Source organism: Pelobates fuscus, chromosome 2 (assembly GCF_036172605.1).
Source record: "Pelobates fuscus isolate aPelFus1 chromosome 2, aPelFus1.pri, whole genome shotgun sequence".
Taxonomy (NCBI): Eukaryota; Metazoa; Chordata; class Amphibia; order Anura; family Pelobatidae; genus Pelobates; species Pelobates fuscus.
This window is the reverse complement of record NC_086318.1, coordinates 426,409,146-426,481,234: the sequence shown is the minus strand read 5'-3', so window position 1 is coordinate 426,481,234 and position 72,089 is coordinate 426,409,146. Positions and strand designations below refer to the sequence as shown.

At 42.5% G+C, this 72,089-nt stretch overlaps 1 protein-coding gene across 2 annotated transcripts; it reads left to right on the top strand.

Annotated features, from left to right (window-relative positions):
• Positions 1 to 20,425: 20,425 nt before the first annotated feature.
• Positions 20,426 to 63,327, top strand: LBR (lamin B receptor). Of its 2 annotated transcripts, none has more exons than XM_063441523.1 (14): positions 20,426 to 20,599; positions 36,010 to 36,193; positions 39,203 to 39,391; positions 49,040 to 49,123; positions 50,248 to 50,479; positions 51,839 to 52,026; positions 53,524 to 53,578; positions 55,520 to 55,714; positions 57,213 to 57,316; positions 57,459 to 57,584; positions 58,343 to 58,511; positions 60,690 to 60,770; positions 60,869 to 60,991; positions 62,465 to 63,327. In XM_063441523.1, exons 2-14 carry the CDS (start codon positions 36,026 to 36,028, stop codon positions 62,623 to 62,625), a joined length of 1,875 nt encoding a protein of 624 aa, XP_063297593.1. In that variant the 5' UTR covers positions 20,426 to 20,599; positions 36,010 to 36,025; the 3' UTR covers positions 62,626 to 63,327. The 2 variants fall into 2 exon arrangements, with proteins under 2 accessions (XP_063297593.1, XP_063297594.1); XM_063441524.1 differs by having other exon boundaries at positions 20,439 to 20,486.
• Positions 63,328 to 72,089: the final 8,762 nt, after the last annotated feature.

The window sequence follows — 72,089 nt, the reverse complement described above, 5'->3', positions numbered from 1 at the left end:
TGAACCATAGTATGTATTGCTGCAGATGACAGCTTAGTAGATCTTCCTGACTACAGGTGCACACTTAGGGCTTTTTATTGGCTCCAACGAACAATTAACTCTCTGAAGCAATGACCTGACTTTTCATTGGTATGCTTTACTCTGTCAATTACAAAAAAAATAATTTTCTCCGGTTGAAGAAGCCACAGTGAAGTGGTGAAACGCGTTCTGGTTTTAGAGGACATTGTTCTGTTTTTAAAAGGACACTGTTGCCTTTTTTTTTTTTTTTACACTTTATTACAATAAACTTCGCTTTTATTTTACTAATTTATCCTGGTTCCAGAATTCTTTTTAACAGATGGGAGTGCAGTCCCAAACCTGCACAACGCTGTGGGATTGAGTCATTAATACTGACTCCAGATATTGTAAGTACTCCTTTGGGAATCTGCTTTATATATTAAGAACAGTATCAGCAATATTGCGCAATCGTTTGTGCTTTCATTCCCCCCTGCAGGACAAGAAATTTCGTTCTGATAATAGGGGTGGGTCGCCTAAATGGACCCAGAAGTGATACACACCAGAGCTGGGTCTATATTTCCCAAAGGTGAATAATTATACAATCTCCATAATACATAAGCACTTCATTCTTTTTACTATACATTTTGGCTTTGTTTTAAAAGTTGTGAAAACAAGCTGTTTGTTTCATCACAACTTTAGTAATCATTTTAATTACTGTAAGATTTACCACATTGGGATACGTCTACTATGCAATATACAATATATCCTGGCCAGGTTTATATATTACATTTAGGTTTCAAACTCCGTGCACTGGAGTTGGTTAAGAAATTCCTTTAGGATTGAGTGAATTTCCTAAAGCATTATCTGTATAATTGACAGAATATGCTATTTATTATATCAGTATGGCATTTCACTTTAGATGACTCCATAGACTCCCTGGAGGTTATACTCTGTATTCTGTTATCAGATCCCTTGGGGACCTTATATTTGGCAATCCCTTTAATGTATGTCAGAGATGGCAGGCTCTTTGTTTTAAAAGCAGCACTGCTGCCCCATAATAAAATACTGAGATTGACTCACTGAAATTCCAACCCAGTCAAAAGATATACTGACACAAAGTAGGGCTTACAGTCGCAAACACTTGACACAAGGCAGAGCTACTGCCATCACGAGTGATGGCTCTTTCTATGGAGGATCCGGCGTCATCCTCCATAGACCTCAATGCTTGCACATGGGCAAGAGTACAGTGCTGAGGTTCACTCCTGGTAGCTGAAGCACCCGGAGCAGAAGAAGAGCGGCAGGAAGAGGATGGTGGTGCCAAGTTTTGCAAAGACCCCAGACGGTGACAGTCGCTTTAAGGGGTTAGGATCAGTGTTTCTCAAGGGGGAATATTATAATTTAATTATGGCAATAAAGTTTACTCTTTTAGGATCATATTCTCCATGTAATATTGGCGTTTGGTAATGCAAGTGTTTTAGTTTCCAGTGGAAGTTCTCTTCAGTCCCAAGACCCTTCTAGCAGGTTTAATTGTTCATGCAATATTTAATTTGATACCAGAACAATAGTGGCAGTATCTGAACATGGAGGCCCACTACTTGTTGTACCTAATGTTCTGATGTTCAAAGGGAACTCATTGAACGTCCTATATCTGGATATTCCATCCAATATGTGGTTTTAAGCTGTGGAGTCATCCTGTATTATATTGTATTGTAGATTGTTTGTGACAAGTATTTGTGTGACATTTTTCAAATGATCGTTGTACCTAGATCTTTAAAAGTGATGTTCATTCCTGACATTTCATTGATGTAATATCTGCGGATTATATGCTTAGACAGGTGTTAACATCTTTGCAGATAAAACAGGCTGGATAAGAATCTATAAGTCACCAAAGGCTCTGCCATAAATCCTTCAGCACTATTTGAAGATAAGGTCAGCCTAAGTATGTGGTAGTTTTGTTCTCCTAAGGACAATTTAATATCTTTAGCAATTTTGCTGATTTGGGTGTCTCTGTCCACAATTGACCCTGTGCCAATGGTTACCATATTATCAATGGTGCCCTGACTATTACATATTACCTACTTATATTGTTCAACAGTATCTAAACATTTTTATTCTAAGATTTGACATGATTTGTACTACAGTCATTTTTATCTTTGATTATATGTCCTATGTTGTTGGCCTAGATTTCCAATTTATAATTAGAAGTTGCACAAGTTCTATGGTTCATCCTGATATTTTCCAATAGTATCTGAATGGTCTGCTCCTACTTGCCTTTGCCATCATTAATATACAATTGTGCTCAAAGGTTTGCATATTTATTAGTATATGTACCATTTTTAAAGAAAATATGAGTGAGCAGGTAAAAACACATTTCTTATGGGATTCATATTCAACTGTAGGTTAAAAAAGAATGGCACAGTCATAAAACAAAACATGGCAACAAAGAAAAAAATGAAATGACCCCTGTTCAAAAGTCTGCATACCCTTAGTTCTTAATACTGTGTAGTGTCCCCTTTAGCAATTGTTGTCTATGAGGCCCCTAATTCTTGCAGGTGGTATAGCTTCCCATTCATCTTTGCAAAATGCCTCTAGGTCATACAAAGTCTTTGTGGCTCAATGATATTAAGGTCAGGAGACTGTGATGGCAACTCCAGAACCTTCACCTTTTTCTGCTGTAACCAGTGAAGGGTCAACTTGACCTTGTGCTTAGGGTCATTGTCATTCTGGAAAGGCCAAGAGCACAGCCTTTGTGCAGAAGAATGCAAATTGTTGCACCTCCCCCCCTCATCAGTGAGCAACCACCATGCTTCACATTGGGGATAGTATTCTTTTCACTATAGTCCTTGTTGACCCCTTTCCAAACATAGCGCTTCTGGTTGTGACCATAAAACTCTATTTTGGTCTTGTCAATCCAAATTACAGTGTGCCAGAAGCTGTGAGGTATATCAAGGTGTTGTCTGGCATATTAGAACCAGGCTTTGTTTGTGGCATTGGTGCAGTAAAGGCTTCTTTCTGGCAACTCAACCATGTAGCTCATTTTTGTTCAAGTAGCGTCGTATTGTGCTCCTTGAATCAACCACACCGTCTTTTAGAGCAGCCTGTATTTCTCCTGAGGTTACCTGTGGGTTTTTCTTTGAGTCCCAAACAATTCTGCTGGCAGTTGTGACTGAAATATTTCTTGGTCTACCTGGTATCAAGGGATCCCCGAATTTTCCACTTCTTAATAAGTGATCGAACAGTAGTGACTGGCATTTTCAAGGAATTGGATATCTTTTCATATCCTTTTCCATCTTTATAAAGTTTCATTACTTTGTTATGCAGGTCTTTGGACAGTTCATATCTGCTCCCCATGGCCCACTATCTAGCCTGCTCAGTGCATCCACGTGAGAGCCAACAAACTCATTGACTATTTATACACAGACACTAATTGCTATTTAAAAAAGCCACAGGTGTAGAAATTGACTTTTTTTTTTTAATTCTTTATTTTTCTTAGTGCATAGGAGTAACATTATTGCTTGTGATGCCACGACAGCATGACAAACATATGGCAAAATCACAGGTAAATACAGTGTCGTAACAAATGAAGAAACTGCACATTTTTATAGTTTAAGTATACATGCTGAAACCTAAGTTTGAGTTGAGGACCTGAGAGACTACAAGAGGAAACATAGATACCTTAACATATGATAAACAAGCTTGATAATTCTTGGAAGATGTGTTTATAGTACAGGTTAACTAAAGGTCCAAGCTTAGCTCCTGAGTTGGTGCAAAGGTAAGAAATAACGGTGTTAGCAATCAAGGGTATTAACTATATGGTAGTTGGTTTTAAGGCTAAACAAAGTGGGTGCCAATATTAGTAGTAACTATTGCTTGTGTTACGGTGCATGGAGTCAGAGTAAATTACCCAGAGGAGTATATTTGGCGGGTGCGAGTATGCAAGCTTAACAATATAAGTTTGGCTGGTCTGTGTTTGCTAGGAAATATCAACTGTGAGTTAAAACAAGCCCATCCGTCTAATGTGCCGTGTTAGTAGCGACTATAATCGGTGAATACTGTGGGTAGTCAATCTAGGCGTAACGACAGTGTGTGCAGAAGAACTGTGGGGCAACAATGTGGGGACAACAGGTTAGGAACCGTGGAAATATGCTCTATGCTCACCTTCCAGCTCATGTCTTGGGTGATGGCGTTGGTGGCCCCCTCATCGATAATCCCAGGCTGAGATGTCGCTCCAGCAGTGCTCCGCCTGGTGTACCTGTGGGCAGCATCGTGACTTGCAGCTTGAGTGGGGGTCGGTAGGGTGGTGCTTCGCTGACCGCAGGCTTTTGGGACAGGTGAGTTGCTTATTTGCAGTGCTTGCTCGAGGAACCGGCTCCTGCGCGTGTGGGAGAGAGTGAGTGCGCCCGAGTGTCTCGGCGCTGTTTCCCGCCATTTAGATTTTTGGCGTCTACCTTGCCGGATAGCTGCTCTGGAGGCTAGAGGTAAGAAGGCGTATTGGCGGCGGCGAGTTGTGGGGCGTATACATGTAGCCACCGCTTTTACCGCTAAATGGTAGGCCATTCCACGTCCGCAAAGCACTGTCCAAAAGCCCCTGCAGATCCGGTCAAAAGCCTCCAGGGGAAGCGTTGGGCTCTGCGTCTTGGGCCTTTTCCGAGGCGCCATCTTGTCCGCGCTCAGCGGTGCATTCCCCCTGCAGACAGTGTAGCCTGTTAGTTCGTCCCCAGGCCTGGTCAGTTCACCCATTTGGGACCGGGATATCCCCCACCGGTCCAAAGGGGGGGGGTCGGATGTTAGCGTATCCGTTTGGGGGCACCGGTGTCGGGGAGAGCGGCCGCCTCTCCACGGCTCCAGCCCTAGTAGGCCACACTTGGCGTTCCGCTCTTCCGACCCCGACGGGTTTCGGAGTTGTTCCATTCGATTCCGGGGTGCACCCCCGACATGGGTGGTGCACCCTGGTGGGTTCTTGGGCTTTGTAGCCATCGCTTTGACCCCGATTTTTGCCCGCCAGGCAGGAGCTCGTGGTGTCCACGTCTTTACAGCTAGGCTGTCAGGCTCCGCCCCAGAAATTGACATTTTAACCTGTGTGTGTCACCTTTGTTTCTGTAACAAGCCCATAAATATTTAAGGGTATGTAAACATTTGATCAGGGCCATTTGGGTGATATCTATCATTATGATTTTAAAAAGACCCAAAAACATCTGTGTGATAATAAATGGCTCCATATGATCACTATCCTTTAATAACAAACATTAGTATGCATGATCAGTCATATTTTCAAAATCAATGCCAACATTTTACAATTTCTGCCAGGGTATTAAAACATTTGAGCACAAATGTATACTACTTGTGATATTGGTTTCTACCTCTCCTACAATTCATCATTATTGTATCAAAAATATATTTACAGTGTAAGGTGCAGATACAATTTACTCCCAATTGTGTCTGATATTAATTTGCAATATCTAGTCATTTTTGTAGTGTTTTCATAACAAATTTTCATATTTTGCTACTAGGCTCTGCCTTTTGTTGTTTGTTTTGTGTTTCCTAACTACAAGTAAGTAGCCCACAAGGCAAGATTAAGAAGGGAGAATTCTGTCTTTAATAAATACATACTTCCAGAGAACAGTGGGATTTTCAGTTTTATTTCTCCTCCCTGTTTGATAGCAGGGTATAATGGTTCAGCAGTGTCTGGAATTCCAAGGCTTGTCTGCTTTCTAGAAGTTATGCTTTTGACAAGGTTCTGATTTGAAAGTGCTGTTCGTTGAATAAGTTTTCTATATTAGAGAAGGACATGCACTTCTGTTATTTTTTGCCTAAATATGGTATAACATTCCAGACCATGTTGTTATGATTTAAGAAGTTTCTCCTGAATATCTATCTTATTATTCACAGCAAGCCACCTCCAAGGAGGGTGTTCCATTACTTACAGGAGCTCACCTGTAATTAGCCTAAATGTGAATATTGATCATGAAGACTTGTTTCTTTACAGGTCTGGTTATCATGAACTTAATTCCTACCTGGCACTATATTTGAATACCATGGGGTTGCTGACCCTTAGCCTCTGGGGTACTATCATTTGTCTGCGCAGATATTATAGGGATGATCTATGTATAAACTTGTTTGGGTTTTTGAAAATATTTGTTAGGTTTGTGCAGCTCAAGAATTATATTTATATCGATTAGCTGTATCTGAACTCTGTCAGTGCTGCAAACATTTAAAAAAACAAACAAAAAAAACCAAACATTATTTTACACACCCGACTCCAGTGCAGAGTCTCCCTCAGAGCTACCACCCGCTCCTCATCTGTTGTCATAGAGGAGCACTACGGTTCGTACAAGCATGCGCAGCGCTTTCCAGGGTCCGCTATCGATTCTGTCAGAGAATAATTTAATGCAACGAGTAGGACAAATTGTGCCAGTACTGCGCATAAAACGCGTCACTCCACAGTATTGCTGGGTATGAAATCCAGCTAGTAACAGTGAGATATGTACTAATGTGCTCATCCAACATGGACAATGGTTTCATACTTACCAGAATTTTAATTTCCTGATTATTAAGATCAAATTTCACTTGTACATTTTAAACTCACCTCTTTTGACAGAGTTATTTTCAATAAGGATTATTTCTCCCAGCAGGGCTGAGACCAGGGCTTATTGCAGCTAAATGTTTCTCAGTGAGGAGTTAAACATGGTAAGCTTTCCCCATGTGGAATCTATAAGCAGTAATGGTAAAATTATTTATAAAAGCAGTTTAACGAGAATGGCCATAGAAATGTTTTAATAAAGTAAAGGAACAGAAGGTAGGGGGTAACCAAATATAGAAATGTATAATGTATGGGAAAAGGGGGAGGGAAAGGGGAAAAGAGGGAAAAGGTCTGTTCCCAAAATTTAAATTAACAAAAAGGTAAAAGTCCTTTATTAGTGGAATATACACAATGGGACATAAAAATAATAACACAACTATCCCAGAGATAACTTACTGACTAGAAATACGAGTCAGTTCTGGCAAACAAAAACCGAGAATCAAAATATAAAAGAAAAAAGAGAAATAATGGTCTTAATAGAAGTGATGCAGGCATGAAACATGCTAATGTTTAACCGGGTAGGTGAAGCATCACAGTGTCGGTATAAAAAGCAATCATAATCCCAAGGAGTAGAGGGGTCAACAAGTACTCCCAGGAGGTTTGTCTAAAGAGGTAAAAACTCTAAACCCCTAAACGGTAAGTATAGAGTTAATGTCAGAAATCCGTGTGAGTACACACGTAGAAAGCAAGGAATTAACCTCTAAATGAAAGGATCACCTTCTCTGTACCTTCGTATAATAACTTTGACTGGGCAAAGGACTTGAACCTGTTTGGTAGGAAATTGGCCTTGACCCTCTTGCACGCCAAAAAGGACCAAGAAATGGCCAACGAACTAGGTTTATCTAGACAGGACTATGAACTTACCAAGACCCTGGAAAGCCTTCTAGACGAAAATAACCCCTCTAAACCTCTAACAAATTTCAAACCACAAAGTTTCTTTACCCTGAATTTTATCGATACACTGCATGTTGACCTCTTTGTTCAATTCTCATTACAAGAGTTTGAGAAAATGGACAAACGTGGCTCAGAAATCAGTAATTTGTCCGTCCATGAACGGAAGGCCCTTAAAGAACTCAAGCAAGCAAAGAACACTATAATCAAACCAGCTGACAAAGGGGGGAACATTGTTCTTATGAATCGCACTGATTATGTAGACATGTGCTTGTCACACTTGAATGACAAGACCTACTACAGGACCCTCCCCTCTGATCCCACTTCGATATTTGTAGCAGAGCCAACTACTTTACTTAATGACGCCTTAGATCAAAGACTAATCTGTAAGGACGAATTTAAGTTCTTACTACCACACAAGAACCCCACGGTGGCAAACTTTTATTGTCTGCCCAAGATACACAAGGACATTAGACCTCCTCCAGGCAGACCCATTGTGTCTGGGAACAACTGTTTGACCGAATCTCTGAGTAAGTTTGTAGACAAAATTCTGCACCCTATGGTATTGGCATTGCCATCCTACCTTCAAGATACCAAGTCCACCCTCCTTACACTACAGAACCTTTCGGTTCCACCATACACACTACTAGCGAGTCTAGATGTGGTAGCTCTGTATTCAAATATCCCCCATGAAATAGGGATGAGAGCGTGTAGATCCTTCCTAAACAACACAGCTTACAGTCATCAGCAGATAGACTTCATCATGGCCAGTTATGAATTTCTTATCTCACAATTATTTTATATTTAATGGCCATTACTATCTGCAGATCTCCGGTACCGCCATGGGGACTGTCTGCGCGCCAACCTGTTTCTGGGTTGGTGGGAGCAACATGTCGTCACTCTACCAAAATTCAGCCGCTTTCATCAATACGTTCTCAGCTGGCACAGATATATTGACGAGGTGTTGCTCCTTTGGACAGGTTCCGTCCCCATTTTTGAAGATTTTGTTAGAACCCTGAATGAGAATGATATCAATCTGCAACTTACCCATGTGATTGACGAACATGAACTAGTCTTTCTTGATCTCAAAATCCTGCTGGAACAAGACGGGACAATTCAAACAAAACTTTTCAGGAAAGCAACCTCAACAAATAGTTTATTGCATTGGGATAGCCATCACCCTTTCAGATTGAAAGCCTCCATCCCCTATAGCCAGTACCTCAGAGCCAGACGCAACTGTTCAGTGGACCAGACATTCTATAATGAATGTAAAGTACTGCGATCACGGTTTAGGGAACTAGGCTATCCCAATCGGGTTCTTAAACATGCCTTCCATCGAGTAAGCTGCATTGACCGGAACACAAGTCTACACTTCACACGGCCTGTTACTGAGTCCAAATCTCCTCGGTGCATTGCAACATTTGACCAAGGCTGGGGACCTATGTCTCAGGCCCTTAAGAAAAACTGGCCTATTCTTCTATCCAATTCCGAACTCCATCAAGTGCTACCTCAATATCCACCACTAACAGCACGCAGACCGACCAACATACAAGATCAACTTGTCCATAGCCACTTAGCACCTCCACAAACTTCACCTAATTGGTTATCCGACATAAAGGGTACCTATAAGTGTGGACATTGCAAGGCTTGTCAATATATATTACCAGCAAAATTTACCACTTCTACTCAAACTCATATTAGAGTGGAAACTAATGCCTTGGTAAACTGCAGTTCCATGCGCCTGATCTACTTGATCACATGTAGCTGCGGCACACAATATATAGGTAAAACCTTCCAACAGTTTAGGCGCAGGATTCTGCAACACGTCAATTCCGTCAAAAACATCATTACACCAACCCCTGTCGCTAGACATGTTCTCAACTTTCACAATGGGAATCCTGAGAATTTAAAATTTCAGGTTATTGAAAAATTATCTCCAAACCCTAGAAAGGGAGACTTCAATAAGACATTACTCAGAAAAGAGTCCCAGTGGATCTTCTCCTTTAAGACCCTAGCTCCTTCAGGTCTTAATGAAGAATTTAATTATACACCATTTATCCACTGACAAATCGATTAATCATTCAAGGATATCAACACCCATCTGAGCATACCTATTAATCTCTGACTTGATCTTTTCATTTTGTGGCACTGCTGTCTGATACTACGATATCTATTAAGCCCATTTGCCCGTTGGCTAATTGATACAATTGTACTAGCCACCTTTGTCTATTACTATTCTCCTCTGTCTCTCAGTACTTCGCGTCCATATTACAACAGCTATCCCAATAGCACTCATGGATCAGCACTTTTTGGTCTGTGATCTTCTCTTTCTGTGACCGTTTTCAGGGCATCAGTTTCAGCCCTCACGGTGGCTACACACCATCATATACCTAATTGTGATGACTATTGACAATCTTGTATTTTATAAGGACTATACAAAGATTGCATAAATTGACTTATCCTTTTGGGATCTGGGAGAATGCACCACATCTCCCTTCCCCGTCACCCGTCTTTTGTCATTTCTTCTGACGCTAAATCACTTCTTCTTTTACCCTAGATCTATAACAATCACCTTCGCTAGGATTGTTTTTCTATCTTTGACCTCTTGGAGCCACCGTACCCGCCCTGCTGATTGGAATTTACATGCAACCAATCAGAATGAATGGCAGGGATTTCTAAACAACTGTGAACCGACGAATCAGTTCCCCCTGATGAGCCTCAATTTTAGGCGAAACGTGCGTCGGGGCGCGACATTTTTCCTCTGTGCTCCCCCACAGGATTGTCTGGCGGTTGCCTTACTTAGGTTCTTTATTTTCTACACTAGACGGCAGCTAGCCTCTCTCACCAATATTGACCTGCCTAACCGGGTAAATTAACCACCAGCAGACCTGTAATATTGGTCCCTTGATCCTCATGTTCTGTCATGATGTACAGGCTGACGATGGGAACTCAGTCAGCTCTGGGATTTTGACGGTAATTTACCGTCAAGGGCACTTATAGTTATCCTTTTACCTATCAGAGTCTTAGAAGGTTCAACTATATAATCCCGATATTTTTGGGTTGGTTCTCTAGCATATTCCCTCTATCAGGAGGACTTGTCGTGTTTATCCTCACATTCTCATTACCTTACTCTCCTCTTTCCTGTACCAGATGCCCACAAATGCATCTTTCTTAATATATATCTCTGTCTATCTGCACAGCTAACTAATCCTCTCAATAGGATCCCTGCATGTTATCAGGTTCATTGCTACTACTTGATACTTGTCTCTTTCTAACTATTTCTGGGACTTTGTTACAATCCCGGAGCAGTATTAGCCATATTGTATCATTCTTAGACATCATTCTGCTCGCCGGGTGTTTTGTTACTCTATTCATTATACCCGCATGTTAGATCGCAACATTATATCGAACTACCTTCAGTTAGTTTGCAATACCAAATCGTACTATAGTATACTTTCAGTAGCGCAGGGCATATCCGAACAGAGAAGGTGATCCTTTCATTTAGAGGTTAATTCCTTGCTTTCTACGTGTGTACTCACACGGATTTCTGACATTAACTCTATACTTACCTTTTAGGGGTTTAGAGTTTTTACCTCTTTAGACAAACCTCCTGGGAGTACTTGTTGACCCCTCTACTCCTTGGGATTATGATTGCTTTTTATACCGACACTGTGATGCTTCACCTACCCGGTTAAACATTAGCATGTTTCATGCCTGCATCACTTCTATTAAGACCATTATTTCTCTTTTTTCTTTTATATTTTGATTCTCGGTTTTTGTTTGCCAGAACTGACTCGTATTTCTAGTCAGTAAGTTATCTCTGGGATAGTTGTGTTATTATTTTTATGTCCCATTGTGTATATTCCACTAATAAAGGACTTTTACCTTTTTGTTAATTTAAATTTTGGGAACAGACCTTTTCCCTCCCCCTTTTCCCATACATTATATATTTATAAAAGCAGTTTCTCCCATGTTACATTTATGGCAGAGAATTACTTTTTATCCCTGCCCCAGAGGAATTAACCCTTTAATACTGAGTGCAGTAACACATGGTGGCTCTGGGAAGACTCAATGCAGTGTTGGCAGAGCTCCATGTAAGATTAATGGCAGATCTATAGACAGTGACAGGGAAATGGCAGCTATACAATCACTAAATGCAGTGTTAGCACAGCTCCATGTAAGATTAATGGCAGATCTATAGACAGTGAGAGGGAAATGGCAGCTATACAATCACTAAATGCAGTGTTAGCAGGGCTCCATGTAAGATTAATGGCAGATCTATAGACAGTGAGAGGGAAATGGCAGCTATACAATCACTAAATGCAGTGTTAGCAGGGCTCCATGTAAGATTAATGGCAGATCTATAAACAGTGAGAGGGAAATGGCAGCTATACAATCACTAAATGCAGTGTTAGCAGAGCTCCATGTAAGATTAATGGCAGATCTATAGACAGTGAGAGGGAAATGGCAGCTATACAATCACTAAATGCAGTGTTAGCAGAGCTCCATGTAAGATTAATGGCAGATCTATAGACAGTGACAGGGAAATGCAGTGGCGTACACACAACCCATGGGGCCCCGGTGCGAAAACTGATCCGTGCCCCCCCCCCCCCCCCCGCGCGCGCTTACTCTGCGCGGGCTGGGGCCGCAACACATGGCGGCGGGCACCTGGTCGCAGGGCTGCGACCCCTGCGACCACGTTATGTACGCCAGTGCATGCATAAACACATACACTTAAAGGACCACTACAGACACCCAGATCACATCAGCTCAATGAAGTGGTCTGGGTGCCAGGTCTCTCTAGTTTTAACCCTGCAGCTGAAAACATAGCAGTTTCAGAGAAACTGCTATGTTTCACTGAGGGTTAATCCAGCCTCTAGAGGCTGTCTCATTGACAGCCGCTAGAGGATTTTCTGCGTTTCTCACTGTGAAAATCACAGTGAGAAGACGCTGAACGTCCATAGGAAAGCATTGAGTAATGCTTTCCTATTGGCGGTTTGAATGCGCGCGTGGCTCTTGCCACGCATGCGCATTCGGAGCTGAGAGGCGGATCGGGGCGGAGAGATCCCCAGCGCCAAGGGAGTCCAGCGCTGGAGAAAGGTAAGTGCTTAAGACACACACGCACACATTAACTGACAGACACACACTCAGTGACAAACATACATACACACTCACTAACAGACGCACACAGACACACACTCTAACACTAACACGCACACTCCAACACACACACTAACACACACACACACTCTAATACTAACACACACACACACTCTAACACTAAGACAAACACTCTAACACACGCTCACACACACACACTAACACAAACACACACACACACTCACTAACATACACTCACACACACACACTCACTAACATACACTAACACACTCACTAACACACACTCACTCACACACTAACTAACATACACTAACACACTCACACACACACTAACATTAACACACACTCACACACACACACTAACGAACATACACTCACTAACATACACACACACTAACTAACATACACTAACACACTCACACACACACTAACGAACATACACTAACACACTCACTAACATACACTCACTAACATACACTCACACACACACACACACTAACATACACTAACACACTCACACAAACACACACTCACACTAACACACACTCACTAACACACACTCACTAACATACACTCTCTCACACACACACACACACACGCGTTTTTTTGGTTTTTTTTTTTTCTATTTAATCCCCCCAGCCTCCTTACCTGTGGGAGAGCTGAGGGGATTCCCTGGGGTCCAGTGGTGTCACCCGGCGGGCAGTCAGGCTGGCGGGCGCGCGAGGGAGCACTCTCCCCTGAGTGCTCCCTCTTCAGCTCCCTCGCGCGCCGCGTACTGATGCCGGAGCCGGAAGATGACGTCATCTTCCGGCTCCGGTTTCAGTGCGGTGCGCGAGGGAGCTGAAGAGGGAGCACTCACGGGAGAGTGCTCCCTCGCGCGCCCGCCAGCCTGACTGCCCGCCGGGTGTAAGCAGGGCCAGCCTCGGGGGGCCCGGAGGTGGCCGGCTCCTGGGCCCCCCAGGAGAAGAGGCTGGCCCAGTGAGTACATACCTGGGTCGCAGGGCGGCCGGGCCCCCTGGTGGGCCGGGCCCGGTCGCAGCCGCGACCCCGGTATGTACGCCACTGGGGAAATGGCAGCTATACAATCACTAAATGCAGTGTTAGCAGGGCTCCATGTAAGATTAATGGCAGATCTATAGACAGTGCGAGGGAAATGGCAGCTATACAATCACTAAATGCAGTGTTGGCAGAGCTCCATGTAAGATTAATGGCAGATCTATAGACAGTGAGAGGGAAATGGCAGCTATACAATCACTAAATGCAGTGTTAGCACAGCTCCATGTAAGATTAATGGCAGATCTATAGACAGTGCGAGGGAAATGGCAGCTATACAATCACTAAATGCAGTGTTAGCACAGCTCCATGTAAGATTAATGGCAGATCTATAGACAGTGAGAGGGAAATGGCAGCTATACAATCACTAAATGCAGTGTTAGCACAGCTCCATGTAAGATTAATGGCAGATCTATAGACAGTGCGAGGGAAATGGCAGCTATACAATCACTAAATGCAGTGTTAGCACAGCTCCATGTAAGATTAATGGCAGATCTATAGACAGTGCGAGGGAAATGGCAGCTATACAATCACTAAATGCAGTGTTAGAGCTCCATGTAAGATTAATGGCAGATCTATAGACAGTGAGAGGGAAATGGCAGCTATACAATCACTAAATGCAGTGTTAGAGCTCCATGTAAGATTAATGGCAGATCTATAGACACTGACAGAGAAATGGCAGCTATACAGTCACTAAATGCAGTGTTAGCAGAGCTCCATGTAAGATTAATGGCAGCTATACAATGAGGAGCTGTATTAAATAACTCTCTATCTGACAGACAGCGATGTAACGGTTACAGCTGATACTGGAACTTCCTGTCCGGTGTTCTATCAGATCTCTATACCTTGTCAGAATGGTATACCGGAAGTGACGCAGCCGCACCGGAAGTGACGAGGCCGCACCGGAATTGACGTTTCGGAGCTGGAGGAGGAGGAGCGCCTGCGCAGAAAAACAGGTAGGTGAAAATTTCACACAGATCGGGAGCGAAGGACACCTAATGCGCATGCGCGAAACCCACACTGCGCCTGCGCAAGTAGCTACAAGGGAGGGGGGATGGAGGGGATTTAACGTGCCAGTGCGCACGCGCGCCGAAGTACTCCCGCCGGGCACAGACAGCGGGATACAGCGCGCGTGCGCACCAGCGGGCAGGGAGATCGATTCAGCCGAACATTCATCCGATCTCCCTGCCCCACACTGCGCACGCGCCCACCAAGCCAGGACAGCCTCGGACACCGCGCATGCGCACTAAGGGGGTATAGAAATCTGATGGCCATATCTTCTAAGAAATCTCCTACCCCCTGAGTGCGCATGCGCGGTGTCTGCACTTATCCTGACATCTCTCAGGTAAGCCTCGCTCACAACACTCTCAGCCATCAGGGGGGACTGTGCTGTATGGAGGGGGTGTATGTACAGTATTGGGGGGGGGTCTGTACAGTGGTGGGGGGGGGTCTGTACAGTGGTGGGGGGGGTCTGTACAGTGTGGGGGGGTCTGGACAGTATGGGGGGGTCTGGACAGTATGGGGGGGTCTGGACAGTATTGGGGGGGTCTGGACAGTATTTGGGGGGTTCTGTACTGTATGGGGGGTCTGGACAGTATGAGGGGGGTCTGGACAGTATGGGGGGGGGTCTGGACAGTATGGGGGGGTTCTGTACTGTATGGGGGGGTCTGGACAGTATTGGGGGGGTCTGGACAGTATTGGGGGGTCTGGACAGTATTGGCGGGGTCTGGACAGTATTGGGGGGGTCTGGACAGTATGGGGGGGGGGGTCTGGACAGTATGGGGGGGGGGGTCTGGACAGTATGGGGGGGTCTGGACAGTATTGGCGGGGTCTGTACAGTATGGGGGGGACTGTACAGTATGGGGGGGGTCTGGACAGTATGTGCAGTATTGGGCGGTCTGTGATGTATATTGGGGCGGTCTGTGCTGTGTATTAGGGGGCTGTGCGTTAGATGTGGGAGGCAGTGTATTAGGGTGCTGTGTGTTAGATGTGGGGATTGTGCGTTAGATGTGGGGGGTGGGCAGTATGTGGGGCCTGTGTGTTAGATGTGTACAGCCCTGGTTTGACTACCAAATATTTTGTTTCAGAGATCTCAGACGCCATGGCCTGCTTTTTGCTACGAAAGCCCAGCCATCTAGTCACTCACCAGGGGTGGATGAGAAACTGCACCCCAGCCAGAGGGACTGCCCCACATCTGCAACCAAATCCGTCTGTCACTGAATTCTGTAATCTCCGTGTCTTTGTGCATGTATAGTACTCCCAATTCTTATATTTAATACGGTGTGTCTCTCACAATCTTTGTGTCTGTCTGCTGTAAATATGTGGCACGCAAGTCTGCATGCACTGTGTCTGTTTTGCCATTTTACTCTAACCATTATATTTTTGTGTGTGTCACAACTCTGACAAGCATGTTCTCCTATGGGGCACGAAGTACATAAAGAGGAATGAAGAAGTCCCCGTTTGAGGCTCGCGTCCAGGGTGGATTATTGAAGTGCCATCTGACACGTGACAAGTTTCTCCTGTTTGCACGGCGACTTCAACACTGTGTACTGTGATCAGAGGTAGGTAACCTTAGACAGTTCAGATGCTGTGAATTACATCTTTGCCAGCAGGTGTAGTCCAAAACATCTGGAATACCGAATGCGTATGAATGAAAAGTATGGTGTGTGTGTGTGTGTGTGTGAATGGTCAGTAACAAGGGTTGAAGCCTTGACGTGGCGTTACTGCTCACATGTGTATTCATGTGCCAATTCAACCAATGTGAGTCACTGTAATACTGATAAGGTAACCAAAAGTACTGTGATTGTGGAGAATTAAACGCCTGTATCACCTACACACCGCTTACACTGTGACCTTATCTCCTAAACACGGCTTACACTGTGACCGTATCTCCTATACACTGCTTACACTGTGACCGTATCTCCTATACACTGCTTACACTGTGACCGTATCTCCTATACACTGCTTACACTGTGACTGTATCTCCTATACACTGCTTACACTGTGACCGTATCCCATAAACACTGCTTACACTGTGAATGTTATTTTTTCAAGTTAGTTTTAGTGTTTGCGGTTTCATATATTTGTTAACCTCTGTCCTCAATCTTCTGTTCTGTGTTTTCTTACATTTGTGGGAAGAACAAGGTGATCCTCTCCATTTTACACTCCTTTACTGATGGTTCCAGTTCCAGAGACAAACCCACCACCATTAACCTCCACCTGCTCAAACAGAAGAGATTACCTTCTTCTATAGAAAACTTCCATATGGCTGCTTCGGAACGCATGCTGCAGACATGATGTAACCTTCATTTTCCAGTGGACCGTCCAGGGAAAGAGACCATTATATTATTAAGATACTGCCTTCCTAATGCCATACAGCCTTTCTTTACATGTGATTGAACTTTCTCCTTCTTGGATACCACAGTGTGACTTTTCTTAACCAGTTTCCAAATTTGACTTTTTATGTTTTCCACTATACATATAAAGTGTAAACTGCATATTAACTTTGAATAAATAAAGTATTTTGCTGACACCTTAACATGTAATTTGTGTTACTTAGCTACAAATAATACCAGCACTTGCTGCGTTCCATTGTAGGTTTCTCAGAAACTGCAATATTTAACATTGCAGGGTTAAGGGGACATTGACACTGCACCCAAACCATTTAACCCCTTAAGGACACCTGACATATGTGACATGTCATGATTCCCTTTTATTCCATAAGTTCCTTAACCCTGCAATGTTAAATATTGCAGTTTCTGAGAAACCTACAATGGAACGCAGCAAGTGCTGGTATTATTTGTAGCTAAGTAACACAAATTACATGTTAAGGTGTCAGCAAAATACTTTATTTATTCAAAGTTAATATGCAGTTTACACTTTATATGTATAGTGGAAAACATAAAAAGTCAAATTTGGAAACTGGTTAAGAAAAGTCACACTGTGGTATCCAAGAAGGAGAAAGTTCAATCACATGTAAAGAAAGGCTGTATGGCATTAGGAAGGCAGTATCTTAATAATATAATGGTCTCTTTCCCTGGACGGTCCACTGGAAAATGAAGGTTACATCATGTCTGCAGCATGCGTTCCGAAGCAGCCATATGGAAGTTTTCTATAGAAGAAGGTAATCTCTTCTGTTTGAGCAGGTGGAGGTTAATGGTGGTGGGTTTGTCTCTGGAACTGGAACCATCAGTAAAGGAGTGTAAAATGGAGAGGATCACCTTGTTCTTCCCACAAATGTAAGAAAACACAGAACAGAAGATTGAGGACAGAGGTTAACAAATATATGAAACCGCAAACACTAAAACTAACTTGAAAAAATAACATTCACAGTGTAAGCAGTGTTTATGGGATACGGTCACAGTGTAAGCAGTGTATAGGAGATACAGTCACAGTGTAAGCAGTGTATAGGAGATACGGTCACAGTGTAAGCAGTGTATAGGAGATACGGTCACAGTGTAAGCAGTGTATAGGAGATACGGTCACAGTGTAAGCCGTGTTTAGGAGATAAGGTCACAGTGTAAGCGGTGTGTAGGTGATACAGGCGTTTAATTCTCCACAATCACAGTACTTTTGGTTACCTTATCAGTATTACAGTGACTCACATTGGTTGAATTGGCACATGAATACACATGTGAGCAGTAACGCCACGTCAAGGCTTCAACCCTTGTTACTGACCATTCACACACACACACACACACACCATACTTTTCATTCATACGCATTCGGTATTCCAGATGTTTTGGACTACACCTGCTGGCAAAGATGTAATTCACAGCATCTGAACTGTCTAAGGTTACCTACCTCTGATCACAGTACACAGTGTTGAAGTCGCCGTGCAAACAGGAGAAACTTGTCACGTGTCAGATGGCACTTCAATAATCCACCCTGGACGCGAGCCTCAAACGGGGACTTCTTCATTCCTCTTTATGTACTTCGTGCCCCATAGGAGAACATGCTTGTCAGAGTTGTGACACACACAAAAATATAATGGTTAGAGTAAAATGGCAAAACAGACACAGTGCATGCAGACTTGCGTGCCACATATTTACAGCAGACAGACACAAAGATTGTGAGAGACACACCGTATTAAATATAAGAATTGGGAGTACTATACATGCACAAAGACACGGAGATTACAGAATTCAGTGACAGACGGATTTGGTTGCAGATGTGGGGCAGTCCCTCTGGCTGGGGTGCAGTTTCTCATCCACCCCTGGTGAGTGACTAGATGGCTGGGCTTTCGTAGCAAAAAGCAGGCCATGGCGTCTGAGATCTCTGAAACAAAATATTTGGTAGTCAAACCAGGGCTGTACACATCTAACACACAGGCCCCACATACTGCCCACCCCCCACATCTAACGCACAATCCCCACATCTAACACACAGCACCCTAATACACTGCCTCCCACATCTAACGCACAGCCCCCTAATACACAGCACAGACCGCCCCAATATACATCACAGACCGCCCAATACTGCACATACTGTCCAGACCCCCCCCATACTGTACAGTCCCCCCCATACTGTACAGACCCCGCCAATACTGTCCAGACCCCCCCATACTGTCCAGACCCCCCCCCCCATACTGTCCAGACCCCCCCCCCCATACTGTCCAGACCCCCCCAATACTGTCCAGACCCCGCCAATACTGTCCAGACCCCCCAATACTGTCCAGACCCCCCCAATACTGTCCAGACCCCCCCATACAGTACAGAACCCCCCCATACTGTCCAGACCCCCCCCCCATACTGTCCAGACCCCCCTCATACTGTCCAGACCCCCCATACAGTACAGAACCCCCCAAATACTGTCCAGACCCCCCCAATACTGTCCAGACCCCCCCATACTGTCCAGACCCCCCCATACTGTCCAGACCCCCCCACACTGTACAGACCCCCCCCACCACTGTACAGACCCCCCCCCACCACTGTACAGACCCCCCCCCAATACTGTACATACACCCCCTCCATACAGCACAGTCCCCCCTGATGGCTGAGAGTGTTGTGAGCGAGGCTTACCTGAGAGATGTCAGGATAAGTGCAGACACCGCGCATGCGCACTCAGGGGGTAGGAGATTTCTTAGAAGATATGGCCATCAGATTTCTATACCCCCTTAGTGCGCATGCGCGGTGTCCGAGGCTGTCCTGGCTTGGTGGGCGCGTGCGCAGTGTGGGGCAGGGAGATCGGATGAATGTTCGGCTGAATCGATCTCCCTGCCCGCTGGTGCGCACGCGCGCTGTATCCCGCTGTCTGTGCCCGGCGGGAGTACTTCGGCGCGCGTGCGCACTGGCACGTTAAATCCCCTCCATCCCCCCTCCCTTGTAGCTACTTGCGCAGGCGCAGTGTGGGTTTCGCGCATGCGCATTAGGTGTCCTTCGCTCCCGATCTGTGTGAAATTTTCACCTACCTGTTTTTCTGCGCAGGCGCTCCTCCTCCTCCAGCTCCGAAACGTCAATTCCGGTGCGGCCTCGTCACTTCCGGTGCGGCTGCGTCACTTCCGGTATACCATTCTGACAAGGTATAGAGATCTGATAGAACACCGGTTACTGTTCCCGCCCTCAGTGCTGTCTATCCCCTCACTGTTTATATAACACACTGCACCTCCCAGCCTGGCCCCCTGCCCGCCTCCATTTTATCTCCTCTCTGCAGCACCAAGCGGGTGGGCGTGGCCTTTCACAGACAGCTTCACTCTCCCGCCTACACGGCCAGTGACTGACCAATCAGCAGCGAGGGGGAGCCGGACGGCATCCAATCACAGAGCTTCGCGCTCATAACACTATTCCAAAACTGCGCGAGGCGGCCGAGCGGTGAGCGAGTAACGGACTTGGCGCGCGCGGTTCAGGTTGGTTTTTGTTTCCCACCTTTTTTTTTTATTTTTGGGGTGTTCGGGTAGCGGTTGGCGCCGAGCTCTGTCTGCCGGGCAGTCGGTGAAACACGGAGGCGATCTGAGAACAGGTGAGGAGGAGCTGCCAGCGGAAGGCGGGGTTGCTGGGGTGTGAACTCTCTAAAATGGCGGACTGGGCTGGCTGACGGGTGGTACTCCATCCCCCTCACAGAGGCTGTCACGGAGCACACGGGGGATACTCCAACTCCCTCCATCCTCTGCCAACCGCTCAATGCATGTGAAAGGTCTGGCTGAGCATCATGGGAGGTGGAGTGCCCGAGGCTCTGGGTGGGAGCAGTTACTGGGTCTGCAGGCTGTTTATTGAACTCGTTACTCTATATGAAGTTGTTATGGTGCACGGAGAGGGCCTTTAAAGTACCACATTCAGGATAAATCTAACGAAGCTGCACTATAGTTCCAGCGTTAGCCATTCTGTTAAGAATTCACTGACTCCGAATTTAGTGTGTGTGTCTGTGTCTCTCTCCCTCTCATCAAAATAGTCGATCTCCAAATAATTGTCCTGCTGTATCTCGGTTATTGTTAGCCGATTCCCTTTATAGCCATAATGCTGGCACTGCATTATGGGAGATGTAGTCCATAACAAGTAAGGTTTGGAGTTTAGTGAATAACCCTGTCTGTCCCAGCACTGAATTACCTCCTGGGTAACATTGGGTGTCTGTATTGTCTTTCTTTTCTTTTTTTTAAATCGCATAAAAGGATCTATAATTCTAACTTCCTAAAAGTGTCATTACACACAGACATTCGCATCCATGAATAACTTTGTGTTTTAGTTCAATTTAACAGATAAAGTAACAGAGTACAATTTAATGCCAAATTGTTTGCTCTAACACACACACACACAATCATTCTTTTATATTTAAAAAGTTATCATGGAGTGCCATGGTTTAGCGGGGACTTGGCAGCAGGTCCATGGGAATAAACACGGGCTTATTATAACACAATTTTTTTTTTCATATTTGAGTTGCTGGTGTGATATCCTACTTTAATATCATGCAATAACATTACACAGTGTTAGCTTTATTTGTATTTAGCTCAGTAATATCTTGATAGCAAGCTTTACCTTATTTGGATAGCACTGATCATTCTAAATGTAAGCCGGTTTTTCTTAGAAGATAATAGTAATTCGTTTTTGTTTTGACTTGTGGATCACTAGCCACATTTTAAAAGGGGGGTCTCTAAATCCTGTTATTGACTCTTTTATGTAGTGATAGATTTGTGTATAATTTTATATAAAAAAAAAAGCCCTACATTTGTAGTCAGTTCCTAACTGCAAGTTTTGAGGGCTCATGACACACACTTACAAGGGAGGAATCCGAAATAAATATATATATATTTTTATATATATATATATATATATATATATATATATATATATAAAAAATTTAATTTGTGCTTATGAAAGTTTCTGTGTTGAACTGAAACATCTGCATTTTCTTTGTGTTGGAAGACCCCCAAAATTGTACATTTTGTTTTGCTGAGCACCGGATGTATTTAATTTCACCAAAAAAGTGTAAGCAGTCTTTTCACTTTTTAAACTTGGGGAAAGTTTTTCATGTGTTGAGCTGCTTTTTAACTACAATCATTTTATAGCTTTTTTGATTACAACTGAAATAATTCTTGATTCATTATTTTTTTTAGCTCTCTTATTGGTTTTGTATTTGATATTATTTAATTTGAAGTTGTAATGCAAGGATATATACATGCCAAATAAGTTGTGGTGGGGAAAAAGTGTGGATGAAAACTCCTTCCACCTGAAATAAGTGGATAGTTAATTACATGATTTTGCCATTGCATGACGAAAAGTCATGATTTTAATAAAGACGCGGAGGCAAGTATTTGCATATCCCTTTCTTTACTGTCCACAATAGCAGCAAAGAGCATTAACAGAATTGAAAAGAAAAGGTAGTCCATGTCTCACACACAGGCCACGCCCCCTTATGTCCAGTATAATACCCTAGTCCGCCTTCCCATTTCCCTCTTTCTGAAGGTGCTACACGAAAAATTTAACAAACGTAAGAATATAACATGTAGGTAACTGTCAACAAAACTTCGGGCTTTCTGTAACCCGCATAACTGTGAGTCCCATGGAAGCAAGTTCAAACAGGTGATGATGAGCCGTTTCCACTGGATGAGAAGGGTCGTTTCATCCGGGCGTGGCAGTGTGTCTCCGGCTGACTCGTGCAGGTCCAGGTCAGGCTGTGAAAACATAAGTGACAGGAACCCAAAGGTTAAATCGGATCTGTGTACCTATATCAAGGCCGGAAGAGGCCGAATATACATAATCTCACCTGAGTGCTAGTGCAATTGCATCTATAAGACAAAGAACCACATACATAAGTGCAAGAAAATGTCCCACTTACCACCTGTCCGTAGTCGTCCGTATGCAGACGATGTGGGTGGGAAAACTTGCGGAATAAAATCCTCACATACTTACGCAAGTTGGGTGGGACAATACTCGCCATCGTGTCTTTGTTAAAATCATGACTTTTCGTCATGCAATAGCAAAATCATGTAAGTTTATTACAAGACACGGAGGCTCGTATTTGCAAGTTTAAAGCTGGTCCACCACTGCTGTAAACAGGCGAGTAATCGGGCGAAAGTAATATTCTCGGAATGTCGACTCTCTAGACCAATCAGCCATCCTCATAAGGTCCTCCAGGCGTGCCCCAGATGTGATAACTGCGGATGCCGAGGCACTCCTTACTGAATGAGCCCCGAAGATGGAGGTATCGATACCTGCTGAGCCGAGTAGCCACCTTAACCAACGGGATAGGGTAGTGCTTACCACCGGTTTAAAAGGTGGACGGAGTGAGAGGAAGAGCTGGGGTGTAGTTGCCACCCTGTTAGTACGAGTGCGATCCTCGTATTCTCTTAAACACGCTACTGGGCACAGTGCTGGTGTAGATGGGAAAGCCAGGTATGAAACCGATCTAATAGATGTTTTGGTTCGTCTATTTATGGTGAACGTTACCCCGTCAGGGGTGTATGATCTAACGTCAAGGTCCAAGGCCCGGACGTCCGATACTCTCTTGCAAGATATAAGGCAAAGGAGACAAAGTAATTTAGCCGATAATTGGCGTAGGGAGAGATTCGGAGGCCAGGCGAGGAGGAAGGACAAAACAATGGAAACATCCCAAGTGGAGGAGTAGCGGGGCCTGGGTGGTCGGGAAAGTCTGGAGCCACTTAGGAGTCTGCACACTAGTGGGTGTTGACCGGTTTGGTTTCCGTCCAAGCCTTGATGTGTCGAGGAAATAGCCGATCTGTATAAATTGATAGTTCGGTATGCCTTCCCTTCCTCGAAGAGGGATGTGAGGAAATCCAGAATGAGTGTCACAGGGGTTGAAACGGGATCCACGTTCCTAGCCATGTACCAGCTAGCCCAATTTCTCCAGGCTGACCCATATGCTCGTCGAATGCCCGGAGCCCATGCATCCGCCAAGAGTCGTCGAGTAGAGTCCGAAACACCTTGGATTTCCCAGGGTCCCCTGAAATGCGCCAGGCCAGTAGGCTGAGAGAGGCATTCACCAGGAGGGGGTGACAATTCCCTGACGGGTTCCTGAGAAGGTCCTGGAAGGTTGGCAACAATCTGGGGAGATCCACCGCCATCTCCAATAGTTGTGGGAACCATGATTGCGTCCCCCAGAAAGGGGTGACGAGGATTAGTTCGGTCCGCTGGCGGCGGGTCTGGATGAGGGTGCGGGGGATCATCGAGAATGGGGGAAACGCATATAGTGGGGTTTCTTGCCAGTTCTGCAGGAAGGCGTCCACGGCTTCTGTCGATGGGTCTGGTCTCCATCTGAAGAAACGCAGGAGCTGGGCGTTGAGTCGGGATGCGAAAAGGTCTATAGCAAAAGGACCCCACAGATATGATATAGTGGAGAACACCTCCACGTCCCATTTCCAGTCGCTGGCGTCCGAGAGATAGCGAGAACTCCAGTCCGCCTGGACATTGTCACCCTGGCAAATATTCTGCTTGAACCATCAGGTTCCGTTCCAGACAGAACTCCCAGAAGTCTTTCGCTAATCCGGCTAGGAGCGCCGAATGGGTGCCGCCCATGTGATTGATGTACCGCACTGCTGAGATATTGTCCATGCGGAGGCGGATACATCCATGTGCCTGATCTTTCGCGAAGCTGCGGACCGCGAAGGAGCCCGCCAGGAGTTCCAAGGCATTCATGTGTAACCGGGCTTCGGTTTCCGACCAGCGGCCTCCCGTAGACACGCCTGCGCAGTGAGCGCCCCATCCCTGTAGGCTCGCATCTGATTCTATGGTGAACTCTGGGAGGGAGCCGAAGATCGCCTTGCCATTCCAAGCGGACAGGTTGAGAATCCACCAGCGGATTTCGTCTTTTGTCTCTCTGTCCAGAGTCACCAGGTCCGCGTAGGACGCGCCTTCCCGTATGTGCGCAATCTTGAGTCGTTGTAGGGCTCTGTAATGTAGAGGGGCGGGAAATACCGCCTGAATGGAGGATGTTAAGAGGCCGATCAAGCGAGCTTATTGTCGCAACGTGAGTTGCGGTCGGAGGAGTGCCCTGCGCAGCTCCTTGCGGATCGCACAAACCTTGCTCGTGGGTAGGCTCAAGGATTCTTGAAGTGAGTCCACCATAAATCCTAGGAATTCTATCCGTGTCGTAGGGGTCAGATGGGATTTCTCCCAGTTGATGATGAACCCTAGACGGGAAAGGAGATCTAGTGCCAGTTTGATGTGTCGTAAGAGGACCTGGTGAGCTTGAGCCATGGGTAGGATGTCGTCTAGATAGACATTAAGTTTTATCCCATTACTGCGTAGCCAGGCCATCGCCGGGCGGAGGAGCTTGGTGAAGCACCATGGGGCCGATGAGAGGCCAAAGGGGAGGCAGGTAAAACGCCAGGTCTTGTTGCGCCAATGGAAGCATAAGAGGTCCCGAGATGTTTCTGCCACCGGGACTGTAAGGTAGGCATCCTTGAGGTCTAGTTTCGCCAACAAATCTCCGTGCTGGAGTAGGTCTCTCAGGAGGTGTATACCCTCCATCTTGAAATGACGATACTTTACCAAGTTGTTGAGGGGGCGCAGGTTTATAACTGGGCGCATAAGGCCACCTTTTTTTCTCCACGAGAAATACATTGCTCGTTGTCTATGGGTGCCTGTTCTATCGCCCTCTTGTCTAGGAGGTCGAGCAGTTCCTCGTTGATCAACATGCGATCGTGCCAAGAGAGGCAAAGTGATCTGGGGGAGGGGATACTTACCGGATCCCCCACTAGCTCTATGTGAAACCCCCGTATTGTGTTGAGCACCCAGGTGTCGGACGTCAGGCCCGACCATGCTGGGAAAAAATGTTGGAGTCTGGCCCCCTACACAAACATGAGAAAAACATAGATGTGTGCGCAGAGTGTGAGAATTGTAAAGACTCACCGTAAGGTCGTCTTGAGCCGGTGTATCCACGGAAACCTCTTGAGCGCCATTGCCGGCCGCGGGACGGGAAGAATGGAGATCGGCCCCTTGTGTCGTGATAGGTGGGGTGTTGAGTAATGGAGCCTCGTCCCGCACTTTGGGACTGGAAATAATTCCGTCCGGCCAGATGGCTCCTAGATCTGCCGGGCCTGGTAGAGACCCGTCCCTGGAAAACCTTTCTCATAGAGGTTTGTGCTTTATCAAGGGCAGTGAACGTGCCCACGTAACGCCCCAAATCTTTGATAAATGAGTCTCCAAACAGAAGGCCCTGGGCATTTTTGCCGGCTTCCGTGAGGGCCAAGTTGGCTAATTTGGGGTCAATTTTAAAAAGTATGGCTTTACGCCGTTCAATTGATCGGGAGGTATTCACACTCCCGGCAATGCATATTGCTCTTTGGACCCAGCCACAAAGGTCATCGGGGTCAACCATGCGGTGTTCCACTGTGGCGTCTTCCGCCAGGTCAAACAGTTTGGCCAAGAGGCCAAATATGTTTAAGTTCTTGTCTTGGCAGGATCGCAGGGCTGAGTCTAAACCCTTGCGTGGGTTCCAGCCCAGTTTGGTTAGGTACTGGGTAATTTTTGGGTCCATTTCTGGGTAGTCACACACTTTATTGGGGACTATTGGTCTGGGGCATTCTGCCCTAAGCTTGTTTCTTGCAGCCTTACTGAGTGGGCGCCTTACCCAGGCTTCTAGGTAGCCTGCAACGTGGTCCGCTGGGAGCCATTCCGCAGACCTTGGGTGGTGCAGCTTGTCCGGGTCAAATAATGGCTCTCCCAGCGGATCCACTAGGGCGGACCCCGCGGTCGCGGGGGTTGCCGTCCCTATTTCACCTCCATGCGTCTCCGCTTGTGCGGAGGAAAAGAGGTCTGTGCCCCACTCAGGTCTCTCTGTATCTGAGTCGGTCTCTGACTCGATCTTGGCCTCCTCCTCTGACCCGATTTCCGAGTCGGAGTCGCTCTCAATTTGTGCTCTTGCACATTTCCAAAGCCGCGCCCATTCTGCCTGGCGCGGAAAGGCTCGTTTGCGTGCTTGGGTCACGCTTTCAGGTGCGACCAATTGTGCGCCAGTCTTGGTGTTTCTGGAGGCAGGGAGAGAAATATGTTTGGCTTTGTGCGTAGCCTTTCTATGTGCCTGGTCACCAGGCTGTCACATAGGGCGCGTGAGGGTTGCGCCTAAATCACTGGGATCTGCGTCCATAGGCCGTGCCAAAAGGGCTTGGGCAATGGACTGAGAGAGGGCTGATGACATAGATCCCATTGCTGCCATAATGGCGTCGGGCATAGAGCGCTGAAGCGCTGTGAATTGTGGTCCCTCTGAAATATGGGGGTTATCGCCCGAAGAAATCGGGTTTGACATGGTGGCTGAGGTCTCCCCTAATGGGGTGGTTTTGTCCCCATCCGTATGGGCGGGGGAGACAGGCATATTGGGTTTAGGCATAGTAATAACAATGCTAGGGATAAAGTCAGTGAGAGTAATTCACCCAAACTGACTGTTAAAGTAATAGAATTGCAATATTCAAAACCAGATAGGAGAAAGGTATTTAAAAAATGCTGACAGACAGAAGACAGAGACTCTCACCAGGGCCCAGACCGTTGGTATGAGGAAGGCAGGTCCCAAAAGGGGGGAGGAGAAACAGGAGGGTCACTGAGCTGACCAGAAAAGAGCGGGAAAAGAAAAAAACGAATTAATGCAGTGAATAGATAGAAGGGTTTAAGTAAAGTGAATAAAAGGTGAACAGTCATTCGTATGAAAAATTTGAATGAACAATTCATCTAAAATGAGGTAAAACAAGCGAATTACTAATGGAGACAGAAGTACCCAGGGAGAAAATGGCGCTAAAGCGCTGAACAGAGACCAGAAAACAGGTATAAAGTCTAGTGAGAGAAGGTGGTCAGGATTTCTCACAAGGAATAAAGGTGGGGTGCCCCTAGTGAGTATGAGGGCACCCCACACGGTCTGGGAACCTGGGAGTACAACGAAGAACTAATATTCAGTCACATAAAATACATAAAGCAGGATGTAAGGAAAAGATTAATAAAATTATAAACGTATAGTAATGAGAAAATTAAGTATGATCAAAGTATAATAAAAAGGTACTTATCTGACGTGGTAGCAGCAAAGAAAGAGGGAAATGGGAAAGCGGACTAGGGTATTATACTTGACATAAGGGGGCGTGGCCTGTGTGTGAGACATGTACTACCTTTTTTTTTCAATTCTGTTAATGTTCTTTGTTGCTATTGTGGACAGTAAAGAAAGGGATATGCAAATACGAGCCTCAGTGTCTTGTAATGAAATCCAATGTTAAACACAAATACACACACCAGGCAAGACATAAGACTTGCTTTTACCACAGAATCCCTTGCGGTAGTGAGCACTGTTAAAGTGAGATTTCTGTGGGAAAAACAGAATGTATTTTCATTTAAAAACACCTCACCTAGACAAAAAATAATGGGGGTTTAGTTGCCGTATATGATCAGACATTGTCACAAGGCCAATTGGTCCCAGCAGCACCCTATAATGTATGCATGTTCAGGTGAGTGCAGCCCTCTTGGATGGATATATATATATATATATATATATATAAGGTTTTTTCCCCTCACCCCTCCTGGGTGGCATATTTATTACTCATTCTCAGGTTCTGCGCAGTATCTTGGCTGTTCCTAGAAGTGCACTCAGATGTTTCAGCTTAATAGCTAAGTAAAAGTAAATGGAGCATCATAAAATAATCTAGAGGCATTAAAACAGCATCCAATTTGCAATGTAATTAATAGTGTATTAAAAAAAATAAAAAAATCTAAGATACAATGTAAAGAAAGGAAACCATAATAAAATAAATGCAACAAACTTGGGTGTTTGGTAGAATACAATACAAGGCTCCTACAATAAAGCAGTACTGTATTATTTCGGCGTGTGGGAGCCTGTAATAAAAAGTCTCAATGGGGATAAGTCCAGTAGGTGGTAAATATTGATTTCTGACCTGTAAAGTCCAGGAACCATAAAGAGAGGACCTACAGGTATCCAAAAGATTTTTAATCCGGTGGGGGGAAATCCCTCACTTGTCTAAGTCGCCGCCCACCATGCTCATGGGTTGCTGACAGGAACCGGCAGGGGTCAAAAGGAAAAATCAAATGAAGTTCACTGATCTGTGTTTGTGTACTAACTCCTATGCGTTTCACTTCCTCAGGGAGTACGCGGGATGTCTCACCAGGAATCTGTTGTAGCCACTCCCCCAACGTAGTGTCACAGCCCCAAATGATCCTATTACAACTGGTACTGCTACTGCCTTCACTTTCCATGTTCCTTCTTCCTGTTATAATCACTGGGTATTTACAAATCCACATCTAGCGCTCATGCTAACCGGCCACAATGTGCTGGATTCTCTCAGAGGCCTCTTAGCACAGTCCCCTTCTGAGTATTGCTCATAATCTATCAATCTTGGAGGCTACAATCAATGCCTTGTTGTGGGCAAGTGATTGGTCGGTAGGATGGTGATGTTCACTTGTGAGGGTCCAGCATTGTACTGCCTTGTTAGCCAGCAGCTGGACCATTCTGTTGGATATACTCACAGTTGGTTATCTTCGACTGTGATGACTGGTTCCTGTTCATATAGGTCTCGTAGCAACTGGGCCTGGTTCTTTCTGCTGTCTTCAGCTTCCATGGTGATCTTGTAGTGAAGCAGCTGGAGGACGGTGCAGGTTGGAATTGTATCTGGTGGAAGTTGTCAAGTGATATTTGCTTGTAGGATCATTCCGTTGTTATGGTAATCCTGCAGGTATCAATGTGGGTATGGTATTCTCTCCGTGGCACATGGTTGATGTAATCTGTTTAATTCCAGTTTGGTGTTATTGTAGATGAAGGTTTTTTTTTTTTTTCCATCCATAGCTCACATGTATGTTTCATGTAGCCTCCTATTGGTGTAGTAGCATTCAAGCAGGTCTAGGTTTTAGCTTTGGGATACTTTGTTTCAGTATCCCATTTGTCATCAGATTGCACTGGTTCCCTAGCATCTGATGCAGACAGTGTTAATCTCATTATTGAGGTGGGAAGGGTTATTATTAAGGTTAGGTCACTTACTGGTTTGACAAAATTGCTGGGGGGAACACTATAGTCACGAGAATTACTTCAGCTTAATAGCTCTAGCATGTAAGCTCATCGAGCAGGGCCTTCAACCCCCTCTGTTCCTGTACGTCCAGTGGTCTGATCTCAATTATGTGTCTGTTAGTCCACCCATTGTACAGCGCTACGGAATTTGTTGGCGCTATATAAATAATAAAATAATAATAATATAGTTGTCATGGTGTCTATAGCCTGTGTGCAGGCTTTTCAATGTTTACATTGCTGCCTAGTAACCCTTCTAGTGTCTCCTATCTTAATACTGCACATACTTGAGCAACTACATTCAGCGTTTCCACGCGCTGCGTGGAGGTGCTGGACATTCCCCATAGAGATGCATTGTATTAATGCATCTCTATGAGGAGATGCTGATTGGTATTGCATATTGCAGCGGATGCTCAATAGCTTCCCAATGTTTTCCTATAAAGATTGCTAATCTCCGCTATGGAGGCAAATACAGAAATAAAATGCATATTTTTTTTTTTTTTTTAGACACTCTCCTGTTTCCTACCGTTTTTGCACAGGACGGTGTCTTCCCCAGGGCAGGGCATCAGCAGGTGACAGTGGGACTTGCTGCGGGTGATGGGAGTGGGCTGCCGATGGTAAAGACTCACGGCTCCCCTCCTTTATCCCCATGGAGCTCTCTGCGTGCTGGGAGGAAGTGAAGAGAACGTACTTCCTCCCGGCGCTGAGGTTGTGCATGGGAATGTGTAGGCGGACGGGAGTCCTGCTCTGTGGAATGGGGGTAGGCGGTGAACAGAGCAGTCATTACCTGTTGCCCTGCCAGTGCCGGGAGAAAAAAATGACAGTTCCCTTCACTTCCTGCCGGCGCACAGAGAGCTGCACAGGGATGGAGGGACCAAGCTTACAAATCCAGGCACCAGAACAAAATTCTTAGTCACCATGGAGACCTGGTGTCTGGGTTTTTTCAAACACTGCTAACCAGTGTGTATGAATGTAAATATGATTAATACATTATGTTAAAGTAACATTCCAAGAACAAAAACAGGACTGTCAGTGCAGGGCTTACCCTTAGTTCATTGTAGCATCTCTTTAGTATTCCTCAAATAGTTGGCATATTGTACATATGACAGAACACTGTTTTGCATAATGAAATAATGCTGCAACACCTCTTAAAGGGATTCTGTTGGCACCAAAACAACTTAAGCTTAATGAAGCACTTTGGTGTAGAAATCATGCCCCTGCAGTCAGAGCTTAATTCTATGCCACTTAGGACATGCATTACTTTGTTTTTGCAGTCTGTGCCTGTGACTTACACAGCCTTCCTAAACATTTACTGTAAAGAGATATCTCATGTTTAAACTTCCTTTTTCTGCACAGTGTGTTTAATTTAGAATTTATTATCTCCTGCTCCGCTGAAGTCTCATTTGTTATTTAAAGTTAAATTAACAGAGCAGAAGATAAAAACTTCTAAGGTAAGACATACCTTATACCTTTTTTTTTTTCTTTCAAAAAAGCTGTCGGTCACGGCCAAGGGGAGTGTGGCTGCTTAAACAGAAACAAAAACGATTAAAAGGGTTACTCAAACCACCATGACCATTTCTGCTTTTAGAAGTGGTCATGGTGATGCATGTGCCTCATTTCTGCTTGAAATGCTGCACATACATAGATTTTAGCAATTGTGTGCCATGACATTTTTACACCCCTGGCACACGTGACTGGCAGCCCAGAACTCTGTTACTAGTGACATGTTTAATGGAAGATGGTGTCTCTTCTTAATTTCTGCACTATTATTTGTTTCTCCTTCTCCCTCTCTCATTCTCTTCATCCCCCTCCCTTTGCAGGATTAGAGCGTGTGCATGTGCTCTGAACCGGTTCAATGGTCTAATCAAAGGTTTCTCTATGAGCTTTGATTGGAACTGTGCGTAGCTCCTATGATGTCACAAGGCACACCTAAAGAGTAATGCCCGATAGGGTGTTTAAAAAAAATAAAGGGTTGGAGTAACCCTGTAACCCCGAAACGGTAGAGAATTGAGCAGGGAGACTGCAGGGGCATGATCTATACACGAAAACTGCTTTATTAAAGGGTTACTCCAATTACTATGACCACTTCTGCTTTTAGTTACATTCCCGGTACATGTGACTTTGGCACCTTGGATTTCTGTTCCGGATTGACAAATGCCACTTCTGTGCAAAAATTAAGTCCGTTGACAGCGCACACTAATTGCTAAAAATGGACATAACTGGCTACTTCAGAGCCTGCGTGTGGAAGCATTTCTCACATTCCTAAACTTCCATTATTATTTAAAAAATGTCCCTGCATCATTCCCTCCTTACCTCGACTACTCAAAGCGCACTGAGACAGGTATATGGTCCAGTCAAAGGTTTCTTTGTGAGAAGCCTTGGCTTGTTACACACAACGGCTAACGGGATGTCAGATGGCGCCAGGAGCTGATCCTGGTGCTGGATTTTAGGTAAGCCTGATTTATCATTTAAACAATAGCGCTCACCTTTTACATAAAGATTCACCACTTATAATATAAGCATGCAATTTTGCTTACCCTTCTATCCTGGGTAAGGCAGGGATATACACAGAGTACATAAACAGAGGGAAAAAGAAACGCATACTTAGTGCATATGGTGTTTATAGGGAATAAACGTGATAAGAAATATCCAGATCCACACACATGGGCGAGAGACTGAAAGTACAGTCTCAGTAAAAACCGCTTCTGTGGGGCGGGGCCTGACATCCAAGATGGCCAGACGTGCTTTCCACTAGCTCCTGGCACATGGTGCTATAAATCAATGACTAAAGCTGACATTCTGACACCAGACGACCCAAAAAGCACGTAAGCGGCTATCTCGAACCGAGCATCTTGCAAAATCTGGCACAGGACACCCTGCTTACCAGCATTCACGTCCATGATCTTTGAGGCCTACTGGGCTGGCACACGGGCAACGATGAGAGGCGGCCGATTTCCCGGGGCAGTGTGCAGGCTCTGTGGCAGCATCCAGGTCATGTTACCCCCCCACCCTCCCCTCTGCACCGGCGGGGGATATCCCGGTCCCCACTGGGCAAACTTTATCCCGCTGAGCAGGAGACTCCAGCAGACTTACAAGCAGCGTGGCGCGACCAAGATGGCCGCCATGCACAAACCTCAACCACACCAAGAGGGCCTGGAGTGGAAAGAACACTTCAACGCAAAATTTGAGATATGCCAGAGGTTCTGGGAACGCCTGAAACACAGAGCTGACACACTCACCTCCCCTGATGCACAGCGGGACAGCGGGGCTGCCCCGCTGCGGCCAACATGCATGGAACCGCAACTCAGAACGCCTGACTGCACTTGTACCCCACTCGGGGGGGGGGGGGAGGGGGATCTCCGCGAAAGGGCACTCACCTCTGCTCCTGCTGACAGATCCGTCGCTCCCCGGAGCCGACCTGCTGCACATTGCCGCAAATGCAAGCATCGCACGTGCTCCCTGAAAGGTGCCCAAAAGGAGATGGCACAAAAAGCAGCCACGATGGACGGCTCCACTTCATCCACCAGGGTGTTCCCGCTATCACTCACCTCACCAGCAAGAGGATCTGCTCCCTCGCCTCCAGCAAGACAAGCCTGAACGCAAGATCCTCAACTTATGCTGCTGGGAGTGCAGGGCTGCAGCTCTGCAACCGCAAACCCCAGCGGAAACCTGGGCTGACTGTGGGGGAAAGATCAGAACAGACTCTCCGGGAACTTTGGCTGCAAGTATGGGCATTGGTTAGGAGGCATATCAGTGTCTTGCAGGGCTGAGTTGTTAAAATGCTGTTCTCACAGTTCATAATGCCTGCTATCCATTAGTTGTCTCCCTCTTCTATAATGAGCTACTCACCAAGCTGCAGTAACAGCCCAATATATTTAACCAGTGGAATTTATCGTTCTGTTGTTTTCTATTTCTTTTATTAATCCTACAGTTACCTACTTTATAGCTTGATTGAGTATATACTGTATGACACATCTCATTGCCTGACATATCTAGCAAGCTCCTTGTCTCCGCTCACACAGGACAGCCATGTTCTAGGGATTAATATCTTAGTGGATGTGTTTTACTCTGTTTTCTTTGGTTGTTAAATCCTATGTTTTTCTCATGACATAGCTCAGAACACTTCTAGACACACACCAAGAAATTATTAATTTCAACCTAGATCTTAGACTCTAGAGACACCTCGCACATATACACTTCTGTATACTGCTCTTATACCCACACTTACGCTACTTTGATGTTTTGTACTGAAGTCAAGCATGATTATTATAAAAAAATTGTGCAGTCTTAATCTATGCCATATGTATGTTCACTATGAGATGCTGATACCAGCTATTGTGGCATTACCACCATGTTTGTACTCTTTATTTAAAAAAAAACCCCAAAAAACGCTTCTGTGCTTTAAAGGCAGCATCACACCTCCTCTGCCATAAAATGCCAGGCTCAAATATAAAGAGCAAATATTCCAATAGTGTAATGTGCATAAACTGCATAAAACTTTTTTCACTTAACAATAAATTGATGTTAAGCTCACCGTATTCAAAGCCTAAAAACACTGGCTCTGAGTTTGGAAGGCATGGTGCCAGTTCATGGGATGGCACTGACTCAGCTGGTGACTCCTGGAATTGAAGATCTGTAGTCCCGGATAAACAATGTATTGAAAATAAAAATAATAATCTGCTATGTTATCAAGAAATAAAATCCAATATTGCACTTGGAACAAAAGTCTGTATAACCAATGCCAAAACGTTTCATTCCAATGAGCTTCCTCAGTCAAATACAGTCCTTTAAGCTAAAGTTGTTTTGGTGATTTTAATATTCCTTTTAGTAGGCAAATCACTACTTGTATCCTTTTATACCCAGCACCAGACCTGTAGTATTCTTTCTAAGATCTTAATATAGTTATATTGATAAATAGTGCATCTTCTTGAAGCATCACTGCTCTGGTTCCTGGGCAAACACGTTCTTTTCGACTGGGTTTTATGGATGTGAAAAGTATGATTTTGATAACTTGCTTGCTTATATATTGGTATACTCTATATACCATAATATACAGTACAATCCACAAGTATGTTGGCAGTATTTGTCAATATTTCTGACTGAAAGTGAAATAATGTTTATTCATTCAAGAGAATATAGTAAAGATGTGATACACCTTCAATGTAAGTGCAGTTTAGAACAGCCCCGACATTTTTTTTTTCTCTCTCAGAAAGGTAGAATCTGTATGAAATAGTGAAATAACAGGGAGTCAACTATTCAGCAGTGATACAGGACCTAGAGCAGATATTGCAAGGACCATAACCACTTCAATCCATACTGTGTCTTTTTCAATTCAGAAAATCAACTATGTCATTCTAACTGGGGCACCTTCATCTTGGCTCCCAGTCAATAAATGTTGCCTTTTCTGCCTTTGAACATTAAAAGCAAATTGTTTGCTTCTCCGCTTGCATTTTTCCTTAATTGTATTGTGTTCTAGCTGTGAAATGAACTGTATTGTTAAGGTACTTGCTAAATTTGTACAAATTGTCAAAAAAATCAATCATCACATAAATGATGAGGTTAACATGAGTAGGTGATTTGCACAGGATTATTCAATAAAGAGAGAATTCAAAGTGAAATTCAACTTTTAGCTTAAAATAGCTAAATTTGGAAATATCTAAGTCAACTATGCATTTAATTTGGCTGCTCTAGTCTTAAATTTGAAATTCACTTTGAATTCTCACTTTAGTAAATAGCACTGTCAGTGTTTTATTAAATTGTGTAATTTTCAGCAAATTGTTATTTCCCCATACTTCTGACACATGTTGGACTGACTTGGGTTTAACTCTGTGTTCTCTTTTATTTAAAACTGTAATATAAAAAAGTTAGCTATATATAAAGTCTTGGTGATCCTTGTTTTTGTTAACCATGTGTTTACTGTCATTGTGTAGGTGAGCTCCTTTGAAAATGCCAGGTCAAAAATTTGAAAATAGTCAGGATGTAATGGGTCGATGGCCAGGAAGTAGCCTTTACTACGAAGTAAAAGTTGTATCATTTGATGTCCCTTCTCAACTATATACAGTGCGTTACAAGGATGATGGCACTGTATTTAAACTTAAAGAGGCTGATATGAAGGTAACTATGTTTTGTTTTGATCACAATAACGTTTTTATCTTTATTTCCATTTTCAGCAGGAAAGAAATGTAATTGTTATATTTTCAAACTATTGTTCAAGGAAATTTGTATTTAGTATTTCCTTTACTTTCTGTGTGTGGCCAGGGAGAAGGCAAGGGACCTTTCAAGACTTGGGTTAATATAAATATAGTGTGTTTGTGTGTGTATGTGTATTCTCTTATTCATGTACACCAGCCGGAAGGAAAGAGGTTGGGTCCTGGTGAGTGTCAAGGCCACAGTCCTGGATGAAACACAGAGCATCCACAAGTACAATCACGAAGGTGGCTTCCAAAGTTGAATTGCTAAGGCAATGCCTGAGACTTTAACAAATAGAGAATGCAGAAAAGGAGGAGGTTCCATGGCAAGTCAAATTTCTCCATAGGGTGTACCACCGGCAGATAGTGGATATGGCTCACATGACAAAATTCTACCAGTGGTTGAAAAACACAGGACTGAAAGACAGCACTGTGGCATTAATTCTAGCAGCACATGAACATACAATCAGCCCCAGATCAATAGAATCTGGAGTCTACCACAAGGAAATACCCAAGGTGCAGACTGTGCAAAGAGGCCTCTGAGACAATCCAGCACATAGTGGCCGGGTGCAAGATGTTCTCTGAAACGGCATACACTTAGAGACACAACATCTGCAGAAACTATGGGCTGGACCTGCTTAAGTCTAGATAGGCGATACCACAAAAGGTAGTTGAGAATGACCGGACTAAGATTCTGTGGGATTTTCAAATACAAACGGACAAGCAAGTACTGGCCAATCAACCTGACATTGTGGTGGTAAACAAGAAACGGAAGACTGCGGTAGTGGTTGATGTGGCAATACCCAGTGACTATAACATCAGGAAGAAGGTACATTAGAAGATGGACAAATGCCAAGGACTGAAAGAAGAGCTAGAAAGGGTGTGGAAAGTGAAGGCAGTAGTAGTCCCAGTTGTGATATGAGCTCTTGGGACTGTGACTCCCAAGTTGGGGGAGTGGCTTCAACAGATTCCAGGTGGGACATCTGAGAACGCTGCCCAGAGTGCAGTTCTAGGAACAGCGAAGATACTGCGCAAAACCCGTAGACTCCCAGGCCTCTGGTAGAGGACCCGAGAATGAGGAATAACTATACCACCCAGGAGGGGTGAGAGAGTCAATTATAATAAAATATACACATTAGCTAGTACAATGTATAGAAGATTTTTGTGTTCTTGTAACCGCGGCTGGTTCCCTTATTTACCACTATAACATCTTAAAGCATAGAACTTAGTAGGGCTAACCATACAGATAGCTTAGCCATAATTTCATATAGTTAGTGTAAGAGATCCTCTATTTAACATATATAAAGAATTGAGAATACAATCTAAAATAGGGATTGTCTTGGAAGCAATAAAGTTTTGTCTTTTGATATTTATTATATAAAAATATAGATATATAAAATCCATTATAGCAGAGTTTATAAGATTAAATGCTTGCAAATATCATGAATAGGTTAACATACCCTTCTGAACATGTCATCATGTCAGCCTCTCTGTCATTTTGGAGAGAGACTGTCTCCAAGTCTCTCCTCTGTGTCTTAACATTTAAAAGTACACCTATTTATACCTTAGGTGTCGTCATTTTAGGGTCACTGTAGTTCATATATGAAAAAAGTAACTTTTTTACTTTTTTCATTTTAGGACCTCCCTTAACTTGGCAAAAATACAAGTCCATAACTAAAGGGTGTATACGTCATGGAAATTTTCCTGACTTAGTTCAAGATGGCATCTTAAAGGACCACTCTAGTGCCAGGAAAGCATACTCGTTTTCCTGGCACTAGAGTGCCCTGAGGGTGCCCCCACCCTCAGGGACCCCCTCCCGCCCGGCTCTGGAAAGGGGAAAGGGGTTAAATCTTACCTTTTTCCAGCGCTGGGCGGAGAGATCTCCTCCTGCTCTCCTCCTCCGATCCTCCTCTTCTCCTCCCCGTCGGCTGAATGCGCACGCGCGGCAAGAGCTGCGCGCGCATTCAGCCGGTCACATAGGAAAGCATTCATAATGCTTTCCTATGGACGCTGGCGTGCTCTCACTGTGAAAATCACAGTGAGAAGCACGCAAGCGCCTCTAGCGGCTGTCAATGAGACAGCCACTAGAGGACATAGGGGGAAGGCTTAACCCATTCATAAACATAGCAGTTTCTCTGAAACTGCTATGTTTATGAAAAAATGGGTTAACCCTAGAAGGACCTGGCACCCAGACCACCTCATTAAGCTGAAGTGGTCTGGGTGCCTAGAGTGGTCCTTTAAAGTCTGAACATTATCTACTAAGGTTACCACAGTATATTGTGTACTGAAAGAGTCATAGCATAGCCTTGAAGCTTGTTTATGCATTATTGTTATTGTAATTTGTCTGGGACAAAATGGCGTAAATATAATATGCACTGAGGTTATTGCTTTTAGAAACATCTATGAAAAACAATATGTTCCATTTCTAACACCATGTCAGTTTGCAATATCTCTTAAAGGCAAAGTACACAGTTTAAACATTTCATTCTAAAACTTGTAATATTTGCATTTGCCCATAACATTCTTGAAAGAAGCCGTCCAAGCAACATAACAAATGTAGTCCACTGATGTCGTGATGCTGGCAAGTCTATGGCCACTGCCCTCTATATCTTTATGTGGGAGAAAAATTACAAAAATGTGCCTCTCGTCAGCACCTGGAATCTATCCCTTTTCCTGCTGACATAATGTGGATTTTGCAGTATAGGTTCCATTCAAGATGGTTGACAGTTATGGGCTGAGGGTGCTGGGATGATCAACCCCCAGTGCTCTGACTACTATTGCCATCCAGTTTGCTATGTAGTAAACCTTATCATAGAGTTAAGTTTATTTGTTTAAAATAAACTTGAATCAATGCTTATTAAGAATTTTTTTTTAATGATTTATTTTTTATTTTGTGCATTTATGTTGGTTCAAATGTTTGTTTTTTCTTTTATAGCATCTTAATGTTTTTCGAAACAAGAAAAGAAGCTCAGTATCTCCTTCTAGACGTAGAAGTCGGTCAAGATCTCGATCACCTGCACGACGTTCAAAATCTCCAAGTCGTACCCCAAAAAGTGACAACCAGCTACCCAACCTACAGAGCGAGTTAAGAAAGGAGGTGTTAAAGGTTCAGCTAACACCACTGGTAATACAATTTTGTCTTTGTTTAAATGAGGCTGTGTCACATTATTTTACATTGTGCATAGGCATACTTTAGATTTAATGTGTGTTTTTTTTAACATTAAAGGGCCACTCCAGCCCATGCGTCTTCAAGTGCTTGCTTTACTGTGTTAAATCATTTTCAAGTGGTTTAATGCAGAAGTTCTGTCCCCTTGTGCCCGTCATGCCGCCTTCTTACTTTTTTCCTCAGTCGCACAGCTAATAGGGAAACACTGGCTTGACCCACCAGTAGGCTTAGAGCATCACTGGACTCGTTTATGCTTCCCTGTTAACCCGTTAACGCCGTTACGGCGTTCCATGCCGTCCCTATTATAATGGGCTTTAAAGCCGTTGCGGCGGCATGGAACGCCGTAACGGCTTTGAGCCCCGGGAGGTAAGTTATACTTACCTCCGCCGCGATCCTCTTCTGGGGGGCTGCCTGACAGCCCAGGCAGCCCTCCCACGGCAAATGAGGCCCCCGGGGCCATGTGATTGCTCTCAAAGAGACTCATACGCACACGCTGCACTCATACGCACACGCTGCACTCATACGCACACGCTGCACTCATACGCACACGCTGCACTCATACGCACACGCTGCACTCATACGCACACGCTGCACTCATACGCACACGCTGCACTCATACGCACACGCTGCACTCATACGCACACGCTGCACTCATACGCACACACTGTAAATAAATATTCAATTGATATATATTTTTTAGGATCTAATTTTATTTAGAAATTTACCAGTAGCTGCTGCATTTCCCACCCTAGTCTTATACTCAAGTCAATAAGTTTTCCCAGTTTTTTTGGGTAAAATTAGGGGCCTCGGCTTATATTCGGGTCGGCTTATACTCGAGTATATACGGTAATTAAAATAATACATAAATAAAACAAATACATTTAATATAAATTATATATTCATATGTAATTTCATTCTAACTGTATTTTGTTATTAATATATATATATATATTGGTAACAAAATACACTTAGAATGACATTCTATATATATCTATCTATATATAAAATGCAAATATATATATATATATATACTTACATAAAAGATTACATTAGTATACACGTAGAATTTAAATACATATATATGTATATATATTAAAATTCTACATGTATATTTAAGTAATCTTTTAACATAATTATGTGATTTGATTAATTAAAATTTGATTGACATGCCTGACAACACAGGGAGAAAGTGCAGAGAATTTAATTCGCAAGCACTATATTTGACCCTGTAATTCTCCACGACACCATAAAACCTGTACATAGGGGGTACTGTTTTACTCGGGAGACTTCGCTGAACTCAAATATTATTGTTTCAAACTGGTAAATTGTATTACAACGATGATATTTTAAGTAAAAGTGACATTTTTTGCATTTTTTACAAACGAACGGCACTTTTATGGACTATATTATTGTTGTAATATGTTTTACTATTTTAAAACACTAATATTTGTGTTTAGTGAAGTTTCCCGAGAATAACAGTACCCCCTATGTACAGGTTTTATGGTGTTTTGGAAAGTTAGAGAGTCACATATAAGGCTTGCGTTTCATTTTTTTGACATTGAAATTTGCCAGATTGGTTATGTTGCCTTTGAGAGCGTATGGTAGCCCAGGAATGAGAATTACCCCCATGATGGCATACCATTTGCAAAAGTAGACAACCCGAGGTATTGCAAGTGGGGTATGTCCAGTCTTTCTTAGTAGCCACTTAGTCACAAACACTGGCCAAATATTAGTTTTTTGCTTTTTTCACACAAAAACAAATATGAACGCTAACTTTGGCCAGTGTTTGTGACTAAGTGGCTACTAAAAAAGACTAAACATACCCCACTTTCAATACCTTGGCTTGTCTACTTTTTCAAATGGTATGCCATTATTGGGGGTAATTCTCATTCCTGGGCTACCACACCGTCTCAAAGGTAACATTACTAATCTGGCAAATTTCAATTTGAAAATGGAACGTTCTATATTTGACCCTGTAACTTTCCAAAACAACATAAAACCTGTTAATGGGGGGTACTGTTGTACTCGTGAGACATCGCTGATTACAAATATGTGCATTTTGTTGCAGTAAAACAGTATTATGACATTTACAGCTAAAATGTGAGGCGGAACTACACATTTTTAAAAAATAAATTTCTCAGTTTTTTTTATTTTATTCATAATAAATTATATTCCATATATGAATAGTTAATGGTAAATTAAAGCCCTGTTTCTCCTGAACAAAATGATATATAATAAGTGTGGGTGCATATAATATGAAAGAGGGGAACTACGGGTGAACAGACATATAGCGCAAATTCCAGTTTTTGTTTACGTTTTGTTTTGATCAGAACGTGCACTATTGACTCCGTCCTGAAGGGGTTAACAAAGCGACCATGTAGCAGGTATCAATTTATTTGCAGAAAGGTATAAGCACAAATCTTCTGCGGTTTTCAACACTATAATGGAATAAGGAATCTTAAGAGAAATATAGCTTATTTGAATGTGTGCTGCTAAACACCTGCAATGCTAATTGTCGTGAATTTCAAATTTAATGCCAAAAATAGGTGAACTGAGAATTTTCTAAATCTACGTTCAGCTCGACTACTTTCGCCTTACTTTTGAAATTAATTTTGAATTTTTTTAATTTAAAATTGACTATTGAATTTGTTTAAAAAAAAAAAAAAAAAAGCTTGGGGGCGGAGCCTAGCACCCGAAGCAGACGGTCCCATGGCCTCCTAGCTCCGGACCAAATAGCGGAAAAACCCGTAATACCCGCACTTATTCTCTCATCAAACCTCCCAAGGGGGGACCCAGAGACCCCACGAGCACAATGGGCAGAAAAACCAAAAAGGCGAAACCCGACAAACCCCGACAGGGCATGGATATCGGGGAACTATGGCGGCAGGCGCACGATGCTGCAGGAGCCAAGATGGCGTCCCTACACGGAGGCTGCTCTGACTTCACAGAAGGGTCGTCAGACGAAGATGGGGGAGACCTCATGCTGCCCATGTCGACTCCGACCGCATCACGGACACAGCCACCCACAAAACCCCATACCCCAGTGACCATGGAGGCAATAGGGGCCCTCATGGCGGACCATCACAAAAAAATAGCGGAGGACGTGGCCCTGATCAGAGGGGACATTAAGGGCATTACCAACAGACTGGCTGCAGTGGAAACCACCTCTACCAGCCAAGCGAAGCAAATTGCAGACCTCCAGACCGCACTAAGGGACCTGCAACTCAAAACTCGGCAACATGAGCAACAAATTGCCGCCCACGAGGACAAGGCCCGACGGAACAATATAAAGCTACGTGGGGTTGCAGACTCCGTTCCCGAAGCCGAACTGCCACATTTTGTCAGGAGATTACTCACATCAATACTCTCCCCTAAGGCAGCAAGGGCAACCGTACTGGACGGCCTGTTCCGAATACCACGACCTGCCTGGGCCCCCCCAACTGCAACGGGGGACCTGATCCTCCAGTTCCAGTCATTCAGAGACAAACAAGCGATCCTAGAAGCCGTTAGGGGTCAACCTACTTACCCTTTCGAAGACATGTCCATATCGTTCTGTGCGGACCTGTCGGGCGGAACATTAGGGTGGAGGAGGCAAATGAGCCCTCTCACTGCTCTCCTGTGTCGCCACCAAATCCGGTACAGATGGGGTCCGTCGCGCACCCTTACGGTAGACGTAGGAGGCAACAAGCATATCATCCGCGACCTGCAAGAAGCTACTGAGAAGCTGAGCCTGCTTGGCCTCCCCTTGAACGCAATGGCCCAGCCGACACGACCAGCAAGCCAAGTACACCCACCGGGGAGATATTCTGCTGAAGCACCGGAGTTCGTGCCCCGCAGCACACTCGCAGACCCATATGCCAGGGCCACGACCTGATAATGGACATATCCCGGAGGTTCAACATAATTTGTGGCACGCCACCAGACTATTAGTCTCCCCACACTTGAGTACAATATGTTTGTGCCTTTTCCCCTTTTTATGCTTTTAACCATATTTTTGTTCCCTCTCCTTTAATTCCTAACAGTGTAATAGTATATGCATGAACCCTCCACGGTTACGCTTCCACCTTCGTTGTTATCATTAAGGCGGGCCTAAGCACGCACACCTGACAGCAGACTATACCAGCGGTCACTAGCCGGCCGACCTCACCGACCGTCCTTATACTTGCTTACTTAGTATGCCTTCCCTACACCTAGCCGACAAAGAGCTATCAACACATAGCACTCACATGCTGCAGGCAGGTTTTGCCCACAAGACTTCGACCTAGACATAGGGCATACTTAGAAGTATATCCCTCACATCACTCGACCAGTCCCAATTGCTATGGGGGACGTCTCCGATAGGTTACCGACTACACTAGCCCAACAGCACGTCCAATACAGGCTGACAATGTAACAACACTACATTGAAAGGGAGCCATCACATACTCTCGCACTCATATACCCACTAGTATGACCTCCGTTTAATTTTAGTACTTCTTAACGGCAACTGCTGCCTTATACATATGTTTTATCCATTGCAAGCAATTTACGATCGGTGGTCAATAACTTACCGTTTTCATCGCCAACTATGGTCTGACGGGACACAGCCTTCTGTGCCATATTACGCCTGAATCCGCCCACTCATCATATCAACATGCCAACCCGCACTTACTATGCCCCTGACACCCTGATAACGGCTTTCTCAGCCACGAGCGATTATTTTTTCTTAATACTTACCATTTTTATTTTTATTTTATTTTTCTCACTTGAGTCAACACAAGGTAACGCAAGGGGAGATCCACTTTATAGGCAGTCAAAAGGCAGCACACCAAGGGGGTCCAGCAAGTTGTATTGTTTTACGCCTATACCTCTGTATTGACTATGCTGTATAGGTTCGTTAAAATGCTGCTTAACAGCTACGCACTAGTGAGCCGATTTACTTAACCACTGCTACCCGTTGAAACCGGCAATTAGCCCCCCAGGGCAGTTGACCTGCATAAATGTAATGTTTAATGTGTTATTTGGCATCAGTTATCCCTAGCACCATGAGGACTGTCCCCGGTTACCGTAAATCTATGAACCCAGCGGCAACTAAACATCAGTCCTCACCTTGCTTGTTTGTTATGTTACTTACTTACTCTACTTTATTGCTACTGTGCAGATACTCTCCGCTAATGTTCAAGCGATTCAGTGAGCTTGTTGATACTAAAAAATGTGCACATACTCATGCCATTGTTAAGCTTGTATACCTATATAAGTACGCTGTTGTGGCGTTTGTGAATGTTATGTACTTAACTGCACAACAAAAATAAAGAATTCAAAAAAAAAAAAAAAAAAAGCTTGCTGCAAATCAAGACATGTTCCCATATATATATTCTCAAATAACACTATGGTGGCTGCTTGCCCAAGATGGAAATACTTGGGGAGGTTGTGCTAATCCTTTATGGATGCTCTTAGCTTGCTTTAATTGACTAGGTTGTACACATGCCAAGCTATGTTTTGTCCTAAATTTTGCTTTGCCTTTGACATTGTACAAGCCCTTATAAATTTTTACTTATTTAAATTCTTTATTTTTGAGTGCATGAAGAATTAGACATACATGCTGGTAGTGCCACAATAGCAGATACCGGCCATTCTTGGTTGACAGATACATGGCATAGATTAAGTCTGCACAATTTTTTATATAAACAAGCTTGACTGTGGGTAAAACATTGTCAGGAAAAGCATACAAGCAAATATAAAAATCGGCTCAGCATACTGACATTAAGATTAAAGGACTGCATTATCTTTGCACATTTTTGTTTATAGTATACTATGACATGCTAGGTTAGATATGCGTAAAATTTGAGTAACATGAAAAAGTACATTAATGCTTATAATGTGATTTGCAGGTCTTGTGTTACACTTAATAGTAATGAATAAGAATGACAAGCTTTGCACACAGGTTATGGACTGAGGCTTAAATCACAAAATAAAAATATAAACTGTTGGTACATTAGCTTGCTAATTAAGTAAATGTGAAATATATTATGCTGTTTAGTCATGTCTAGAGTGAATGAGCATATAACGCTTAGCTAGCCTAGGAGAAGATCTAGACAATTAAGAGAAAAGTATAAACATTTGAACAAGAGAAACTAAAACAAGCTGAGTGCTGTCTATAGTTGATATCATGTGTCGTTAGCTAGCTTAAATCAGGCTAGGTATCATGCTGGGTGGGCCAGTGAACTGACACATATGAAATTAATGACTCGCATGACTAAGGTGTGTAGAAGTGTGACATGCTAGATTCAGATTAACTCAAAAACAACATAAACAGCGACCAAAAGGTTCTAGGAAAGTGCTTGTCAGATTAAGAATTGTGGGCTAGGTTGTGGATCAAAAATGCAATAAACGACTTAATACACTAGTAGTTTGGCATGACACCCAGGCTACACATTTCAGAATTTATGGGGAGTAGGATGCCTGTATGTCAGGACTGTCTCTAGGCCTTATGAAACCGTGGGCAGCCATATGCATTAGTTAAGCAAACATAACAGTAGCTATGACTGAAGTATAGAAGGCAGGATAGCGTCCCTTAAATGTGGATCCTGTATGCCATGTCCCTTTTGCCCACTGAGTGCAGGGTATGATCTGGGTGTCCCTCAGGCACAGCTCAGCCGATGCCCTCCATGGGATGGGCACAGTCCCGCGAATCTGGTGAGTGCTGCAAGTTGTTGGGGCTGTGGGAAGGGGTTTTTCCATTAGGCCATTGAATGCTCCAGCCCCTCTCACCGTCTCCCGCCTGGGTCGCAGCAGGGGCCTTTGTCTCCCCTGGAGGGATCCGCCGTCGTGTCGCTGTGAGGCGTGATTTTCGGGATCTCGGGCGGCGGTGGGACCTCCTCCTGTTGGGTCTGTGAGTTGGTGCACTTAGCCTCTTAGATCTATGCCAGATAGTGGGTCGCCGAGCCAGCTTTCTGTTCAGAGGTTGCGCCTTGGGAGCGGGTGTAGTCAGATGTCGACTCCTTGCCTCCACTCTCCTCCAGAACCGCGGACATATCTCATCAAATGCCTTTAGGAATTTGGTTTCCCAGTCACGGGTAGCTGACCCCTCACCACTCAGAGTGAGATTTTCAGCGGCCATCTTGAGCCTCGTGGGGTCTGTTGTCGTTAGGTGAGTTTTGCTTGTCACATTGTGGACCGGGATAACCCCCGCCGGTCGGTGGGGGGGGGAGGGGGGGAACGGGTACCTTTCTCGGGCGTCCCTGTTGGTTGCCACGGCAGGAGAGCGCCCGTCTCTCCCACTCTAGCCAGGCTTGCAGGCCGCAGATGTCGCGCGTTTGAGGCTGATCCGAAAAGCATTGTGTTTGGCATTAACGGGTAGCTTGCAATGTCCCCTGGTGTCCGGTGCCGGTTTCAGGTCAGTAAGTGCTTGTTTTAGTCGAGAATAAGTAAGGAAACCGCCACCCAGAGCAGGAGCAGTGGTAACGTGCGACTGCTTCGCTCTGAGATCAGGCCCCGCCCCTCCTTATAAATTTTTAAATTGCTTTCAGGAGTGTAGAAATGTAAAAAAATTAATGAAAATCTACTTGTCCACGGAACGAAAATAGTTGCCCAATCTAAGTCATGAAAATCTACACTAAAAAAAATTAGCTGAACTCAAAGATCTAAGACTTTTCTATGTACACAAAAGGCCTATTTCACTCAAATATTGTTCACAAATCTGTCTAAATCTGTGTTAGTGAACACTTCTTTGCCGAGATAATCCATCCACATCACAGGTGTGAGATATCAAGATGCTGATTAGACAGCATGATTATTGCAACGGTGTGCCTTAGGCTGGCCACTTTAAAATGTGCAGTTTTATCACACAGCACAATGCCACAGATGTCGCAAGTTTTGAGGGAGCGTGCAATTGGCATGCTGACTGCAGGTATGTCCACCAGAGCTGTTGCCCGTGAATTGAATGTTCATTGCTCTACCATAAGTTGTCTCCAAAGGCATTTCAGAGAATTTGGCAGTACATCCAACCGGCCTCACAACCGCAGACCATGTGTAACCAGCCCAGGAACCCCCACATCCAGCATCTTCACCTTCAAGATCGCCTGAGACCAGCCACCCGGACAGCTGCTGCAACAATCGGTTTACATAACCAAAGACTTTCTGCACAAACTGTCAGAAACAGTCTCTGGGAAGCTCATCTGCATGCTGACGGCAGTTCGCTGTCGTAACCGATTTGAGTCGGCAAATGCTCACATTCGATGGCGTCTGACACTTTGGAGAGGTGTTCTCTTCATGGATGAATCCCGGTTTTCAGTGTACAGGGCAGATGGCAGACAGCGTGTATGGCGTTGTGTGGGTGAGCGGTTTGCTGATGTAAACGTTGTGGATTGAGAGGTCCGTGGTGGTGGGGTTATGGTATGGGCAGGCATATGTTATGGACAACGAACACGGGTGCATTTTATTGATGGCATTTTGAATGCACAGAGATACCGTGACGAGATCCTGAGGCCCATTGTTCTGCCATTCATCCACGACCATCACCTTATGTTGCAGCATGATAATGCACGGCCCCATGTTGCAAAGATCTGCAGATTCATGGAAGCTGAAAACATCCCAGTTCTTGCATGGCAAGCATACTCACCGGACATGTCCATTGAACATGTTTGGGATGCTCTGGATCAGCGTATACGACAGCGTGTTCCAGGTCCTGCCAATATCGAGCAACTTGGCACAGCCATTGAAGAGGAGTGGACCAACATTCCACAGGCCGCAATCAACAAACTGATCAACTCTATGCAAAAAGATGTGTTGCACTGCGTGAGGCAAATGGTGGTCAAACCAGATACGGACTCCCCTAATACAGTAAAAACACATTTTAGAGTGGCCTTATATTGTGGCCAGTCTAAGGCATACCTGTGCAATAATCATGCTGTCTAATCGGCATCATGATATGCCACACCTGTGAGGTAGAAGGATTATCTCGGCACAGGAGAAGTGTTCACTAACACAGATCTAGACAGATTTGTGAACAATATTTGAGAGAAATAGGCCTTACATTTACATAGAAAAAGTCTATGTAGTCTACGAGAACAGCTCATGAAAAATGAGGGGGCAAAAACAAGTGTTGCGTTTATAATTTTGTGCTCGGCTCATTAATTAATGCCTTACCATGAGGGTGTGATTATTTTGGTTTACCATTGCCAGAGATGCTGACAACATGCTCCCTACCATAACCCTTTCCTCCCCACGTTCCCCTTCCACTTGCATGTGGCAGAACAAATAGCCAATAAATATCTGCGCGCCCGGCACCTGGAACTACATGTCCTAAGTGATAGGATTTCCACATCCCTGACTTTCAATGTACAAATCATGAAGGACTGGTATAAAGATATTTGTTTGCTGAGATCATAAAGGGCTTACGTGGAAGTTGTCATTTTTGTGGGGTATTTATTATTTTTTGAGAATAGAATAAATACAGAAAAGTAGTCAAATCATGGACAATATGATAATTGATAAGTGTTCAGATTAAAACTCAATTTTTGTATTTTAAATATCATACTCCATATTAGTGTCAGTCACTTAATGAGACCCATTGAGACCCATTATTTTCTTGTAGTTTAACTTTTTGTTTTTCCCTTTTCAATTTAGAGACTTAATGATTATAATATTGGGAAACACAATGGTGACCCCACGAGAAATGAACCAAATGTTTTGCATCACAGAGTTACTCGGGTAAGTATGGTATTTGTTTTTATATATGTCAGATATACATAATTCAACATATTAAAATATGACATATTCTATTTTTTTTTTTTTTTTTTTTTGCAATAATCAGCGAGTAGACATAAATCTATTTAGCTGCTTCAAAAATAAAAGTGCTGTAAGAAAGATAGATACCTAGACGGTGTAGAAGTGCCTTATCTGGCAACCTCTAGTAATAAGCCCCTGGTGAGACTAGCTAGGTCCCAGTGAGGTGTGGCCATGCACATGACTTTGTATGGCTAGCTTAAATCCTGCTTGTAGGTTTTTTTTTTTTTGTTTTTTTTTAAATTTATTAATTTTTAGGCAATATACTCAAATGAGATTGCAGTAAAGTAGAAGGGATACCAGTTTAATTTTACCTTTAAAGTAGGCAGTGGATCTGTTACCAACAGTCCTCACATTTTAAGTTAATCAGTTGTGCTTGAAAAATGCTATATTGAAGATCCTCAGGCACATCTGATGTTAATGCAAGCTTTTTGTGTATTACCAGAGATTTTACACGTGTAATCATAATTACTCAATAATAAAGAAGAGTACCTTTTTGCATGTGATATAATGTTAATTATAACTTTTAAACACATTGGAAGTTCACAAGTTCCAACACAGTAAATTGGCACCATCATTGTTTGTACAATGTTTAATCATTTTTTTTTTTGTGGATTGTAGTAGCATTTGGAAGCGGGGGGGGGGGGGGGGGGAGGAGGGAGAGATCGGAACTTCTAAATTAAACGCTCTGCCTATGTATAATAGGTTGCAAATGAACACAATTTTTCAGGTAGTAGGGAGGCAATGTGAGTCACAGCCAGGGGAGATGTGAAAAGGGATGCAGAACAGTGATTTAACTCCTAAATGGCAGAGAACTGAGCAGTGAGACTGCAGGGGCATTATTTATACACCAAAACCATTCCATCAAACTGTTTTGGTGCTTAGACTGACATTTTAATTCTTACAGATTCCTGTCTGGAGTTTTTTTCCATCCTGTAACATGCATGGGGAATATATTCTCTATACTGCATGGGTTTTGAAAAGGGGAAACCAGGTACTTTTTTTTTTTTATTTTTTTTTTTTTAATGAGTGCTCGAATTCTTATTTAGGCAAAAGTGAACGAAGTGAATGAAAAAATATTGCGATACAGCCCCATTAGAAAAAAAGAAGATATTGTGATGAAAAGAACTGTTGATATCGTAGAACAGAAACCTACTGAGAAGCCCATTGAGAAACCTGTTGAGAGGCCTGTGGAGAAACCTGATTTGAAGACACTGGTTATGCCTCATGTGAAGCCTGTTGTGATCTGCTCAAAGCAGCTGGAGTTTGGAGGTTCAATAGGTATGTCCTACATTGTAACATTGATGTACATTGTTAAACATTTTCAACATGTTCTGCTACTCTTCATATTCTTTGAGTGCGCTAGACAGTATTTTGAGAATTTCTCCAAATGTCTGTTCAATGGGGTCTGGTTGACGAGCATAAGTTTGGATGCCTTTTGAGCTTTTATATAGTATTATGCCCAAAAGCAGGGCCTCACAAAGTGTGAGTGGCAATTGAACCCAGTGCAAACTGATTTGGGTGTGGTGTTAAAGCCGCAGAGACTTGGGAAGTTCCAGGAATAGAGCCTCTGCTGGGAGCACAGAGTACAACGCAGCTGCAGGGCTGTGTTACTTCAAGTTTTAACTAAGTTTGCAGTATTGGAAATCAAAAGGTCATGAATGGATATAAGGTACATTGAAAGAGGAATTGGGATTATAAAGTATGTGTATGATAACAGTATAGATTCTCTAATGCAGCGTTAAAAACAGAGTCTAGGTTGGTGAAGGCGTTTCTACCAGCTCAATGTTACATGGAATATGTGTAGGAAAAGCCGAGAATTACATAGTGCCGGGGATTCATAAATCAAAGGGAAAATGGATTGAAGCAAGAAAGAGGTCGAACATTCTGCACGTATGACATGCGGGGTAAAAGTATTTTATAATGCAACCCAATATCATTTTTACTGTTGATCAGTTATTTGAGATCTAGATATTTACAGAACTCTTGGACTGAGAAGGTTAGTCACTAAAGTAAGAATTGTCAGGAATTCATGGTGTATTTAAAATGTAGGGCCAATGTAGCTGTACATAACGGACTTGGACAATATTTCCTGTTCCTCTATTTTTGCCTCAATTTGAAATTCTCTTTGAATTCCTGACTTTGGTGAAGAATTCTGACAATGTATTTTCAAAGCAGAAACATAATATATGACCTCATCAATCACCCTTGAACAATTTTTGAACTGGAAAATGTTCAGGGATTTATTTTATGTTTTTGCCACTTTGCTTTGCTTGGATATGTTTTTCCTTTCTAAAGGATATGTACCGTATATATTTCTTTGTGTGTGTAACTTGAGCATTGATGCCAAAAGGTGCAAAATATATTAATGTATTAGAAGATGCTGAGAGTCAAATTCAACACATTGAAACAGTAAGCAAGGATATGCCTGAACATAGCCCTCTCTCTAACATTAAAATAAATGCTCTAAAGAGGTATGAAACGAGAGTAAACTAATAGTAGTGAGAACGACATGCTGGACTTGGGTGTCTATCACTCTCTTTGGTTAAGACAATTATTGACTATAGGTACCCTGAGTTACTGCAACAGATATCGCTATAACTGAAAAATTATTAAAATTTTTTTTTTTTTTTTTTGCAGGGGCTGCTTTTATGATTTTGTCCATGCCCACTACATTGTTCTACTTGCTGAATATGTGTCTTAAACATGATGCTGAAAATGTTCTCTCAGAATTTCAGTTCACAACATTATGGGATCCAACAACTATGGGATTTTTTGTCCTCTGGCTGTCTGTGCAAGCACTGTTGTACATTCTGCCTCTTGGAAAGGTAAACCGATTGGAAATGTTCAAATGCAAAACATTCTTAGCAAATACATTTTATTTGGTTAACTAATTGTTATACTTTGATATATTTAACTGTATATGCCACTATGTAAGAATAGATTGGGTTCTTAATTTTTCTCATTGCTGCTCTCTCCTCTCTGTCAAATCTTTTTGTCCATAACGCAAACTGATGTTGCATAGTCTCCCAGCTCTAATTACATTAAAGTGACAGTATTGTATGTGATTTTGATGTTCATTTAACATTCTTCCAAAGTAACAGACTGTGCTGTAAAAATGAAACTCCACAACCAGGGGAGGAGTCGATGGGGTTGCATAAACAGTGATTTAACGCCTGAACAGCATAGAATCGCTCAGTGAAACAGCAGGGACATGATCTACACACTAAAGTAGATTCATTACCCTTCCCACACTCCTGTCACTTACCTTTGTCCTGGAACTAGGCCCTCTGCGCTGGCTAGGGGTTCTCCATCTCTGCCAGCACATGAGTCCTAATGCGCATGAGCGCCAATGGCCGTGCTCGCATTTGGATTTCTCAAAGGAAAACCTTATTCAATGCTTTTCTATGGGGTTTTGGGTGGCGCTAGCCTCCCTATGCATAGTTGGGGACGTCCAGCGTTTTTTCAAAGCTTAAGGGGATTCCAACCATAATTTCATAACCATATAACACAAACTTTAACCTTTTCTAACCTTTTAACTTGATCAGTCTTGGATGACGTCTGGTTATTGTGTGGTCTCCTTTTATTTATACAAACATTACCTATAATACATATCTATACTCCATAGAGAAAGAAAACAATTCTATTTATGGTACAAGCAAAACATTTGCGGCACTTGCAGGTCACTATAAGTCATCCAGGTATTCAAGTTGATTCTACCACACAGTTAAATCCCATTCAATTTCATACATGGGATCAATAATGATGTTGCTAAGTGCCACATGCCTATTTAGGTAATTACAGTTTATAACTCCTGGGATTTTGGATTAAAGTACAATAAGTCGATGCATAATAATGGTTACACAGGGTCCCGAGTGAAAGGATCAATAATTGTAAGTGTTTTTAGTATTTAGTGTCCCTTTAAAAAACAAATTATAGTTATCATGTGCAGAAAATGATTGACAGAGACCTACAAAATAATATAAAATCTGCTTCTAACCTTTTAAGCTTTCTGCTAAAAGAATACTCCTATCCCATAACAAAACTCAATTAAGTTGTTACGGGTACAGGAGTGTCTGGGTTCCATGTTATCTTCAGGAGTTTAATGGATTTGCAGCATTTTAACTCTGAAGATGGGGCTCCTGCAGTTCTGCTTCGTTTCTCTATGTACTGCCGTTTGAGGAATTTACAGTCCGTAATAGGCTAACAGCGTCAGCTGACTTTCACTGACCACCCATTGAGAGAAATAGTGTGTTCTTTTTAAATTGGTTGTTTTGGATATCAGTTGTGTTCAGGTTATTAACTGATTTTCTGATTGTTTGTAGATTGCTGTCGGTCTGCCTCTTGCGAATGGAAAGAAGCTGCATTATAGACTTAATGGTATGTTTTCTTGGAGAAACTTTGAGTAGTGAAGTGAGAAAGTGTCATCCTTTAGTTCCCTTTCTTCCCTCCTAAAATGAAAACTCTATTTTGTTTTAAATGTACTTTGTGAGTAATGTTTGCATGTTTCAAATAAGTACTGAATAAACCGCCAAAACATAAATGTTAAGAAATGCTTTGCATCTTATACTCCAAATTGGGTAGTTTCACTTCTTTAAATTTTTTTTTTTAAAATATATATATATATATATATATATATACACACACACACACAAATCCAGAGAACCCCTGCACTCCAACTTCAATAATGAGAAAAAATTACCTGGTGCTCTGGTATATATATATATATATATATATATATATATATATATATATATATATCTGTCTACATTTAGTAGCGATGATGGGTTTGTAGGCGCTGGGCAAAGCTGTCTATTTATTTAAACTACATTGGTATAATGGAAAAAAAATGGTAACATTTCCTCATTGAGTCTCATTTCAATATCATGAGCATTTATGGGGAGTTTGGTTCCTCTATGCTTATGTTATAGAATTCATTCATCCTGCAAAGCTTAGCATAAAGCATTTGCTCCCAATGAGCCACAAGATCATTAGTGTGGCTGAGCACTGATTTTAGACAATTGGGCTAGATCTACTGTGTGAATTGCAGCTCATCCCATATGTGTTAGAGCTGCAGAAAACCACAACCTAAATTTCTTCAGCCAGTGTCCTCGTCACATCTTGATAAAACATTTCTGTATGGAACTTGGTTGTGCACTGTGGCATTGCAATTGCACAACAAATAACTTTCCCTATACAGTTCCCATGAAGTTGAAATAATTCTGTTTTTATACTAATTAAAATGTACAGATGCCCATTAACAAGAATAAACAGTCATATAGCTTAAATCACACAAGGCAACCCCAACTTAATCTCTCTGCCACCCTTTCCAATTTGCACTATGCAGACAGACAGCTTAAATCACACAAGGCAACCCCAACTTAATCTTTCTCTGCCACCCTTTCCAATTTGCACTATGCAGACAGACAGCTTAAATCACACAAGGCAACCCCAACGTAATCTTTCTCTGACACCCGTTCCAATTTGCACTATGCAGACAGACAGCTTAAATCACACAAGGCAACCCCAACTTAATCTTTCTCTGCCACCATTTCCAATTTGCACTATGCAGACAGACCGCTTAAATCACACAAGGCAACCCCAACTTAATATTTCTCTGCCACCCTTTCCAATTTGCACTATGCAGACAGCTTAAATCACACAAGGCAACCCCAACTTAATCTTTCTCTGCCACCCTTCACAATTTGCACTATGCAGACAGACGGCATAGTCCTGTCATCAGCTTAGGCATCTGCTGCTTGATTCAGTCCACTACTCCATTGATCATTCCATTACATTGCTTCGATTATAGGCTACTGAGCCATGTGAATTCTTTGGGAGGGATGGGGGAGAGGAATTCCCTCCAGATTGGGTGAGTGTTGCTCACAATGCAGTGCTAAAAACAAAATGCATGAATTTCTAGTCTTTACCCAACTATACTCCTCTCAAACACCTGTTCCATCCTTTCAGATATATCTCTCAGTATACTTGTCCATCATCCTTTTAGATTGTAAGCTTATTTGGGCTAGAAACACTTCAACTATTGTTATCGTATGTCAAATGTGTTACAATGGTTTGTCTTGTTTTACCTATTGTACAGCGCTGCAGAATATGTTAGCGCTATATAAATAATTGTAATTCAGTGCTCACGGGTCCTGTTCCTTGACATTGTCCAAGTTTCTCATTATGGTAAATGATGTTTCCTTTTCCTTTTTAATTCTCCTATGAACCCCTGTCCAGCACGTTTTTATGAAATTCGTAGCATTGACTTCAATTACACTGATCAATGTTTTGTTTTTGATTTTATTTTAACTCTTACAGGATTTTGGGCTCTACTACTGAGTTCAGTAATTGTAGGAGTAATGATTTACTACAAGTTCAACTTTGTTTATGTCTACGACCATTATCTACAATTTGCGGCTGCTGGCACAATTATCTCTGCGCTGCTCAGTATCTATCTTTATGCACGTTCTCATAGAGCACCAAAAGAAGATCTTTCTCCTGCAGGGAATGCCGGTAAGAATGTTTGTCCCCACCCTCCTCCTGAATGGTTTTTAGCAATTCTTAGTTTTAGAGTATGTTCATATAGTTCAGTGTTATGGTCTATAAAAAGAAGGGCACTTTCATGAAAACATTGTGTTTCTGCTTTTAAATTCTCTAGAAGTTAGGGTTTTGATTAGTGTGGGCTCATCCAGCATTCATCTTGGTGCACATAAGGAAATACAAGCTTGCTACTGTGACGTACTTGCAAGAAGCTTATTTTGGATCTCAAGAAAGATATGAAACTTCACTTGATGTGTAGTGAAAATAATTAAAAACAGTATTTGTGATTAAATCTATGTATGTTGTGATTAAATCTATGTATGTTAAATACAACGTATAGAACCTACGGATAGGTTAAAGATAAAGATGAATATGGACCCTAAATATATAGGTAAAAGGGGCGGAATCAAGTCTAGTTCTCAGTAGAAATCAGGGAAAGAGGTGGATTTAGTAGCGTCAGAACGTTGGCATGTATCTGAGAAATAGTGGTAGGGATGTTCAGTGCCTGACAGTGGTTATGGTGCCAAAAGGAACAAAAGACTAGTCACTAATGCAGGCAAATGTGTGTAGGAGATGCACTAAAAATGGCTCACTTCTGTAGAGTGAAAACGCACCCACCTGCACATATGTACTGGGGTTATATAGTGTATATAGAGCAATCTCTCTGGTGGTAATAGATGCCTCGAAGTAGCAGTGAGTTTAGACTCCCACAGTGCGAGCTAAACTGTTAGTCCAGGGCAATTTAGGGTACTGTTGTGGTTACATTTGGGGGGTTCCTAACCGGACTGACAGATCAGGAGTACCCCCATTTCTCTCAACCTATATGTACTTTATGCCTCTAGGGGCATCTATTACCTGTTTCCATTTAAAATATTTTTTTAGATTTGAGGCTGACGGTCACTAGAATTACTTCCTCCTTAAAAGGACACCACAAGCATCAGAACCACAGCAGTTTAATATATTGTTTATGGGGCATATAGCCTGTCCCTGCAACTTTTTTTTTTTTTTTTTATAAATAGGGGTGTTTACATTTCTTCCTAAAGCCAGCTGTAGTGCCTGTCACTCAGACAACCCCTAGAGGGGCATTCTAGTTGTGTTCCTGCAATTTTTGCAGGACAGACATTTGGCATCTTCACACCTGGCATGATGGCGCTGATTGGTCCACATTGGGTCGATTTATCTCTGAGGAAATGCTGATTGGCATAGTATCGTGATAGACGCACAGACGTGTACGCCTCCCAGTTCTTTCTTATATAAGTTAACTTTTACAATAATAGATATTAAAAACTTCAAACCAGGTTCTCAAAACCCAGTTAATCAGAAATACTTACATATATTCATTCATTCTCATATTCTCTCAACCAATTTTATTGGTTACTATGGTGATGTATTTATATTGGAAAAAGCTGATTTTGGTCTTTATTTTTTGGACTAGCATCTTTTTTATGTATGTAAAATTCTTCCTTTGTAGGAAACTTCATATATCACTTTTTTATGGGCCGTGAGTTAAACCCTCATATTGGAAGTTTTGACTTGAAATATTTCTTTGCACTTCGTCCAGGGTTAATTGCCTGGGTAAGTCTGCCCCCCATAAAATATATACCCTATTTTAAACCCATCATGCAATAAACCCCAGTTTGTCTAAAACCTGTGTTACGTAACATTTTGAAATAGACCGTCAAAGGATTAAATGCATGTTTGTATTTTTATTCTTTAGGTACTTATTAATGGCATAATGCTCTTAGCTGAAATGCGTGTTCAGGAAAATGATGTGCCATCTGTGCCTATGATCCTTGTTAACAGTTTTCAACTGTTGTACGTCGCACATGCCCTGTGGAATGAGGTAATTGTAGCTATAGCAATTCTTGTTTTCTTTGACCAACAAGTGGAGCACAACTTCTCAGATTTGATTTAGTGGTATACGATGGTGTTGGGAACCTTTTCATTCACTTTACATTCACTTTAGTGGCTGTCATAGTGAGGCACTTTCACTTTCTGAATAAAACTCTGTGCTCTAAGGGGGAAGCATTGAATCAATTGGCATTTATTCAAAACTCCTTTACCTCTCACTGCTACAGAGTGAATACCTAAGATTGTCTGCGATTATGTAATCTATTGCTGCATCTTCAGATTTTAAGAATACCATTAAAGTACATACAGTAGTTTAGTACTCCACAGGTGGTGGTAATAGTTTCAAATGCAAAGACACCTAGATAAGAGATATAGGATATCTCTTGTAGGCTTTCAATTCAAATGAAGATACAGCCCTATTTATAAAAATTAATTTAGGAGCCAGTAATTGAGTGTATCCCTGACTGTTTAAATGGCCTCTAATGTATGGATAGTTTGAAATTAATTCCAGATGTCCCTGAGCATTTAAAGTGATGTCAGCAAGCCATGCTCCACACTAATACACATTTTAACTTCCTGTCTTGTCTTGTGTAGTCTGGACTTGCCTGTATTATTCATTCTGACAGAAGTGATATTCTTGCCCTGTCTGTTATGCACGTTTCAATTGACTTTAGTGAGTGAAAAATAGATTCTAATATAAATGTGTTCTGTATTTTCATATAAATATTTCATTTGTTTTCCCCTTTTTAGGAAGGCGCTGTGACATGTATGGATATCGTACATGACGGATTTGGGTTTATGCTTGCCTTTGGTAACCTTGTGTGGGTGCCATTCATTTATAGTTTGCAAGCGTTCTACTTGGTCAATCACTCAGTGGTTCTTTCCTGGCCTGCGGCTGCTGCTATTGTTGCATTAAACAGTAGGTTTCTTCCATTCTTAGTCTTATGGATATTGCAAGTTAACGCCTAGAATTGCGCATTTCCTGCAGACATTAATGCAGACTTGTTGCATCTTGCAATAATCTTTTTAATGATTTGGTGTTTGGTTTTTGTCTCACCCACTTAGAATTGTCTAGCTCATGGTTCGTTAACCTGGTCCCTACCGCCCACTAGTGGGCGTTTCAGGATTCCAGGTGGGCGGTAGGGATTTCCAGGTTGATAGTGTGGTGCGAGCCGGCGGTACCCGTGCGACTGGGTACCGCTGTGACCATTTGCGGCTCCGGCCCGCGCGGTAAACCGCCGGGGCCGCCTTCCAAAGTGTCCATCGGGTGGCCCATGCTGTCAGGGCCACCCGATGGATGCGGATTGTAAGGGGGCCCGGTCAGCGCTGGGCGCTTTAACTGCGTGACCGGGCCCCCTGTGATGACATCACAGAGCTGGGAGGAAGTGATTCCCCGGTCACTCCTCCCGGATAAAACTGAGAGCCGCGCAGGAGGAAGCAGAAGGAGTCAGAGTGGGAACTCTGACTCCCATCCACCTGAGCCACCACTGGACCCCAGGAAAAGTCACCCTCCTGCACCTTAAAGGTAGGAAACAGGAGGGTGACTTAAATATAATGTGTGTGTGTGTCTTTGTAGGTATGTCTTGTGTGTGTGTGTGTGTGTCTTTGTATGTCTTGTGTGTGTGTCTGTCTGTATGTGTCTTTGTGTGTGTGTGTCTGTCTGTATATATGTGTGTCTTGTCTTTGTATGTATGTGTCATTGTATGTGTGTCTGCATGTGTGTGTGTCTATGTATGTCTTATATGTGTGTGTGTGCATGTCTGTGTGTGTCTATTTGTATGTGTGCCTGTCTGTTTGTATGTATGTGTCTTGTGTGTGTATGTGTATGTGTCTGTGTCTTTGTGTGTGTGTGTGCCTGTCTGTGTGTCTGTATGTGTCTTGTATGTGTGTCTCTATGTGTGTGCCTGTCTGTGTCTTTGTGTGTGTGTGTGTGTGTATGTATGTGTGTCTTGTATGTGTGCCCTGTCTGTTATAGTGGACTATAGTAAGTGGGCTACCTAGCTCAGCCTTCCTACTGGGCATTGCTATAAGTAAGGTTAAAAAATAGAAAAAAGGGGAAAAAAAGGTGGGGAGGGGAATTGAGGAGGGAGAGGAGATGAGCTGACGCACAAATGAGAAATCATATTATGCGCAAACAGAGAAGTCGTCTGAATATCACTGAAAGAGACCTTAGTTTGTTCCTTACGAAAATCGAACCAGATATCAAATATTTAGTCTCGCAGCATCAACCTCAAGGATCTCATTAATCACTAGTAAAGGTAATTTCAATGTACTTTGTTTTCTCATTAAACTTTATAAAGTTAAAAACCTTTTATAAACCTGCATTAAGTAGAAATAAAAAGATAAATGTACGTACATTTATTTTTTTTAAAACACCCTCCTTTCTTAAAAATATTCTGCATTTGCGCGAAAACTGGTGGGCGGTTAGGAAATTTTTTCAACCAAAAAGATGCATTAGTGGGCGGTAGGTAGAAAAAGGTTGACTACCACTGGTCTAGCTATTAATTTATAAAAATTTCAAACAAGAACAATATCAATCCAATAGTTACATGTTATTCTGATTTATATTTGAATAAGAATAGAGATGGGCATGGAGAGTGGGGGTAAAAAAAAAACAAACTAAAGATTTTGTGTTGATGATCTGCACAGGGATATGATATAGTGTGAAGTCCCAGATCTTGCGGAAATTGTCATGCAACATAGCTGGTAACTATTTAATTGTTGCTTTGAAAGCTACTGCACTTAATGGTCTTGGCTATACATGTTTAGTGCCCCGTAAACTTTTTAAAAATAAATAATTTGTGGTCGAGAACATAAGCCGACTAGAACTAAACATCACACATAAGTTGAATATACAAAAGTCGTTTGAGTTGTGCCAAAACCGGCGACCAGTTAGGCCTGTAATAAAGAGGGCCCACCTGGTAGAATTATGAATAAAAGAGAGGTAGGACGGCAACTTCTTGAACATGATATCCAGTAAATGGGGAAGCCCTCCTGCCGTGTGTGTGTGTGTGTGTATACAATGTAAAATGGCAAATGTGATGTATAATTATAGAGCATTTATATAAGCATGGTGTTGCCTTGTGTTTTTCTAAAGCTCTTGGCTACATTATATTCCGTGGGGCAAATAAACAGAAGCACAGCTTCAGAAAGAATCCAGATGATCCAAGGCTTGCTCGTGAGTAAATCTTCTTAACCACATGATTACATTTACCAGACAAATAATCTTCTAGAATGCCTGCAATTCATTTTGCTCTATATTCTGTCTTTATCTAGACTTGAGAACCATTCCAACTTCGGCTGGAAAACATTTGCTGGTCTCTGGATGGTGGGGATTTGTTCGTCATCCAAACTACTTGGGTGATATCATCATGGCCTGGGCATGGTGCCTGCCATGTGGTAAGTGTTTAGATGTATTGGTATAATCGCATTCCCCATCCAGGTTTTCTATTAACATTTCCTAGTTTTATAAAAAAAAATAATTATAATTTTTTATATATATTTTTATATATATATATATATATATATATATATATAATTTTTTTTGTAATTATTTTTTTTGCAGTGCATTTCAAAATGACATACAGGCGTGAGGTACCCCAACGGCATTCCTCATGCAGTAGCGAAACATTTGTAACAATGGGGTATTCTTAAGTACTTGCACATTTTTTTTTTATATAAGTAAGGATATGAACATATTCGACAAAGGTTCAACAATGCTGATTATTTTGACTAACTACACGTGTAGGGTGCTAACGATTATTCAACTGTATTACATACCAAGTCGCTTGGGTAAAATTGTAGAACAGGTGCAGTCTTAGTATTTTTTACTAGCCTATAATGACAGTAGATACAGGGTTATGTAAAGAGGTTCATAAAATTAAATAACCATCTACATTCGAGGCAGCGAGTAGTTAAACATAGAACAAGTTAAGCCTATTCCTGAGTCGAATCAAAACAGGTAAGAACCGCTGGCTGTTTATTTCTATATCATTCTAGTATACAAGGCAGAGATCTAGTTAACGTTAGGACCTAAAAAGCAGAGCGAGTGCTAAACAAGGAAAATGTATCAGGCAGCTGCTTTTTGCATGCGAATAGGGGGCCCAATTAGGCTGACATCAGTGTGCAAGGTGAGGAAGTCCCGTCATTGACAGTTGAGGGAGGGCTGAGAGGGTAACTTGGGAGGGCACAGTGTCGGTCTCTCAGAGCAGGGGATCGGCCGCTCCACCCGTCCGGTGACCTTGCTAGGCCTCACTCCCACCAGCTCAGTCGGATGTGCCGTGCACCCGCAGGCAGTAGACCCGGGATCCTCGGCTGGCCCCAGAAGCAGGTAGGTCCCGATTAGTGGCTTTTTTGGCTGGCTGGGTAGCTATAATCTGGCTGAATTTCAGAGTTTGAGCTCGGAGCTCTCATGAGGCAAGACCAGCCGCCATGCTGTCCAGGCCCCGCCCCTCCTAGTTTATATTTTGAAGGCACACTATACACTGAAGTCACATCATCTTAATAAGTTGTTTTGATGCATAGATCTTATTTTTTGATATGTATATTATTTATTAGAAGTGTGAATCTAGAATGGGAAAGGAACTAGTCTAACTTCTATAGTTAGACCAGAGATTTATTCACCTAAAACTATTTACGTTGCTTAAATTCAACTAGAAAGCCTTTTTTTTATTTTTTTTTTATTTTTTTTTGGTCAAAGCTAAATTGAAATTGGGCGGGGGGGGCTGCGGGATTGAGACACTGGGGGGGATTGCTGCAGGAATGAGACACGGGGGGTAGGCTGCGGGAATGAGACACTGGGGGGGGGGGGGGGAGCTGTATTATGCTGTAAAATATAAAACTAAAAGTTCTGTTGTATATTTTTGTTCTCAGGTTTTGATCACTTTTTGCCTTATTTTTATGGGATTTTCTTAACTGGTCTCCTTATTCACCGAACTATCAGGGATGAACAACTATGCAAAACTAAATATGGTGCTGACTGGGAATCGTATTGCCAACGTGTGCCTTACCGCATTGTTAAGTATATCTATTAACATCAATGAGCAGTGGAAGAAAACATGTATGCCGTTTTTGGAACAGTTTTTAATTTTATTGATGTAGGGAACAAAAGGAAAGTATTTTATTTTTGTTGCTCCTCTCCCGCTCCATAAAAAAATTATGTAAAAATGTTGTGTATAGTTTTATAATTTGAAGCAGATATGCATATTGATTTTGTATATCTATAACCATTTACTGCTTAGGCTGGATATAGATTGCCTAGTTTGCTAGGCTTATTTATGTAAAAATGTCCTCATTCTCTGCTTGACATTCTTCTGTATATAGGGTTTATCACGTCTGGGACCATCTAGATATATGTAGGAGGCATAGTGATGTGATTCATTCAACATCAAGCGTTCTACAAGTATTTAGTTTGTTCCAATTTTTTTACTTGCTCTTCGGATAACTTTTGGTTGTCTGTGTATGATGATTTTTTTTTTTAAGTTTTAGTCAGAATTAAAATCCAAAGAATCCAAAAATGTATTTCTATCAGCAATTGTCTACCTAAATATTGTATGTCCTTAATGTCGCTTTATGCAAATATAGAAGTACATTATTTTTAGTAGCTTGTGTTTACTATACAGTTAAAAAGAAAATCAATTTAATTTTTTTATTTTTTGAAATATGTATATGTAGCTTGTTTACGTATTGAAATTTAACGCACTCTAAACTGTGGTCTGTTAGATTCAAACCTATTTTTAACATAACCAACAACTGGCACAGGCATTGTGCTTAAACAATCTACTTTCTGCAGACAATGTTGTTGTTTTTTTTTTTCCTTGAACAAGGTTTAGTTTGCTTTGTCACTGTGTGAATTTCCTGATATGTGAAGAAATGTATATCATAATATATCATGTGAGGTGTAAGGTGTATTTTTATATTTTGGTTTTACTGTGCTATTATGTATATTTGTTAATGCTTTCTTTTGCTTATCTAGTGAAAAGCATACTCGGGAACATTGTCTATTCCTGTTTACATGAAATATGAAAATATGAAAGAAATTTTGTTAAATTGCCGATATGTAGCCTGCGTTTAAAGTGCACCTGCCACTCTTCTGTAATGCTTTCAGCTTAATGCCTGTTCCATGTGAGCAATAGGCCTGGTTTTTCAGTAATGAAATCTGAGCAAGAAATCCAAAAATGTATACATGAAAACCCAACATTCTTGTTCCTATGACTGGTTGAGCCTTCTCAATGTTGAAGCCGTTAGCAGTGTGGGGAGAGCCAGTCCAAAATGTTTATTTTGTAGGTCTCTACCATTAGATACAGTAAAAAGAGTTGAAAAATGTACAATTTATTTATACATTTCTCTTTATAGTGCCTTTTGTCTATTTGGATACTATTTAATAGTATAATTTAATCATTCAGTAAAACATGCAGAAAATTACTTTAAACCAAAATGTGATGACATATTCTACCTCGAATACACTTTGTAATATATATATATATATATATATATATATATATATATATATATATATATATATATATATATATATATATATAATATAATCATGCAAATCTCACTTTCTAGGTTGGTCATTCGACATGCCTATTTTATCTGTAAAGAAAGGTTGTCATTTTAATTTTAATAGTGTGTTAAAATAGGGCACCAATAATTACCCCTGTAAAAAAGATTCTCTCTGTGAATTGACTTCCAAGTGCACTTGCTGTGAATATTGAAAGTAGCAGGTTTCTTCCTTGTTGGGCCTTGTCCTTCCAAACTAAGCATTAGGTTCATTTACTAGTTCTACAGAACTTTGTGAAAATATTTTTAAATTTAAATCGCTTTAATATCATGAGATATATATATATATATATATATATATATATATATATATATATCATATTTTTTTTATAAAAATAGTTTTCAATTCTCAGCAACTTATTCCCTTAAGAGATTTTCCAGGGTATCTTTTATACATTGGAAGCTGTGGATTTGTACAGTTTAACTTGGCTTTTGTTTGCCAAATATTAAAATGTTTATATGCGAAGAATAAATATAATTTTTTACTTAGCGGTCTGTGACGTTTGTTCCTTTCATATCTTTAATCGTTTTAAGTTGTCGTATACGAAAATAAGCAGTTTTTCTGCCAGTGTCAGGAATTCTTGCCGGTATGTCCGAATAAATATTAAAGAAACCCTACTCCCTGCCAGAATTGCAAGATCCCATAACTCATTATTTAGTGAAACTGTTGGACTTCTAAGCAATGGGTTGGAGAACTTGTTCTGTTAGGAGGAAAATTTTAAATAATCCTCATGTTCCAGCTCATCCGTCTTAGGGCAGGCAACTAAGGTCCAAGGCAGAAATAATTTATTCCAGTATAAAAATACTTTATGGTAACAGGATGTAGGCCCAAATATAGTATGATTCACCGCTACCACACCACAACAGGCTTGACGTGAGGAGCAGACAACCCACCTGTCGCACACCACACTGGCTACACAACGGTCCATGCATAACCAAGCCAAAACGCCAATGGACGACATACAAGACTTTGGAACGGAGTCTCGAAGACAGACCTGAAACCCCACTAAACCCCCCCTACTCTACCAGGTCACTTCACCCACACTCAGGGAAGGAAGACTGGTTCTCCTTGACTTTCAAGATTTACTGGTTTTTATTCTATATTACAGTTGTTTCTTTGATTTCTCCTTTTCACAGTGGCAGACCAGAGGTTAATTTACATATGCCTTAAGCTACATTGGACATATGAACGTGCTAGTGAATTCGCAAGCTGTCTGAACCACACCGAAGAACTGAACATCTGTGCCAAGCCGCTTAATCTCCAATGTTAAACGTTCGTTTAATGTTAAATACCGATTGTAACCTCCATGAATTGAATCTAAATTGTAAACTTTGACATTTATAAGTTTATAAATAAAGAATTTTGAAAAACAAAAACTTTATGGTAAAACAAGCCATGTGTTTGGACCACCACCAACTAATGTTTCACATGGAAATCAGTACTTTGATCATAAACAGGTTATGAAGACCCCTCCCTTATAAAGGAGTGTTGAGCTGGTAAGTATGAGGATTGTTTTTCTTATGCATTACGGATGAAGTCTGCAATGGCTGTGTGTATATGTATGTATGTATGTATGTATGTATGTATGTATGTGTATATATATGTATGTATGTGTATATATATATATATATATATATGTGTGTATATATATATATATATATATATATATATATATATATATAATGTTGAGAGACCCTTGAGGGTCGAAACGTTGATTCTTTTGAAATACACGATTGGAAAATTTCCTAAGGAGTGCTCCGTTTATTTACTTATCTATTTGTGTGCTGGAAGCATAATGGAGCATGGATATTGTTACGACACTCACCGCCAGATAGATGAAGCCGCCGTTTAGTAAATAATACCCTTTTCCAGAAATACAGATTTCATCCAGCCGATCGTCAAACTCCTGAACGGAGAATACGAACGCGGCAACTCCCGATCAGCAAATCAGTCGAACTCCTTCTACAGCTAGAAATAACGAAAGCGCTGTCCCAATAATAATTCTCCCCCACAAACGAGTCCAAGCTCCGTCTTGAGGGTCAAACAGGAATGTGTTTAATGGGGGCTACCTGCCCGGTATTTATGCAGGTCTCCACAAGGTGGACACTCCCCTAGGGGACCTTGTGGAAGACTGTAAAACATATTGGACAGTAGCCAATCGCAGTGGCTTCAACACAAGCCCTTCCCATCTTACCCATGAATCCTTCTCTATCCCGGAGATAATTGGGAAGAAACCCAATTATCTCCCAGGATAGAGACAATCGCCATTTTAAAATACAGTAAGAAAAATACATTAAAATACATAAATGAAGAAATACTGAATAAATATGGTTCGTGTAACGTATCCCCAGATAGCCTGGATCTGAGTGCATATTTCTACCGAATAGCCCTCAGATCTGATGTACCTAGTTCAATTGCCATGGAGTCAAAGTCTTTCACAAGTCCTTCAGTATACGAATGACTCCATGGGACGGCTATCTGGGTAAAGTCCAAACGAATGTTATAAAACTCCCGAACTGACCGGTGTTCGTATGCCTCAACGAAATAGAAGGCGGGCGGCAGCTTCCAGCGGTGTTCGGTAGATAAAGTGTCCGTTTTTAGTTCCATAGGATTAACACTGAACACCGCTGATCTTCCTCGTGTCCCAAAATGGCCGCCGCCTCGTGGTCGGCATACGAACGACGACCACCCGTACGAATGGAATGGAGAGGTGTCTGCGGTTAACCACAACGTTCTAATTGGGGCCAAGAGGTTAACCAGCAGCACACTCCTCTCCTGGGTGGCAGTCTGTTCGGTAGTTTCAATCGGTATTCCAAAAATCACACGAACAGGGGCATACGGTCAGGAAATCCAGCGACAATAAAGGCAAACAGACGAACCAGCAATACTAGTCTACACAGATGGATCTGTCACAGATATATTAACAGACAAATACAAAAATGTTATACAATGTGTCAAACACAAAGTGCCAAGCATTTACTAAATTACCTAACTTAATTATTAACCATAAGCACAAGTGAAGAAGCCTAAAGTGACCAGTGCCTTTCCAGTCTGGTTTAATTGCCATGGCTGCTACAGCACATATCATATTAAAATTCATTACCAGCCGGACTCTGCAATGAAAATGGGCAGATTTTTATTTCTTTCCTCATCTTCAAGCATAATACTCCATGAACACAATATTTTGTGACCAGTACGCCTTAATTGGTGAAAATGCTCTATGGTTCGGTCCTCAAAATGTTTGTGTTGCTCATTGATGCGGTGTAAATAAATGGAATATGCCTGTGATATAGCAGCAGTATGCATTATGGGCATTTGCCTCTTTGACAGGTAACCTGCCTAAATTAGCTGATTATCAGATTTGGACACAACCCATGGCTTGGTAACTTAACATATTATCCTCTAATATTTTATTTTAAGTGAAGGTAAGGCTTGATGTTGGAGAACTGATTTTCACCGTTAATTGTCTTTTAGGAAGCTGAAAGGACTTTCTAGTTTGGAATCACTGTTCATCTTAAGGGTCTCCATGTACTGACCCATTGGCAATTGCTGGCCTCTGAAATACCCAATGGGCAGCCTGTGCCTCGCTACCCATCGGATTTTCTCTCAATGTTCTAGTTTGCTAGTGGTCTGGTCCCCCATCAATGCCATATTTACACCCTTTTTTGCTGTGTTTGAGGAGGCTGGCCAGCTGGGGATCTAACTGTACTATGTTCTCCTGTCCGCCTCATAAAGTATTGGCATTCTTCAATCATGTGCTGTACCTTCAGTAATGAGGCTGGTGGATGGACAAAGTACATGGAAGCAGGCTCTACCAAGGGCTCAGCCATGCGATACGTTCTGGGGGAGTCGGATGAAGTCGGATTTAGAGTGCTCAACTCAGTTGCGTTTTTTCCCCTTCATTTTTAACCCCTTCGCGCCGTTACGACGTGCTATGCCGTCACGGCGTTTATGGGCTTAAACGCCTTCACGACGGCATAGCACGTTGCGGCGTTTAAGCCCACCCACATGTTCCCGATCCCTCCCAAACTGCAGATCGCGGTTGGGGGACCTGCCTGGCAACCCAGGCAGGTCCCCTGTGGCCAATCCGCAGTGATCTGCAGTTTGTGATCGCAGTGACAGCCAGTCACTGCGATCACTGTTACAATGTGTCAGCCAATGATTTTAAATCACTGGCTGACACATTGTCTCTGCCCCTCTCCTCACCTCACTTCGATCTGAGAGAGAGAGGCAGAGAGATCGTTGCTGGAGAGTCCTGTGTCCTGAAAATTGTTAAAAAGAAAGTAAAAGTTAAAAAAAAAAAAAAATTTTTAACCCTTCCAGTGCTGGTCACAGCATTTTACACTGTGATCAGCCTGTTTAGGGATTTTAGTACATTTGTACTATTATTCTTTTTTTTTTTTTAGGGTCAAAAAAATTTTTTACATTTTTTTTTGACCCTTTGTCAGCCGCAGCAACCCAAATCACCCTTAACCCTTTCCCCGCTGCCGTGATCACTGTACTGTACAGTATCGCTACTGTACAGCATTGTACCAGTGATCACTGTGATCAGAGGGCTCTCTGATCAGGCTGACTTTTTTGGGGGGGTTATTTTTATAAAAAAACAGAAAATAAAATAAAAATTAACCCTTTCTGTACTGGTCGCAGCAGCCTAAACTGCGATCAGTACATTTATTTTATTTTTTGTGGGTTTTTGAGGGTGGGTAGTAGGGTGTTAGGCAGGTAGGAATTTATTAATTTCCCCCTTTTTTTTTTTTAAATTAATTATTGAGTAGTCCCCCCCCTAGAATGGCACGACACTACTCGGCCGAGGAGGCGTACGCCATTCTGGCAGGCAGTGATAGTGACACTCTGCAAGATAGTGACACTATCACTGCCTCTGACATTGAGGCTATGAGTGACTCCTCTAGTGATGGTGCCCCACCACCACCACCAAGAGGACGCTCAGCAACCCCAATGCCAGATGGAGACTGGGTGCCCCCAAACCTGACGGCCCCAGATATTCCCCCATTTACGGCGACCCCTGGCATCACGGTTATAGTGGATGCTTGGGAGCCCCTCAAATATTTTGATTTGTTTATGTCAGAGGACGTATTTCAGTTATTGGTTGAGCAAACCAATTTATTTGCCAACCAATATCTGACTGCGAATCCGGGGTCACATTACAATCGGCGTAATATGTGGCACCCCACGGATCTCGCATAAGGATTATGACATTTCTAGTGAAAATGCAATTTATGTGATTAAAAAGACAAAAATAAAAGTAGAAATTGCTACATGGGCCCATCATTTCTGTTAAAATGGCTAAACCAAACATCTCAAGGTCTGCCATTTGTTGTACTCTGGGTTGCCTACTTTTGAAAATGGTATGCCATAATAGTGGAAATGTTATTACCCAGGCTGCCATGCTCTCTCAAAGGCGAAATAGGCCCAGGAATTAACCTTGTAAAATTTCCAACTTTGAAATGGACATCTAATATATGTGTCCCTGTGACTTCCCCCAAAAAACAGAAAATCCGGTACATGGGGGTACCATTATATTCAGGAGACAATGTTAAAAAAAATTTGTGAGGCTTTGTTGCAATAACTCATACCAGGAATAAGAAATGTCCTGTGAAAAGTGAGTTCATGTGTGGAAAAAAGCACAAATAAAACTATTACCGCTATGTGGGGCCTTCATTTCTGATAAAGTGGTTAGATCAAACATCTTAAAATGCACCATTTGAAATACTCTGGGTTGCCTACTTTTGAAAATGGTATGCCATAATAGTGGAAATGTTATTACCCAGGCTGCCATGCTCTCTCAAAGGCGAAATAGGCCCAGGAATTAACCTTGTAAAATTTCCAACTTTGAAATGGACATCTAATATATGTGTCCCTGTAACTTTCCAAAACCCCATAAAACCTATACATGGGGGGTACCATATCGCTCGTGAGACACCACTGAACAGAACTAGGAGTGTTTCAGGGCAGTAAACTATATACTGACAATAATATTCCCAGTAAAAGTACAGTTTTTATGTGAAAAACGCAAAAAAAAACACGGAACACTAACTTTGGCTAGCATTTGTGCCCAAATGGCTACTACAAAAGACTGGCCATACCCAATTTTGAATACCCTGGGATGTCTACTTTTTCAAATGGTATGCCATTAAGGGGTAATTTTGATTTCTTGGCTGCCATACGGTCTCAAAGGCAGCCTAGACACAGCAAACTAATCTGACAAATTCCATTGTGAAAAAGCATAAATGGATAAGCCTTATATATGACCCTGTAACTTTTGAAAACCCCATAAAACCTATACATGGGGGGTACCGTGGCGCTCGTCAGACATCACTGAACAGATCTGGGAGTGTTTCAGGGCAGTAAACTATATACTGTTGTTAATATTATCAGTAAAAGTACAGTTTTTATGTGGAAAATGGAAAAAAAAAAAACCTAACATTAACTTTGGCTAGCATTTGTGCCCAAGTGGCTACTACAAACGATTGACCATACCCCATTTTGAATACCTTGGGATGTCTACTTTTTCAAATGGTATGCCATTAAGGGGTAATTTTCATTTCTTGGCTGCCATACGGTCTCAAAGGCAGCCTAGACACAGCAAACTAATCTGACAAATTCCATTGTGAAAAAGCATAAATGGATAAGCCTTATATATGACCCTGTAACTTTTGAAAACCCCATAAAACCTATACATGGGGGGTACCGTGGCGCTCGTCAGACATCACTGAACAGATCTGGGAGTGTTTCAGGGCAGTAAACTATATACTGTTGTTAATATTATCAGTAAAAGTACAGTTTGTATGTGGAAAATGGAAAAAAAAAAACCTAACATTAACTTTGGCTAGCATTTGTGCCCAAGTGGCTACTACAAACGATTGACCATACCCCATTTTGAATACCTTGGGATGTCTACTTTTTCAAATGGTATGCCATTAAGGGGTAATTTTCATTTCTTGGCTGCCATACGGTCTCAAAGGCAGCCTAGACACAGCAAACTAATCTGACAAATTCCATTGTGAAAAAGCATAAATGGATAAGCCTTATATATGACCCTGTAACTTTTGAAACCCCCATAAAACCTATACATGGGGGGTACCGTGGCACTCGTCAGACATCACTGAACAGAACTGGGAGTGTTTCAGGGCAGTAAACTATATACTGATGTTAATATTATCAGTAAAAGTACAGTTTTTATGTGAAAAACGCAAAAAAAAACACGGAACACTAACTTTGGCTAGCCTTTGTGCCCAAGTGGCTACTACAAAAGACTGTCCATACCCCATTTTTTTTTTTTTTTTTAATTCTTTATTTTTGTTCGTGCATAATGTTAACATGTGAATTTGCACTGCCACAATAGCTGGTGCACTCAAGTTTGCAAACACGCTTTGTTACATGGCATTAATGACATTGCACTTTTTTAGTAGTTATATAAACAGGATAAGTTCTCACGCTTATAAAGACACGTTAAAGTAGTAGTAGTTTGATTCACAGATATGTGTCGCTTTATATTCATATTAAGATTAACAGATCTCTTATAGCAATTATTGCAATTAAAGAATATAGCCTAGGCACTAAGTTATCTAGCACGTCTAGTCTATATATGTTAAGGCATCTTCGCTAAAACATGTGTAATTGCATTTTGAGACTTTCCACCCCGGGTGGCTCCCAGTCCAGCAAGGTGATAGTCAACGGCTTTGTGCCAGGAGACCCCACTGGGTAGCTTAAAAGTGGCAGAAGGGTAAGGGCCCAGGAACCGCTGTGTTAGACATAGTGAAAGTCCCCTAGTGGTGTACTTGCGGTTCCTTCAAGTGCCTGTCTCGGGCGGGCTAGGTCGGTGGATCGCTGCTTCCTCTTTGAGTTGGGCCAGTGAAGGTGTTTAGGCGAGTGGTTGCTTGTGGGGCTGTTTGTGTCGGCATGGGGTGGCTC

Bases quoted from the DNA above. Each gene is read 5' to 3' on its own strand.
- LBR (XM_063441523.1), top strand. From the start codon at position 36,026: ATGCCAGGTCAAAAATTTGAAAATAGTCAGGATGTAATGGGTCGATGG. The intron at 57,317-57,458 runs GTAAGTCTGCCC...TTTATTCTTTAG, and splicing joins GTCCAGGGTTAATTGCCTGG to GTACTTATTAATGGCATAAT. The intron at 57,585-58,342 runs GTAATTGTAGCT...TCCCCTTTTTAG, and splicing joins CACATGCCCTGTGGAATGAG to GAAGGCGCTGTGACATGTAT.